The 72,089-nt window shown below is 40.9% G+C and overlaps 1 long non-coding RNA gene across 1 annotated transcript; it reads right to left on the minus strand.

The window, feature by feature from the left end:
- Positions 1 to 8,197: 8,197 nt before the first annotated feature.
- On the minus strand, positions 8,198 to 44,618 carry LOC128835142 (uncharacterized). The gene is made up of 4 exons (XR_008444579.1): positions 43,662 to 44,618; positions 39,610 to 39,698; positions 9,438 to 9,583; positions 8,198 to 8,286 (listed from the first exon to the last, which is right to left on the minus strand). It is a non-coding gene; the product is annotated as an uncharacterized LOC128835142 (long non-coding RNA).
- Positions 44,619 to 72,089: the final 27,471 nt, after the last annotated feature.

Below are 72,089 nucleotides of genomic sequence, written 5' to 3' on the forward strand. Positions count from 1 at the left end.
CATAAAAATGAATAAAAAAAGGTAACAAACCCAAATAATATTAAACAAAATCTTTCCTGGGCTCAGGATCAGCTCAGCCTCCAAAACATAGTTGGGGAGCCCAGTCTTCCCACAAGCCCTCTCCCTCTTTTGTCTCTCCAGTTCCCCTTCCTGTATCCTGCGGCAGCACGCCCAGCATCACTGCAAAAGGAGTGGAAAGGAAAGATGGAGTTCACTCCTTTTGTGCTGGAAGCCAGGTAATACCCTGTCTGTGCCCAGTCACAGTTACCATCACTCATCTTACTGATTATAATTTATTTTTATATCATGCGTCTTTAGCAGATTCCTGTTGTTGTTGTTAAATGTACTTTCAAAAGGCTTGATCATGCACCCTTTAAAATCAATGCTCAGAACAAGGTCTATGGGTGCAGGATAGAGTGCTAAATCCAGTGATGCAATAAAGCAAAATCAGCATGGCTATCAAGATAGGGAAAGCAACTGCACTAGAGTTAGGCAAATACTGCTCAGAACTATTCATGAATATTCATTCACAACTGTATATGAATTCACTTGGACTGTGACCACACCCTTTTGTGTTTCTCTGCTTTTGTGAAATTATTGGAAGGAATATTTTCTCAACTAGTAAAATAAATATTGTAGAATGATCATGGAAAGCAAATGTCCTTCTTCACCCTGGTGCACATGCACAGGGATAGCTGAAATTTAGACCAATATATTAAGAAGTAGGATGATTCTTTATGTTGTTTTATTTTAGGTTTGCAGACTAGCAAAGTGTGAGTTCCACTGGAGTATTAAGATAATTTACATCACTGATTTTGGAATCAATTAAATACTTTCCAAAATTAAAATTCTGTATTTCCTCAATTTGTAGCTAATGAATGTGGGTGAGAGGATATTCTACATGGTTCCTTTCCTATAATCATTCATGTCCAGGAGCTCTCAGAGTTTTCTGGAAAACTTGATATTAGTCCTTTTACCCTTCATTTTATTTCTTCTTCATTTTATTACTTGTTAATTCTTCTGACTCCATATTCATTTATTTATATTTGTTTCCTTAGGTTTCTAAAATATGCCCAGTTAGGTGCACCAGGCAGACAAGCACAAGGGCAAATCGCCTGCAGGAGATGTTAAACTGACTGTCACAAGGCTGCTGTGATAGTCAGCACCCGACTTACATAACCAGTCTGAACTGAAATAAGATCCAGTTTGTGAAGGGCTTTTGTGGTTGGTGTGAAAATCCCATAGATGACTTAAACTATCCATTGTCAATATGGAGTGTCCTAGGACACTGACTACCAATACCAGGCTGGACTTGATCTTATAGCACCAATTTAATTAACCCACTTAAACTCCTGGGTGAACTCTTATTTCAGTTTGAGTGGCTTATTTTGGTTTATTGAGACTCTGTTCCTACTGGACTTAAATTAAACTGGAATAAGCCTGGTTTAAGCAAAACTAAGAATGTCCGTCCACACAGCCTTTTGCATGGGTTTAAAATCACACCATTAAGTAAATTGAGGCAACTCTGAATGTAGACAAGATTGTAGGCAGCACTATTCCCATTTCAGACACACAAGTGCTAAAACTTTGGTACTGGGTTTCTTCTGCATGTTTGTTCAGACCAACCTTCCCAAACTTTTCTTACCTCATGTCTGATCAAGAATCTTCTATCTCAATAATGGCTCTGCTGCATATATGGCCAGGACTCAGTAATATAGACAAATTCAGAGGAGTCCCTAAGATTAGATTACTGTTGGTAGAGACTGAATGTGTCACTGTTCACTTGTACTGAACTGCAAGAGCAACACCAGTGAGTCAACTAGAACAGTGATAAAAAAAAATTGCACACTCTTGGCTTTCCCTCTTTCAAATGGTCAAAAAATGATTTCAATGCAAAAAATTGGACAAAACTTTCATGAACATTTTGATCTGTTTTTTTGACCAACTCTGTTTTTAAGGACCAGGCTTTCTTTAAGCTTATTGTTTTGCAAATTTTATGACTAAGTCTAAAACACTTAAGTTTTTAACAGCTAAAATTTTTCATCCTGAATAGATTTCACCTACAAATGTTACAAACAAAATTCTTCATATAAATTCTTTATTTACAAATTCTGAACATCCTGGCTGCTCACCAATCAGAAATGTTGCAATGGTTTGATAATTCCAGTGGGGTAGAGGACTGCCAGACATCTAGCAACTCTTGATCCCTGAGATATAGATAATAATTGGAGTGGAAGGCAGTGGATTTTAGAGAAAGAGAAGAGATGTTGCAAATGTCTTAAAAGCTTTAAAGGTTCTCTTGATGATAATCCAAACTTCAGATAAATCAGTCTTTTGGTTTATTTTACATCAGTATGTGCACGTTGTGTGTGGGAGAAGCAGGTCTCCATGAAGAGGAATGCACTGAGGCTGTCACATCTGTATTTTAAATTTTGCATGTCTGTGAGCAAAATCCTCCCAGTAGATCTACAGGGCGGATCTGAGATAAGTGGCTTGAATGATGACTACTTTCAACTCAATGCAGAAATACGGCTTCTTCAGATGCTTTCAGGTTTCAGATATGGATTTGCACAGTGGACATGTGCATGTTGTCCCACAATAGACTTCAAGAAGGACATGACATTTTTTGGCCCACTATATTATAAATATGACTCAGAATGTGTTGAAAAAACTATCTTCTTGAATAAAAAACGATATCTCACCCCTTAGCTGGAGTTACTCATTCACAGAAGATCCCTGTGACAAATGGATTGTCACATCAATATCAATGTAGGCATGTTAAACTAAAAGTCTCAAACCAACTGTGACTGCCAGGAACATCTTCTTTGTTGAGAACACTCTCTTCTCCTCACCAAAGTAGTCAAAATCCTATTGGTGGTTTAGGAGAGATATAACATTGTTCTTGCATCTTTCAAGCAATATGAGAGCAAACCCTGTCCTCGGGACAGAACTGAGAAATGACTATCAGCATGCAAAACCTCAAGCATATAGGGCCAGATTTACAAAGGTATTTTGGCACTTAAAGATGCAGGGAATTTCAAAATGCCTTGGTGCCTGACTCCCATTGATTTCAATGGGAGTCTGGTGCCTCTGCACCTAATGAGATTTTGAAAAGTACCTATCTGCATCTGTAAGCACCTAAGTACCTTTGAAAATCTAACCCCAAGGGCTTAAGTCACTTTTGAAACTGGGACTTTGGCTTCTAGTTCACTTGGGCAGATGAGCCCATGGAATTAGGCATCCAGGTGCTTTTCAAAATCCCACTAGGTGCCTATCTGCATCTTTAGGCACCTAAAATGCCATTAAAAATCTGGCCCATAGGCATTTTTGAAAATATTACCCCAAGTCAGGGAGTCTGGCTGGAGTATTTTAAATTAGTATTTAAAATATGAGCCATTCTCTACCTCATATTCAAGTAGAAAAGTTAAAAGAGAACAAACAAACTAAGACTTACCCTGTGTTAATACCCTCGTCTATAGAAGGTCTTATTATGTGGTCTCCTGCATGGAATTGAGTGAATGACTACCCTGACTTTCTTCTGTCATTAAAGTGCTCCTTACCCAGGAACCTATAATGACATTCCTGCAGCTAGCCAAATACATTTTATATCAACTAGCTCAGATGCTGCACTGTCATGCTGCTTATCTAAAAAAAATGGCAGTTTTCTCTTGCCCTGAACTTTGCTGCTAAATGCCATCTTCCTCCTTCAGTCACTTAAGGTAATTAGGATATTGTGGTCCCTTAGAAACAGGGCAGTGCTTGCAGAGCTTTGTGTGGGTGAAATTAATTATATCTGTTTAGTATAGCATCTAAAACAGGGCTGCTTATTTAATGCCTACACCTTTTCACTTTTATTTTGTTTTGAATGAGTCATGTTATAATTAGGGTGACCAGATGTCCCGATTTTATAGGGACAGTCCCGATTTTTGGGTCTTTTTCTTATATAGGCTCCTATTTCGCCACCCCCCGCCCCCAACTCCCGTCCCGATTTTTCACACTTACTGTCTGGTCACCTGCCAGCAGGACTAATTCAAAGATATCACACTTCTTTACAGCTCACCCATTTACAATAAATACAGTAGAATGAGAACTAGTAACAGTTCTGAAATGCACGAGAGATTTCTCAGGTTCCATTTAGAAACACTGCATTCAGTTAGTAGCCACAGTTTGTAAGCAATTTATGTAGGACCTGGTCCAGCTCCCACTGAAGTCAGTAGGAGCTGGATCTTCCCATGGATTTCAATGGGAGCTAGGTGAGACCCCCGAAAAGACATTTCAGAGGGCAGATTCCCATCAGGATATGGTGGAGGCAGAGATGTTGCATATAGACAGGTCATGAGAGAGAACTGTACATTTCCTTCATCCACTGAGGCCCTGATATTGCAAAGACATATTTGCATGCCTTACTTTACCCATGTGAGCAGTCCCAGTGACTTCAGTGGAACTATTCATGTGTAAAAGAATTAAGCACCTGAATTTTTAATTATTGATTTTGCAATTCTGCTTTTAAAAATCCAAACCTCTATCAAATAATCTGGAATGATTTTCATATTAAAGCTATATTTTAAGTATAGTTAAAATAAACATATTGCTTATGCTAGTCTTAAGGCTCAGAGATAAAAACAGTTCTCTTGCTGACTCATGCTTTTGGAGATGTATATATAAATAAAACATATGTTACATACCAAAGATCTCAAAGACCTTTGCAAAGGTAAGCAAGTATTATCCTCATTTTAGAGGTGAAGAAAGGTTTAATTGATCACCTGAGGTCACACAGCAAGTCCTTTCTGTTTGGTCCCCGAGCTTACTATCAATCGAATCTGAAACGTCAGTGTCGCAGTTAACTCAATTAGCATGTTTCGATTAATATTCAGGTCTAATCTGTAAGAGGTCAGATCTTTGTAATAGATACATTTTTAGGAAAATCTACCCTCTTTTGTTTATATCTGTCTGTTAATCAGATACAACTTATAGTTCTGCTAATTGTGGCTAATCATGCTACTACATTGCTAAGACCATTTATTTTTCTTTATAGATTTTGGATGTTCACATTTATATCTTTCCTGCAGCTAATTAACTCACCATTGAAACAAGCAAATGTTTGAGTAAAATCAAACTTCTGGTAATGGCCTAGAGTAATTCCCTCCCAACGTAACACCTGCAGAAAATTTCTTGTGAGGAGATCCCTGCAGCATTTCTCTCTGATTGCTCTGTAAGGAGTCAGGGTTTCCTCTCCACCGAACTGGCTCTGGAGCCTGTCCTCAGACCCAGGACTTTGCCTTTAAGGGTGTGTTTACACTACACTTAAAAACCTGTGGCTGGCCTGTGCCAGCTGACTCAGGCTAAGGGGCTGTTAAATTGTGGTATAGACATTCAAGCTGGAGCTACAGCCTTGAGCTCTGGAATCCTCCCATCCCTCAGGGTCCTAGAGCCCCGAGCCCCAACTGAAGCCTAAATGTCTACACTTCAATAAAACAGTCCCTTAGCCCAAGCCCCCCAAGCCCGAGTCAGCTGGCACAGGCCAGCCACACCCTAAAAAGCAAGTCCTAGCAATCCGCTGACTTGGTGTAGATACCAGCTGAGCTGACCAAGCAGAAGATTGAATGACCCTTCACCTGAGAAAAGCACCATAACTCAATAGAAGGAAGTGGACCTCCTTGAAAGTCACCCAAAGAAAGAAGGTGAGGGCAGGCTAGCTGGTCACCCCCTAGAAAATAGTGAAGCAGGGCTAAAAGTCATCAGCCCCCTCCCAGAATACTTACAAGGGCAAGCCTAGCGAGAGCTAAAGATGGAGCAGATAGAGTGCAAAGAGGGGGCAGACGAAGCTGGTGAGCTGATGTGGGGTGTGTGCCGGGGGTGGGATTCTGGAGCAATAGGAGCCAGGGTGTTAGAGAACTTTTTAAGTGTGGGTCTAGAGTTGCAGAGGATCATGGGGGCTGGAGCTGCAGAGAGCTAGGTGGGTCTAGAGCAGCTGTTCTCTGCTGGTTAGTTCCAGGAGGCAATTAGCTCCAGAAATCAGTAGATGAATAGACCTGTTCCATTTTTACAAATTTTAATTGCCAAATGGAACCAGCAGGCACAAGTTGAACATTTATAACTAGAATTTCCACCAGGGTAGTTCTTGCTGGGAAGCAGAAATGTAAATATACTCTAAGCAAGGTGAGTTATTCCTAGTCCAATTTTTCAGATTCAGGACCTTTGGAAAAGATTCAGATGAGTCTCCAAATCTGTGGGTGCTTAATTTAACCGAACCTTCTGAGGTTTGCCCAGAAGTGAGTACTGAATTGCTTTGGCTGTTCGTCCCCCCTCCTAAATTTAAGAAACAGAAAAAAACCCCCTGAAAGGAATGCTTTCTTTCATAGCTTTAAGAAAGCAATCCCATCCCAGAAATTGAAGATTAAGACTATTGAAAACTAAGAGTATGGGATTCCAGGCATCAACAGTACACCAGCTAATATGGACTGGGATTCGTGAAAGTATTTAGGTGCCTATACCCCACACTTAGGCACTTAAATCCCTGTTTCAGGCTCCTGAGTCACAGTTTTGGCTCCATTGCAATCAACAAAACTGTCAAATCCTGTAGGGACCTTACTTGGTGCCTAAGTTTTCAGGGTAAAAGTTCCGTAGGCACCCATGTTTCAGTCTCTGGGCATGTGTACTGTCATCTCCCTCTAGGCATCTGGATGCCTGGGTCTCCCACCTCCCATGTGAATGTACTAGCTACATGACTACAGCATCATTCCCATGCTCAAATGCGCATGCGCATGCACCTCCCCCCATGAGTGTTCCACTGTGACTAAATATTGAACTAACCAATGGGTCAGAGAGAGAAGGAATGACTCTGGCTAAGTTGGTCCAGCCCTCTGTAACCCTGGGTCCCATCCCTTTGTTCCTGCCACTCTTTCATTATTTATCCAGAGTGAATCACCCTCAACAGGCTAATCTGGCAGAAAGGGAGGAATTGAACGTGGGTCTCCCTATCCTAGGTGCATGCTCTAACCACTGGGCTAAAAGTTATAAGAGGGGCTGGCACCACCACCACTGACTTCTTCCAGCTGTTTTGTGTGGAGCCAAACAGGCACCTAAGTCACACCTTCAAGAAACTCTGAGATGCCTAAGCTGTCTCCAGGCAGCTGGTTCTTGTTCGTGGCTCACTAAGAACAGCTAGGCACCTCCCTGCTCAGTAGGATTGCCAACCCTCCAGGATTGTCCTGGCATCTCACAAATTAAAGATTAATTATGTCATGTTATGAAACCTCCAGGAATAAGTCCAACCAAAATTGGCAACCCTCCAAGTGCAGTCCAGATTTAGGCATCTATCTCCGCGAAAAAGTTGAGTTTGGCATACACCCCTCTCCCATTGGCTAGCTTAGGCAGCTCCCTGCCTAGTGTGCTGTCTTTTGCAGAAGACATTCTTAGGCACCTGTCTCTCCCATTCATTGTATAGGGAGCCTAAGCACCTAACTCAGGCTTTGTGGATTGCAGTGTTGTACCTGGATTTTCTAGGCACCTAAAAGTTAGGCACCATGATGCTTAGTGTTGCAACATCTATGTCTCCTTCATGGAACCCCCCATGGTTCCTAGATACTGTAACACAAAGGTTACTTTACTTTAGTGTATAGGCTTCATTCTGCAAGTCGCTCTTCAGAGAGCAGTAGTGACCACAAGATGATTGTGGGTTGGACTAGATGACCTCCTGAAGTCTCTTCTAACCCTGATATTCTATGATTCTATGATTCTGCTCCAATGTCAGTGTGGCCAAAGACACAATAATGGAGACAAATAAGGATAAGCATAAGTCATAATACTCCCTCCTGAAAAGGAGTAAGGTTCAAGCCACTAGCATGCTCAGTCGATTACTCTCAAGAGCACACATAGATAATGTCAGCAACCAGAGAGTGGTGTTTTTCTGTGTGTTCCACGCTTAGGCTCTACTCTTGGTATGCTGTAGGAGTAGCATGGTAGCTACCCAGCTGCACTCTTATCAATTCAGTATTGGGTTCCCCTGCATTTCCTGTCTTGCTGAGTGCTTTTACACATACCACTGAGCAACTGTGCTGCGGAGGATCAAGCCCTAATAGTGAACATTTACAATGAACGCAAACATAACTTGGATGCCAGACCAAACTGTGGAGCTGGAGGAAAAATAGCTTCATCTGATTACATTCATATTTATTGGAGGTAGTATGACAAACTGCAGACTGATTGCAAACAGCAGACAATCACCGACAGGACAATCCTGGCTTTCAATTGGCACTTTATCTCCTTTAAGAAGCTGTTCTGAATCTGCAGGAAAATAATTCAAACATTTTAATTTCATAATTTAAATGGTACCACTCACTTAACAAGCTATTTAGCTGATTGCAATTATGAAAACGCAAGATGTTTAGTAAGGGCTTGCAAGTCCTGTACTAGTCCATGTTATTAATAGATTTATGTTTGTTCCCTTATCATTTTCACTGCTAGTAATTTATATCAAGCCACTGAGAATATGATGGTGTTTTTCCTCAAACACAGGAAGAGTGTTAAATTATTTCTGTCAGGCTCTTTCCTCAGTACTGGGTATAGTGAAAAGATTATTCATGACTGTTACTTTATTATGCTTTCAATTGAATTTGCTAGCTTAATTAGGGCATCTTGATTTAATATATGCAAATGCATGTTGTAACAGAAACCTTAACTATATATAGAATGGCAGTCTCCTGCTGTAGTTCTTGCTTATTGAAATCCTGGCAATCTGAACCTTCCAAGCATCTATAAGCAACTACTTTCTGAGTTAGCAATGACATGATTTATGGAGGAGAGCCTACAAGTTAGGACTTTGCAAACATGCTGAATTTTTCCCCAAGAATATACTTTTTTGGCCAATTTTGTGCACCATGATTTTTTTTTTGAGTTAATTGTGAATTACACTTTGAAACTAAGATGATACAAACAAAGCATAGCTTTGAATAACTAATGGGGTTTTATGACAAGAAGTAGCATAACAGGGTCCCTAACACATCTGTCATATCAAGGGCAAGGGAACAGAGGAAACTGGCTGTGTTGCAGACCCCAGCCAGAGGGACCCTTATCCCTGAATCTGAGCCCTTACTTCACCCATGTCAGACTCCTAAGTGGTAAAACACATGAAAGAGTTAGGAAATATTAGCAGAGAGGACAAAGCTCCTATTTGGGAAAACACCTACTGCAGTCAATGGAAAGTTGCTGAGAGAAGTCTGGAGGAAGGATCTCAACATTTGTTATTTAAAGTATAGTATTCCCAACGCTAATGAACAGGAAACAATGTGGCATTGCCATGTGAGTCAATCCCACAGCATGCAGACCTATGGGGTTTGGGGGTCGCCATCATCCACCAAAAAGCGACAAAGAGTCCTGTGGCACCTTATAGACTAACAGACATATTGGATCATGAGCTTTCGTGGGTGAATACCCACTTCGTCAGATGCAACCAATCATCCACCAAGCCTCCGTCTGTCAATGTGAGAGTGGACTTGATGAGGTGCATGTGTGACATCCTCAGGCTAAACTGGAGCAAGTCTTCAATCCATGTCTTGGTCTATACCATTGTTCTGTTCTTCCTCTGTGGGTAGAAGAAAAAAATCAAGATTTTAGTGGGTGTCTGTTTGTTATGGTACTGCCTGCACAGACATTTATATCTCTAAAAAACTGTTCTTCTATTTAATGTATTAAATATCATAACCAAACACCCAACTGGCCAGTATCTCCAGAAACCAGCCAGAGCAGCTATCTGACTGTAGGCAGGCCTTGTATGTTTATGTTGATGAAGTAAACACCATTATTTGGGACCCAATTGTGCTCATTTAGTTTCTTCATATTATTTGTGTTGTGTAAAGAACAAGACACAATGGGGCCCTGACCCTGCAAAAAGATATTGTGTCAATTTCAATGGACTAAATGAGCCCAAAGAGTCAAAAGTGTTAACATGACCCTGTCATTGTCCAGTATTAAACAGAGCTAAACAAGGTTTGGGGTTTGGTATACAGAGACCTTGGCCTATTTAGTACCATGACAAACACACTGTTAAAAATCGTTTTACTATTTTTATTAGAGATACAGAAAAGAAGGAAAAACAGTTAAAACATTTGAAATGTAAAGTATTATATAAGGCTTTCATTTTAATAGCATCCCTTGTACCCATTTTCTTTAGCTGGGGAGATATTTTAGAAGGAAACACCTTTATTTGACAGTTTTTAGATGGTATTAAAGTTGGTGGCAATTGTCCTCGTGGGTAAAGGAGAGAGAAAATCAATTGAGATGAGCTGGAGCGGTTGTTGTTAAAGTTGGATCCTGTTTCCCAGAAGACAAGCCAAACACATGCAAAAGGGAAGAGAAGACAACAGCAAAGATAGAAAATGCAGCTTCTGTCTCTGGTGTTGACTTGCAACTTCACTGCTGGAGAAACACAGACATAAAACATGAGCTGATTAGCCACTTCAAGACCCGGCAACTTGTACCAGCAGTAGGCTGTTAGGACATTGCTTTTAACAGCCTCTTTCTGGTCACAGGCTTACTGCAATGTTGCAAAGTATACAGGCTTGGCAGTCTAAGCCAGACTATTATTAGACAGAAGGCAAAAGAGAGGGAGAGGAAAGAGAAGAAATAAATCAAGGAAGGAAAAGGACACACGGAGGAATGGAGGCAGGGAGTGACAACAGCTCAGATCACTGGTGGTATCTGAGATTTAGCCAGAGCTGGTGACAATGTCACTTAGCCTGGTCTGGTCAAAACATTTTTTTTGGATCAGGATGATGAAGGCCCAGTGGTGTCACAGTAGATCCTAAGGTCTCAGGCAATGGCAGGCATTGCAGCCATGATGGTGAAGTTTGCTTCTTTCCTGTTCTTATCCTGGCCATCTTTCATTTAGTGGTTGTCGGCAAACATCTGCCTCTTGAAACCCCCCCCCAATTTTTTTTCTTTTAAGGACCCATAAAAGGAAGTGATGGGCAGAATAGCGGAACCCCTTGTTATTTTATTCACCAGTTAGGACTAAGCTGCAACACACCAATTTTGGTTCATTGATTTCTGGTCCTATACTTTTCTTTTTTTCTAGGCATGATTTTAACATGGTCCTTTAATTATATCAGTAGGTCTTTTTGTTTGGATATTAGTTCAGTATTTCTGTCTCATTTTTGCACCTTTTCCTATCAACATTTATTGTTATAGATTATTGTGACATTTTATGAAATTTCATTCCGTTTCCATACCTGAGCTCACACTTAGGGTAAAGTACAAGCCCAATTATTCCAACAGACTTTGCTTCCATTGTCTTAAGTGAAGCACTCAGAACCTCACAGGAAACACTTAGAACTTCATGTACAGAGTATGTCCTTTAGTATCTTAACTGGGGTTATGCAATGATATCAATATAAGAGGTGACAAGGTGCAGCATGACATAGAGCAGTGGCTCTCAGCCTTTCCAGTCTACTGTACCCCTTTCAGGAGTCCGATTTGTCTTGTGTACCTCCAAGTTTCACCTCACTGAAAAACTACTTGCTTACAAAATCAGACATAAAAATACAAAAGTGTCAGAGCACACTATTACTGAAAAATTGCTTACTTTCTCATTTTTACCATATAATTGTAAAATAAATCAATATGAATATAAGTATTGTGCTTACATTTTAGTGTATAGTATATAGAGCAGTATAAACAAGTCATTGTGTCTATGAAATTTTAGTTTCTGTAGTGTTTTTTAATGTAGCCTGTTGTAAAACTAGGCAAATATCAAGATGAGTTGATGTACCTCCTGGAAGACCTCTGCGTCCCCCCAGGGGTATATGTACCCCTAGTTCAGAACCACTGACATAGGGTGCCAAAAGTAGCAGCAACTGAGCAATAGCAGCTAAGGAAATCACTCCATAAGTGCAGTTAGCAGAATAAATACACCCAAGCAGGGTCATTGTATGCTATTAAAGGGCAGAAGAGCAAGCTCATCACACACTGCTATACAATACATGTGATTACAAATATTTGTACTATAAAAAAGATAAAAAATCTACAAGTCGGAACATGAAGGGACATACAAACGTTATCATATCTAGCATATAAATACCTTGCAATGCCGGCTACAGCCGTGCCATGCAAACGCCTGTTCTCACTTTCAGGTGACATTATAAATAAGAAGCTGGCAGCATTATCTCTCATAAATGAAAACAAACTTGTTTGTCTTAGCAATTGGCTGAACAAGAAGTAGGACTGAGTGGACTTATAGGCTCTAAAGTTTTACACTGTTTTGTTTCTGAGTGCACTTATGTAAAAATAATTCTACATTTGCAAGCTTCACTTTCATGATAAAGAGATTGCACTACAATACGTGAATGAGGTGAACTGAAAAATACTATTTCTTTTGCTTAACTTTTTTACAGTGCAAAAATTTGTAACACAAATAATAATACAAAGTGAGTACTGTATACTTTATATTCTGTGTTGTAATTGAAATAAAAATGTTTGAAAATGTTGAAAAACATCCAAAAATATTTACAATAAATGTAAATTGGTATTCTATTATTGTTTAACAGTGCAATTAAACTGCAATTAATCACGACCATTTTTTTAAAATTTAGTTAATTTGTTTTGCGTTAATTGTTTGCATTAACTGTGATTAAATGACAGCCTGAATTATGGGTGATGCAGATAGCAGTGCCTATAGTTAATTAAGGTTACCTGATACTTTACATTATAAGACCATTTTCAGTCACTTATAACTTTGCCAGACTTTTACAGTTTGGGCAGAAATATTCCGTGCTAGTTAAAGGTGCCAGAGTCTGTGTCAGGATTAATTTTTTTTAGAAATTTTCAGCAAAAATTGTTCAGCCATTGCTCAGCCATTTTCTCTGTTATTAAGGGAAATAAGTTGTTTTACTCATGTTAAAACTCTTTCAATGGGAAGCTTTACCACCTCCATGGTTTGGAGCAGGGACTTGAAATAGCCCAGGTTTCAGGGATGTAGCCTTTGCTGTCCCCATGATAATCTGCCCAAATATGACTACGTTATAAGCTTCTGAAAACCTCAGCTACCACACACTTAGTAGAGACTTGTTAATGTTTGCCAGCTAAATTCTCCAAAGGTTGAGTCTGTGCTGAGCATGCTCCAGCCCAGAGCTTCAGGAGCTGAGCAGGACTTTCACTGCAGTACTACTGTGGCACCAGGCAGAGGAACTGTGAATAGAATATCTGTATTTCCTGTGCTCTCAATGCTCCCCTCCTACCCAAGCACTGAGGAGAAGGAGGATTCAGCCTGAATGGAATGCAAACTGGTGAGGAGCAGAGCCTGGAATGGTGGTGAGAGGAGAGTCTTGGATAAAAGGCGAGGCCAGGGTGGGGAGCCTGGGATGAAGAGTGGAGGAGAGACTTGGTTGCTGAGCTGAGGTTTGAGGACTGGAACTGGGATGAGGAAGCAATGGGGGTGGAGAGGTAGAATGGCATTGAAATGAGGAGACAAATGGGGGGCAGGGTGGAGACTGGACTGGGACAAGGACAGGATAGAGATGCTGGGGCAGAAGGAGTGTCAGTCTTGGTACAGGGGTGTCTGTACCACTAGAGCACACTCTACCTAGAAGAGAATCCAGGATTCCTGACTCTTGACATTCTTCTGCTGCCAGCAAATGTTGGTGAAACCCACTGGAAAAAAATGTGCCTCATCTCCCTCTGGTGGCTAGCCCATGTAGAGGATGTTAACCTAATGCTGCCATCAGTTATTCTGTTAGCTTATGTGGCAGAGGTTGTGCTTTAAAGGTGATGAACCTCGTGGGAGTCAATATAATTCCATGTAATTGAATATCTGTTTTAAGTTTGCTTTTTAAAAACCCTATGGAATTGCTTAAAAACAATACTATAAAAGATTGTTAAGTCTGCAAAGTCAAGAATTCAGAAGTTAGGAAATACTCAGGGATTAATCAGGGCTGTATAATGAATGAAGATGTTCCCTGTAGGATTCCTGACCAATTTCTTGCAGAAAGTGGAAAGTGTGTATTATAAGTAGGACTGGGGTTTGGCGGCTGTAGACCTGCCAAAACAAAAGGCTAAAGAGGGTAGAACCACTGAGCCCACTGAGTCACTAGCTATTTCTGGAGACAATGAAAGAGAAAACAGGATCAAGAGTGGGGTCAAAGATTACTAACAAGGGATCCAGAGGTGTACACCAAGCAGAGAACCCCAGCAGCACCCACTGCTCCTCAAAGCCATCTAGGGTGTCAGTGGACACTGCCCAGAGGAACTCCAGGCCTAGGTGTGACAGTACAAGGAAACAGAAATAAATCCCACATTTGCCAAGCACCCCACATATAGCTTCTTTCTCCTATGATGGATGGCCTTCTTGGCCAGTGCTGGTGGAAGTTGACGAGGAGGTCCTATGACTTTTTTGGGCCACAGATGGGGTGTGCCAGGATCAGGAGGTGCTTGAAGAAGTGCAGCCAGAAGAAGAAGTGCAGCAGAAGAACCTCACCAAGAGGTTCTGGAGGAGCTGGAAGAGGGGCTGCAACCTGAAGCCCCCTACATAGATGTGCACCAGGATCTCCTTCTTGCCACAAAAGGGGCAGGTTCATGCCCTGCCATGCCATGCCAGGTGCATGATCGTGCTCATGACTCCCTGAAGGAGCCACCAAGTGGAAAGTATGTAGTGAATGGGGCAGGGGATGGCAGGAAGACAAAGGAGGGTTTCATGTTTCAGGCAGTTGAATGCCACCATGAAACCTGGATTCTCGCTCTTCCTCTGCCACAGAGTTCCTTTGTGATGCTGTACAGAGGAGGGATAACTCAGTGGTTTGAGCATTGGCCTGCTAAACCTAGGGTTGTGAGCCCAATCCTTGAAGGGGCCACTTAGGGATCTGAGGTAAAATCAGTAATTGGTTCTGCTAGTGAAGGCAGGGGACTGGACTCAATGACCTTCAAGGTTCCTTCCAGTTTTAGGAGATAGGATATCTCCATTAATTTATATTTTTAATATATGCTGGTCAAATTTGTCACAGGTGGCCACTAATTTTTATATTCCTCATTTTCTGGATCTCCAATTTTGAGACACCTGAGGTCTGATGAATAGATCACAACTGCAACTGAGACCATTGGGAGTTAGGTGCTAAGCCACCTTTGAAAATCCCACTAGTACCTATCTGAATCTTTAGCCACCTAAATATCTTTAAAAATCTAGTCCTTTCTCCTTGTAACTTGTATTACACTGAGTGGAGTAATAGCTAACTACCTTTAAAATCTGATATTATAGTGAGGAGCACCATAGAAAAGCCCATGAGCAAATGAATAATTCTGTCTGCAGAGCAGGATTTGATTAGTGCCTAGGGCCACACATGCCGAAGATTGCAGATAAAACAAGCTATTGAGTAGTTGCTCAGTCAGTGAGCACCAGCAATCCTATGCACTGAATGCAGCTGGGGTCCTGTGGAAAAAAAATAGTATGTGCTCTCTATAATTAGATTGTGTCATTAGGCATATGCATAAGGGGGCTGAATTAAGGTTACCCAGATAATGTTAATTCTGTCACTTCCCAACTTTTGGTGCTTGACTTTGCAACCTTAATGTGCTGTTAAGATAAGTTTTTTGTTGACATAACCGTGTGTGAGTGTGAGTGGCAGCTGCAAATTTTGGATTCAGATGTGAACTTTCCAAATGTTTGTAAATGTTTGACATTACTGCCTAAATCTCATCTCTAATATTGAAACAGAGATTTTCTTCTTTTTTTTTAAGGATTAAAATGGCAGAACAATGTTTAAAAATCTAGATGATTGTTACCTACACTAATTTTATGGAGATGCCCTAAACACACATCTCTCCACTCAGTGAATGCCCATTACACAAGCAGATACACCCCCACATTAATATCTTAATTATAAAATAGCTCACCAATCTTGACTTCCTTAGGATCAGGTATACCAGGTGTGACACTGGTAAACTAGGTGGCAGCTATTGCCAAGTATGTAGGTATCAGCTAAGTACTGACAAATTCATAGCTGGAAACCAAGCTCACAATATGTTAATATTGTTCTAGATAGAAGTTAGACTTGTAAAGCCATGTTTAGTGTTTAGACTCTATAAAATGCTTGTAAGTTGCCGCATGCATTCATCTTACCTGTAATGTCTGTATTGCATGTCACAAGGCAAAATATGTTTGTTTTATAATTGTAAAAATGCCTGCTCTGAACTTGTGAACTCAGATGGGAAAAATTGGTGTCCTCTTCCCACCCCGCCTATCCAGGAGGACTATCAAAATTAAGTGGGCCATCACATGACAAAAGCTTTGCTGATTGCCCCATCCACCCATGGAGAAGTAGTTGCAGAAAGCCTTGTCCCATCTGTTTGAATACTGGAAAAGGGAATTAAAAATAGCCAACACAAAGATTTTTTTAATCTCTTTGTTGTTTGGACTCATAAGGGCTGGAGCTAAGAAAAAAATAGCAGAGATTCCCTAGGGTCAACCTGGGTTAACCGCTAAAAAGATATTCAATGCTAATAGATTATTACATCTCTGTCACCTTTTGAATCTCAGACTGAAACTCATTTGTGTGTATATACTTGCTTGTTTAATCTGTAAATAATTATTTTAGGAACTAGGAAAAAGAAATAAACCTTTAGTTAGTTTATTACAGGATTAGCTAAAGGCATTGTCTTTGGTGTGAGATCTAAGGTACAAATTGACCTGGGGTAAGTGACTAGTCTCTTGGATCTGGAAGCAACCTGAATATTTTGAGTTTGGGTTTTTTTGGTGTAAGGGACCATTTATCACTAATTCCAGTTCACATTTGTTACTAGATTGGTGAAATCTAATTATAGAACATACCGCCAGTTTGGAGGTGCCCATCCTGCTTTTGATAATCTGTCCTGAGGTTTCACTCTCGGTTGTGAGCCACTCTTGATAGCATGACACCAGGTATCAATTATTTAAAATGACCAGTTTCTACTCCAGTTGAACTAAATCTGAAGCCTAAAACATTTTAAATGTTTGAGCTTTCTCCCTGACAAGATCAGTGAGAGCTGCAAGTAGAGTTAAAAAAAAGAAAACAAGTCTGACAAGAGCCATCATAGGTGACATAGGATTATTTGGGGATTGGTCCTGCTTTGAGCAGGGGGTTGGACTAGATGACCTCCTGTGGTCCCGTCCAACCCTGATATTCTATGATTATATGATTCTATGAAAAGATGCAATACAAATGGTAAGAAGAAGCAGATCCAAGAGAAGGTATTAGAAGGTATTAGAGCTTGTGTGTGCGTGTGAATATGGCTTAGCATATAGTTTTTCACAACAAAACGGAATGGTGTGGCGTCAACTTGTATTCATGGAGGGATGGACGAGGACAAGCCAGACAAAGATGACAAAGGTGATATAGTTGCATGAGCAAACCGTAGAATTCAAGGTGTGAGAGGATAGAAATAACACTCAGATTTTACTACTATATTAGGAAAGCACATAGAAAATGCTAATATAAATGAAAAAGAATTCTCTAAAAAATGACAGAAGAGGCTAGTGTTTCATAAAAGAACAAGAGAATCAATATTGGATAAAGAACCATCTCAAACAGATGCTCCTATCTTGAAATAAGTCCTAATATTTTTTGTGGTTCTGGGTCAATTTGGATATGTACCATTTATGTCCATTCTTATTCTTTTTGATAGGGTTTAACAAGAATGGTTTCTTCAAAGGAAAATCATATCTAACTAATCTACTCACATTATTTCTGTGGATTAGTAAAGTAATGTATAAAGGAGAACATGTCCCTCACAAGAGGTTACCACAAAAGTACTCATGGCATGAGGGGTAAACTGTTGTCATGAACAGAAACTGACTAAGGGACAAGAAACAAAGAAGAGGGTTAATTTTCATGGCAAAAGTTTAATAGCAGAGGCCTCAAGGTCCCGTGTTCTTTAATATATTAATTAATTTATTAAACAAGGGATTAGTTATTTATATGTCTATCAAAATATCCTGAGTTGTAATAGTTAATTCTAACAAACATTTTGCAAAGAATATTAAGCCTCATGCATCAGGGCTTAAGATAATCTTTAACAAATAAACCATGATGAGACCTTCATGTCAGGTAGATTATCCCACGTCTGTCTATTGTGGGATTCTTATACCTTTCTCTGGAGCATCTGGTGCTGGCCAGTGGCAGACAGCAGTATACTGGACTAGATGGATCTTGCGTCTAATCCAATATGGCAATTCTTGTGTTCCTCTGATGAGGAACTGAGTGTTAAGACCCTTGAAAAGAGCTGCCAGTAGAAAGAACCATGCAACTTCCCCCTACTTTTGGAGATGGTGAAAGAGGTCATATGATGAAGAGTTTGCCACATAGTGAGTAACAGAGCCAGCATTAGATCATGGGAGTTCTTCAATCCCAATATCATGCACAGACTACAAGACAACACTGATCTCTATTAGCAATTCAGTAATGTTAATATGAGATAGTTAAGGGTGGTTTATGGGAGGACCAGAATCATCAACATCCTGGGAAATGCACTTCCAATGATTTGGATGTACTTTGCGTTAGCATTCAGACTTTAGTGGTTTATCTGGTCTTAACTTCTAAAGGTCTGATCCTCATCTAGTATAAAGTGGCATAGCTCCTTTGACGTCAATGGAACTATTTTCTTTTAAATCAATTGAGGTTTTGGTCTTGACTCTTCTGAGTAGGGCTTCGATTAATTGCAGTTAACTCATGCGATTAACTCCAAAAATTAATCACGATTAAAAAAATTAAATGCAATTAATTGCAGTTTTAATTGCACTGTTAAACAATAGAATCCCAATTTAAATTTATTAAATATTTTTTGGATGTTTCTCTACATTGTCAAATATATTGATGTCAATTACAACACAGAATATGAAGTGTACAGTGATCACTTTATATTATTATTTTTATTACAAGTATTTGCACTGTAAAAATGATAAACAAAAGAAATAGCGTTTTACAGTTTACCTCATACAAGTACTGTAAAGCAATCTCTTTATCGTGAAAGTGCAACTTACAAATGTAGATTTTTTTTGTTACATAACTGCACTCAAAAACAAAACAATTTAAAACTTTAGAGCCTACAAGTCCACTCAGTCTTACTTCTTGTTCAGTCAATCACTAAGACAAACAAGTTTGTTTATATTTATGAGGTATAATACTGTCTGCTTCTTGTTTACAGTGTCACCCAAAAGTGAGAACAGGCATTTTCATGGCACTGCTGTAGCGGCATTGTAAGGTATTTACCTGCCAGATATGCTAAACATTCGTATGCCCCTGCATGCTTCGGCCACCATGCCAGAGGACATGCTTCCATGCTGATGATGCTTGTTAAAAAAAATAATGCATTACTTAAATTTGTCACTGAACTCCTTGGGGGATAATTGTACACCTCCTGCTCTGTTTTATCTGCATGTTATAGCAGTCTTGACTAATGACCCAGCACATGTTGTTCATTTTAAGAACACTTTCATTGCAGATTTTACAAAATGCAAAGAAGGTACCAATGTGAGATTTCTAAGGATAGATACAGAACTCAACCTAAGGTTTAAGAATCTGAAGTGCCTTCCAAAATCTGAGAGGGATGAGGTGTGGAGCATGCTTTCAGATTTCTTAAAAGAATAACACTTTGATGAGGGAACTACAGAATCCGAACCACTAAAAAAGAAAATCAACCTTCTGCTGGTGGTATCTGACTCAGATGTTGAAAATGAACATACATTGGTCTGCACTGTTTTGAATCATTATCGAGCAGAACCTGTCATCAGCATGGACGCATGTCCTCTGGAATGGTGGTTGAAGCATGAAGGGACATATGAACCTTTAAGGCGTCTGGCACGTAAATATCTTGCAATGCTGGCTATGACAGTGTCATGCAAACACCTGTTCTCATTTTCAGGTGACATTGTAAACAAAAAGCAGGCAGCATTATCTCCTGCAAATGTAAACAAACTTGTTTGTCTGAGTGATTGGCTGAACAAGAAGTAGGACTGAGTGGACTTGTAGGCTCTAAAGTTTTATATTGTTTTATTTTTGAATGCAGGTTTTTGTACATAAGTCTACATTTGTAAGTTCAACTTTCATGATAAAGCGATTGCACTACAGAACTTGTATTAGGGGAATTGAAAAATACTATTTCTTTTGTTTATCTTTTTTACAGTGCAAATATTTGTAATAAAAATAATACAAAGTGAGCATGTACACTTTGTATTCTGTGTTGTTATTGAAATCAAAATATACAAAAATGTAGAAAACATGCAAAATATTTAAATAAATCATATTCTATTATTGTTTAACAGCATGATTAATTGTGATTTAATTTTTTAAATTTCTTGGCAGCCCTACCTCTGAGGTTTTCCAATCACTACCTTGAGCTTTACTTACAGTGAGGTGTTAAAAGATTTTCCTTAACAAAAGGGAAACCAGCATACTGTAGCATTAAACATAAATAGAACAACTAACAAACAAACTTAACTCTGGAGAATGCATCTGTGGCCAAAATACAAACAAGACTTTAAATTGTACAGGGGAAGCTCCAAAAATTTAACTAGAAAAGAGGGACATAAAGAGGAGAGAAATGTTCATTCTGCCTCATGTATACATAAGGAGACCATATTATCAAAATAAAAAACTGTGACACTTTTCTGAGGCCTGTTTTTTAAGGACAACAAAATAGTCACACAAAATACACTTAACAAGTGTTGTGGTGGTGTGTCTATTTTCAGCTTCTGTTTCAATAATGACATGGGCGTGTTTTTTGGAGTGGAAGGCTTTATTCCCTAATTCAATTTTCTGAATGAATTTATCATGAAACATTGAACAGTGTCATTAACATTCACTTGGAGCAAAAGAACACCTGTGATAATATCTTCATTCATTTGATTCTTCTCTTTACTCCAAATACTGTTAATCACTGAAGGCTTGTTCCACTGGACTGTGTGTTCTTGATAACAGTTAAATTCTACTTGTCAATGGCAACATATCTTGAACAAGCACAAGCTGAAGCACCCAAAACACTCTGATTGATTAAATGAAAAACTGGGACATTTTGAAAGAAGTTCTAGTTCAGGACATTGTATGAAAAGCTGGGGCCTACCAGTAAACCTGGGAAGTATCTTCACTTATATATAGTAATGATATTACTTTAAGAGAAAAAGCAATCAAAATTAACTAACTGGGTGTTTTTTTAAGCATGTGGATGTACATGGCTTCAGATAAAAGTAAGTTGAGATCTGAAGTGCTTGTTGAATGTAAAGGAATAAGGAGGAGTACAATAGTTTTGGAACTAATTCTGAATTTGAGTAATTCACAAGAGGATCAGAACTTTAATCAGCTATTCTATATGCACTTCACTATTGAATTACTTATATGAATATGTCTTTCATCCACATATTTGAATGTGATGCTTAATGTGGGTTTCTGAGCTTACTTAATTGAATCATTTTATTTCACAATCCCTCTAATAATAATAAATAGAAAAAGCAGAGAGTCCAGACTGCAAAAGGAACAACTACAGTAGATCACTAGATGTTCTGTAACTGTTATATATGGCAGAAGCTCCTGCAATGGAGCACAGAGTTTAGTGATATTATGCCTAGTTCTAAATATTACCCATAGGAAATCTCCAATCATCTTATTCATTTGTTTGAATTATGCAGGGGAGACTATGCTATCTGGCTAGCTCAACATAGATTATTGTTAAGGGACTAGTATAAATGTAAGGTATTATTAGGTTAGATAAATTACACCCAATGGTACAATTACATGCGTCCCAACTTACCAGACTCAATCTTATCCTTAAATGGATAGGGTCTAATGTTAAAAAGACTATGCATTGCAGTTAGAGTTATTCACTAGTTACTTGTACCCTTGAAACACATTTTACAATAAATCTGAACAATAAGTTGTCAGATCTGAAATAGAGCATGATCTTTAATTACTCTTTCTTGAACCTCCCTGGATTCTTTTTTATACTACGTACGGATCTATCTTGATACAGTGAGAGACAAATGTACCCAAAAAAGTGCACATCACTAAGCATTTCTTCCGGTCCCAAGCATTTATGTAACAAAAACTATATTGAAGGGAGGTGGCAAAGACATAACTTTATTCACAGGATGCACTCTATGTCATTTCTACCAAACTAGATTACTGTATGTCAACATGTCAACATGTACATTCTGTTTGTCCCTTCTGTCTGATTAAATGTCAGCTCTGCTGGTAAAGAAACAGAAGCACTATAAATCACATTGTGAAAAGGCAAAACAATTATTCCACATCTTGAAAGTCAGCCTCATTAGCACCTTACTACAGAAAGTGCCTAAATCCAACATTAGCACTGACAGTATGATCATAAGTTACTATTTACATTGTAGTAGCACTTTGAGGACACAGTCAAAGATCAGGGCCCCATCAGAGGCCTTATCCTGACAAATGCTTGTGCACACAAATAGTCCCATTCAATAGGTTAGGGGGACAAATGAGTAAAATGAAGTCAGTTTAGGACAGTGGTGGGCAACCTATGGCCCGTCAGGGTAATCCGGTGGTGGGCCACCAGAAAGTTTGTTTATATTTGCACCTGCAGCTCCCAACGGCCACGGTTCGCCATTCCCGGCCAATGGGAGCTGCAGGAAGCAGCAGCCAGCACATCCCTGCAGCCCGGGCCACTTCCCACAGCTCCCGTTGGCCAGGAATGGTGAACCATGGCCAATGGGAGCTGTGGGCAACCGTGCAAATATAAACCAACTGTCTGGAAGCCCGCCAGTGGATTACCCTGATAGGCCACAGGTTGCCCACCACTGGTCTAGGACTATGACAAAGTGCAAAAATCAGACAAACAGATACCAAGAGCAACAGATACTAGGGGTAGGTCAGGGTGATGTGGGGGGCGGGGGATGATGTAACCATAAAGATGGATATGTTTACATAAGCATGCAGTCATAGTAGTTAAAGAAGTCACAAGTGATTGCCAGCCTAGTCATCTCAGATGGTAGTAATTTGTAGGTATCACAGCTGAAGTAGGCTTTCACGCATTGTGTATTCAGGAATGACTACTTTCAATGCTTTTTGGACTGTATTTGACCTCTAAAGTTGCACCCTACATGATACTGCAGCCTGTGGTGGGGTGTATAAATCCCACACCAGCCAAGATCAGGTTAACTAGAGCCTAAGAGCTCTTTTAGCTCCAATTTGCTACATCTGGAGGGTGTGTATGGCTTAGGCAGGAGTTAAAAGGAAGGACTTCAGAGCAGTTGGAGGAAGGAGAGATAGGAAAGTGGTGGTCTGGAGTTCCCTGTCCGTGGGATTGGCCTGACAGGAACCATATAGAGGGAGGACTGAGGGAAAGCTACAGGAATAGAGTTAGCTTCTGTGGTGGGCCTTCAGAAAGGATTCAGACTCCGGGGAGGCAGCCCTGCTGTGCAAAAGGGTGGAGAAGAGGGAGATGCTAAAACAGGCAGAAATTGCTTAGTTTTATTTTTGTCTGGTTTGTGGGGTTTGCTGAGGGACTTGAGTGGGGAAGCCCTGGTAGCCACTGCTGTGGAAGAAGAGTAAGACCGCAGAGGAGCCCAGGAAGGGTGGAAGATACATTGATTACAATTACTTTATTGGTTATTATTTGTTTGGGACACTGGTACCTCAGAAGGATTGGAACTAACCTAGTCACCACCATACCAAACTACTGAAATCCTGAGAGAGAGAGCAAGGCAGAGTTGCTGAAATGCCAGACAGCTCTGAGATGGTAAGTCTGACACAACCTTTACACTGTTTTTAGTTTGCCTGCTTCTCTTTCATAGATCAGAATAACACATGAATATCATAATTCCATGTGGTTCCTAAATGTATGTGTGTGGGGGGGGGGGGGGGAGAGTGAGCGGAGGAAGGAAAATAAAAGCAGTAGAACAATGCACAATGTTTCCAATGAAATCCAAAGCTACACAGTACTTGATTGGTTCCAGATGTTGATGGAAACGTGAAATTCAGAAAAGTTTCTTAAGATTTCTGCAAACTGTGGCTATTCATGGTTTTGTACCGAAACAATGAGAGATTTGCAATTTATCATTTTTAAGGTGAAATTCAACAGTTCTTACTGTGTTTTGTAAACCCAAAAGGCAAATCAAGATGAGAAGCCACATAGAATAAAAGCATGGAAAATGTTTGTACAGAATCCAATAAGACATGAAACTACTGTATTAAGTATACCTATCCCTAGCCAGCAGCTCAGTAATATTGTTTTAACTGAGTAGAAGCTATTCCATATCGTAGGCCTGTCAGTTAAGTAAATCCAAGTATTATCAGGAAGCGAGAGATGCCTCAAAAGCTGTCTATCCCATCCGTGCCGTCAGTGGGAGTTTCTTGTATTCTTAAAGGGGATGCCTGTAATTCAGGGGAAGGGGAATAGTTCCAGGAGGACAATGTAGAGCTGAGAGTTCTGAGTGGCTTCTCACACAGTCTTTTCATATCCCAAGAACATCTTGGCCACTGAGTTGCAGGATTGTCTCCTGATATTTATTGCTCTGGTATTTACACTCATTTTCTGTGAAACTTTTCAGACAGATCAGTAAATGCTGGGGAAAAGTATTTGTGGACATTCACTTGGATAAATGCTCTGAACGCTCTTCAGTGCAAGCAGATGAGCAACTTGTTTGCACAAATGAAGGTTTATAAACACTCATGAAAAGATGTACTGAACTGAGTAGTCACACTGGGACCATTGTGACTATTCATGCGAATAAGTGTCTGTGTGAATGTTCTTTTTATGTGCTTCTGATTATAAAAATTTCATTCACCCACTCAAGGAGCAGCAGTCTTGCCATGTGACTTAGCTGACAAATCATACAGTGCAAACAATGAATAATGGAGCAGCAATGGCAGTAAATAACTTACAAAAGATCCCTAAGTTGAAATGCTTTTGCATGAAGCATTGGTTGAATAACTTGTAAAAAGATTAACTGAAGTTGCTTCACAAATAATCTACAAAGAGAAAAGAGCTAAATTCATCCAAAAAACTGTCCATGGCAAACAGTTTGCCTAGCTCTGGTGCCACCAGTCATTAAGAATTGTATTGTGCATTGTCAAAGCACCCTATAAAATTGTCATCTATCAAGATTTTTGTGAAATGTATAGTATTACTGCTGGATACCATTAGTCAGATCTCAAGGGAGTTGCAGGAGCATAGTAATGGGCAGAATTTGATCTATAATGTGGCCTTCTAGGTAGATACCAAGAATAATGTTGAGAAATACTGCTAAGAGAATTATACTGTATATATTTGCTTCATATAGTCTCTACCTTTCTACAGATTAAATTCAAAATTGTTAGTAGCTATTATCTTAATGCAAAATGATCACATTAATAGAGCAGTATGAGATGCTTTAACCTTATTTAAGTCACACTAAATGAGATAACTGAAAACATTTCAGTCCAGTGGAATTCTTATCATATGATCTAATGCTAGGACATTGGATGAGATCAATTTACTGCGTAAAGCATTATAAATTTAGCCTTTAGGGGTACAGTGTATCTGGTCCTGCATTAATTTTCAAGGAGCTTTCCCCCTCATTCTAGGCCACTGGAAAGGGGAAGAGCACTGGGGAGTGATCACACCAGGGAACAGCAGCATTGCTCCCAGCTAATAGAATTAAGCTCAGGAAAGAGAACAAAAAAGTGTGTGAAGTGAGGACAGGGACTAAATACACAATACATCCTGGTAATTAAGGAGGCACATGCTACAGATTCTCTATGGATGGTGGAGCTGCCTCTCCACCATTCACTGTGCTAGAGCCCCAGAAAGAATTCTGGCTGAGTCAGCTAGAATTCCTCTGGGAGGAGAGGTGTGTGGCCAGTGGCTTAAAAGCCACAATCTAACCCTTAGGATGTGAACTACGATGAGGAGTCATCTTCTTGTTGTTCATGTGAGGGAAACCAAATCCTTCATTCACTCTATATGTCATTTATTTTTTTCCACAGTGCAGCTACATTAGCCATCAATACATGTTCAGTGCGAGCTATATTCTTTTTGAATGTGGCTTAACAATGCTAACAACTGTCCCAATTATATGGTCTTTCAGAGGCTGTAAAAAGCAACAGAGGGTCCTGTGGCACCTTTAAGACTAGCAGAAGTATTGGGAGCATAAGCTTTCGTGGGTAAGAACCTCACTTCTTCAGATGCAAGACAAAGGCTGACAACTCAGTCAAAAGAAAGCTTTCACTAGAGTGCTCAAAGGCACTTCTCAGTGACAGCTATTTCCATCCTAAATTTTGTCTTCCTACCCCAAGCTCCATTTTGGTGTTAGAACTGTGTATGTGTTTTTTTTTGGGGGGGGGGGGGGCAGAGCGGTTTAAAAAACCTACTGAACTCGTATTTACATGTCTCAAAACATTCACGTTCAGGCAAAGCAGAAACCACAGTCGTGGCTTGCCCTGTAGGGTTTGTCTACACTGCAACTGGGAGCATACCTCCCAGCTTGGTAGGCAGACAGCACTAGCTCTGCTCAAGCCGGCATGCTAAAAATAGCCATGTAGCCCTGGTAGTGTGGGCAGTAACTGGGGCTAGTCTCAGCATACTTTGAGGTGGGTTTGTACTCAAGCAGTTAGCCCAAGCTACTGCCCATACTACCCCAGCTACACTGCTTTCAGCATGCTAGCTAGCGTTTGTCTGTCCATCCCATCTGGGAAGCACGCTCCCTGTTGCAGTGTAAACATACCCTTAGTAAAGTTATTGCAAACTTCGTCCCCGTGCATGAAAAGTCTCAGGCTCTCATTCCTTCTGCTCCAATGTGCTAATATTCATATGTGAACTGTTAGTCATATCTGCCAATCATACTCTTCAATTTCAAGCAGTTAATCTTTCTCTGTTAGTTAGATCCCTTGGGGCTTTGAAAAGTTGCTCCAGTGTATCAGGAGCTGGCAACCTTTAATACTTAGGTCCACCTGAAATATGCACTTAAACATTAGCTACCATTCTAATTGAGCATAAACACATTCACACTGCTAATGACCTACTGCATTAGTAGCTAAAGGAAAACTGATCATATTAATTATAATGTGAAATAATTAGAGCAACATACCTAGATTCTTGGAAAATATCACATACTTGTTGTCTGCAAGTGAAGCATTCTCAAACCTTCTAAGTACTATAGGCTGTTCTAATTCACCAGTTATTGCTGCTATTCAAGTAATATTACAAAATGGAATATTGTAATACTCTACTTACTATCAAATTCCCAATTATTTAACTGGCTGACACAAGAAAAAGTTGGGCTAGCAGAAATCCCAAGTTTTGGGGGGGCACCCTAAAAACTCCTTTAATGACTAATAAAGTACTTGAAGTTTCCTTGAGTATGCAGCATTTGCTACAGTAGTGAAATATAATGAGATATAAATGTATATATTTCTAGAGCTAAGTGTGAATTCTTATTCTAATGCTCACATACAGCAGTGAGCAATGAACTATCTCAATTAACATTTGCATTGATGATAAATGTTGATGGATAACAAACATACAATGAGTTTGTGTTTTCATTAGAGAACACACAGTAATGAGTTGGCTGAATATTTCTGATGGTGTAGATGGGTCCCATGCTATAACTGGAAAGCAGATTACATCCTGTCAAACATACCTACTGCTGGGAATAAGATGGTAGCAAGTCCTTCTGAGGCATTAGGAGCTGCAGTGACTGATTCATTTGGTATCCTAAACAATGATGAGGCAAGAGTACAGGGATTCTGAAGGCTTATGGGAAAGACATGGGAGATCTATTCAGCCAATTCTCACCCTGGAGTCTGGGCTGCAGGAAGCCATACCCACTGACTTTTTTATATCAACTGCTCAACGCCTTTTCTATTCTTGCACCCCACAGACTGAAACAGCCTTTTAAATTGCTCCCAATGAAATGCAGGCTGGGTCTCACCTCACTCATCAGCTATACACAAAAAGGTGGGACAAAGGGGACTCAGAAGGAGTGACTATTGCCCCATCCTGGAGTAATAACTTCCACCCTATTGTGTCCAAGCTCATCCACAGTGGCTCTCTTTCCATCCATTCACACACACAGCTCAGCTCTGGTATAGGGGAATAATCCTCGTGCGAGGCTGAGGAGCTGGCAAGCTGCACTGTCTCAGCACTGAGTTGTCAGGCAAGGAGAGAGGACCGGGGAGATGAGAAGCACAGTCAGCCTGGTATACAGCATCAGACACCCTGTCTCCAAGCAACCATTTCCCACCCGCAATCCAGCACAATCCCCAAGGTACTTGGGCTCAGGTACTGGCCTCTGAATATGACTGTAGTGAATTGCTGCACTGACATTTCTACGATTGTTAGTGTAACCCACTGGTGAGTGTAACCCTCTGTGCCAGTCTACGGAGGATGAATCGTTAAACCCCTCATCTTCAGAGCTTTAGGTGTGGCCGCTCATACTTTTAGCTCCAGTGGTGGCTGGTTCATTTCTTGGTGCATTGCCCATTAGGGTGGCCATAACATAAACATCATTCTTTATTAAATGTATTCAATGTAAATACATGAATAAAGGGGCCAGTCATCCCCCTCCACTGCCAAGTGGGATGAGGAGGGCCAAGCACCAGCTCAGCAGCATGCTCCCAATGCCCCCCTTGGGTCCTGCTCCAAGGCCTGGGCTAGAGGGTGGAGCCAAGGGGTTGCTGCATGCTTCACGTCTGGAGGGGGTGGATATTTGAGTGGATGTGACCATCTACGTTATTTGCATGTCACCTCCTGCCGCAGCTATTCTGCCATTGCAAATAGGGCTGCCCTGGTATCTTAGGTTGGGCCTTGTATCTCTGTGGAGATGGCTCAGTGTCAGTAGCAAAAGTCCAGCTTGGTAAAAACACTCCAAAATGAATAGCTGCTGCACAGATACTTCAATTTATTAAAATTCTAGACTGTTCCACAAAGTTTAAGCAAATTGAGTGAATTGCATGCTGCTTATTGACTGGAGATAATACCCTTTAAACATTTTATTTGTTCTTTTAATGTCTAAACCTGAGAACATGATGGTTGTAAAATGAATTATAATTATTCCTGTTTAGCACATATTCTCTGCAGTCATTTTATTAAGCATTTGGTGAATGAAATGGAGTTTGCTGCTGTAGAGGTGCTGTACTTTATGAAATGAAATATAGGTGGCTTTGACTTCTTTGAGTCCTTGCTAACTGTATGCATAACCCCTAAATAGATGAATATGCAGACAACGCAGTATGAGCCTAGGAAACTGAGACAGATTCTTAACCTCTCTGGTGGTTTAAAAGTTAGCAGCTATATCCCTCAAAGGGCTTCACAAGTCATATACCAGTCTCCACCCCTGCCCCATATAGTCTTTCTGCAGGTCTCATTAGTCCATCTAATTGATTAGATTAGACGATGACAAGCTGTCTCATTCCACCACCTTCTTTATTTCTCTCTCATGCGCTCATAAGTATATTGCCTTCAGCAGGCCTTTTTAAATGGACCAATAAAGATTCAAATAAAGGTTGAGCCTCAAAAAGGCACCCATTTGGCCTTAGCTATTTTAAATTGACAAATACTCCTATAGTATTATGTAATAATTTTAACTTAGTGATTTAAATAAGGAACTTGAATCCAATTATTTTTTTTAAATTACTGAACTATTAAGACAAAATTCCAGAGAGGGCACCTTCCCTCGTTTAGAAACCCTGCTCAGGGTCTTTCATGCTATTTTATTTTGTTTTGTTTCTTTTTCTAATAGAACTAAGCAATTACCTTTTTAAGAACACTTATCCCCATGATCCGATGGCATTTACGGATGAACTGCCCTTTATTATTATTGTACCCGTTATTTGGGCTATCTGTTCTTTGCGGCAGGAAGCATCTTTTTGTTCTGTGTTCATACAGTGCTTAGCAGAATGGGGTACTGGTCCATGACTGTAAAAAGCAACAGAGGGGCCTGTGGCACCTTTAAGACTAACAGAAGTATTGGGAGCATAAGCTTTTGTGGGTAAGAACCTCTTACCCACGAAAGCTTATGCTCCCAATACTTCTGTTAGTCTTAAAGGTGCCACAGGCCCCTCTGTTGCTTTTTACAAATTCAGACTAACACGGCTACCCCCCTGATACTTGATCCATGACTGGAGTTTGCAGCTCATACTGCAATACAAAGTCCCATAACTTAGTATTTATTATGGTCAAAATGTGCATGGAGCTATATGTCATGTTCACAGCATACGAACAGAAGTTAGACCTCCCCCCGCCAAAAAAAACCTCATAAATATTCTTGCTAGAAGGTTTATTTCTTAGAATTAAAAATGATAATGCACAAGAACCCCAAAACAGACACCAAGCAGGCTGCTCACTAAAATTGAGGCACAACTCACCCCAGCTTACTGTAGCGTGTCTTTCTGCAGACTGACTGCTGTTGGTCCTGATCACAAGCTTTCCTACAGAGCCTTCTAGCCTGCATGCAGGACCAGGAAAAGACCCTGAGATTTCAAGTGGAAGCTTACAATTTTAACATGGTTTTCAATACATCACACTGTATAGACAAAAGTAAACATTCTTACAAGAGTTCACAAATATAGGAAGGGTGGAAGACCTATTCATAACATATAGGGAAAGGGGTGACGAGAATGACTGACACACACTTGTAGTCTAGACCTCTCCCTAACTATTATTAATTGGGTAATTTCTTCTAGGAACTGCAGTGGAATTAGGTCTTTAAGAAGGATTTGAATGAGAAGAGGGTAGTGACCCTTACAGACTCTCTCAGGGAAAGAGTCTACTCATGGGGAAGTGGTGTGGAAGTGTTGAGACCATTGTAGGAGAAGAGGAGAAATGGGTCATTGTGACTGGTGTCCTTGGCATAGGGAAGGGTATAAGAATGCAAGACGTGGCTAAGTAAGGAGGAACAGAGTTGTGAAGGGCCTAAATGCAAAGACAAACTTGAAATTGATGAAATAGAGGAGGAATTACTGGAAAGATTCAAAGAGGGGTGACATGGTCAAGTCAGCCATCAAGGAAGATCATCTTTGTAGTTGCATTCTATATTGACAGGAGGACACAATGTGGAGCCAGTGTGGGAGAAAGGAAGTTCTATTAGCCCATTTTATAGACAGAACTCAAACACATTAAATTACTTGCCAGAAGTGGGAACTTAAATCAGGTTTACAGAGGTGCAGCCTGGTGCTTTAACCACAAGCCCATCCCATGACAAGATTATGTAATTTTAAAATATTACATACAATTTAATACACTATACACTTTAGGAGCCCCAAAATATGTAGAAAACAGCACTTCCAGTCCTCTGCCTCTGACAATTGCTGATCACTTGTGTGCCAGCAGTCACTCCTTCTGCCATGCAGATATGGAGCCAGGAGAGGAAGGTATTATGGGTCAAATTTTTAGGGGGAGGGATACCAGATCATGCTTGTATTTGTGGGGAACAAGCCACAGAGGTGTAAGAGTATAAGGGGAAAGGAGAAAGAAGGGATGAAAGAGATGATAGTTGGGATGGGGCTGGGTTGAGGGACCTGGTGGAGGGATTGGAGGTGGACATAAATCAAGCAATCATGATGTTGAAGAAAGAATCACTTGAGCAATTAACTTAACAGCTGGTCACTCAGTAGGCAGAACATTCACTATATAGAGTGATCAGCCAGACAACAAGATTAGTTGGTGAGTCAAATGTACTGCAAGGAATAGTGGGTGACTGGGACCTGACAAATAGTTATTTACTGGCTCTTGGGTGTTCAGCAGTGAAGGGTAGCATGACCACAGCAACAGAGCTGAGGACAGGCTGTGGAGGTTTGCTGCGCCATCAGGAGATAAAGGCAGAAAAGAATGGCAGTTCTGTGGGCTGCCTTCCTCATTTAGGACTGCCTCACAAAAGTAATATGAAAATGGTCTAGCCCAGGCACAAAGGCTATGGCTACACTAGAGAGTGTACAGCAGCACAGCTGCATTGGTGCACTGATGCAGCTGCGCTGTTGTAAGCTCTCTAATGTAGCTGCTGTAAGCTGATGGGAGAGATCTCTCCAGTTTAATTACTCCAGCCCTCATGAGCAGCGGTAGTTATGTTGGTGGGAGAGCTTCTCCCACCAACATAGCACTGTCTACACTGGTGCTTATGTCAGTGTAACTTATGTTGCTCAGGGGGGTGGTTTTTACATAAACATGAGCAACATAAATTATACTGACATAAGTGGTAGTGTAGACATAGCCAATGTTGACTTGATCATCTTTGATATGATGACAAATGTGGTTTGATCAACCACAAACAAAATTATTCATTCCTAGCAAACAGATTACTAGAATTTAGCATTCTCATATGGAACTTTCCCCATTTTGTTTCTTTATCTAGAGATATTCCTTGTACCTCCCATTTAGACATCTGAAAATTGCTTTTAGTTTCTCCTAAGTATTGAAATCTTATTGATATCCCTGGAATATACACACAACATACATTAGTCTGCTGTAATACAGGTTGACATTAAGATAATTAAGACAGCACAAGGGATAATGCCTAGGTTTCACAGTTAATTCAGAACTTGTGAGAACCTATTTTTTCTTCTGTTGCTTTTCACAGCATTGTAAATACCACTTAATCAGTTATAATAGTACACAAAATCAATTTGTTAACCACTGAATCAATAGCCTAGTAACAAAATGTACATCCAAAAAGTGACTCAACCTGGAAGATACTAAAGAGATAATAAGAACAGTTTTAGGTGTTTGAGATTATACACATTTGAGCATCATAGTGCTGAAAGGCCTAATTTAGTTCAAAATGCACATACTATAAATCTTCCCTCTTAAATCTATAAAACACATTAGTGTAATACCACTTGGGAGATCTGGATTAAATTGTTTGCACGTGTGCTGGAGAAAGATCTGACAAATCTTTGATATGAAAGGCTAGAATTTTGCCTATATGCAAAACGAGATGGGATATTGTATAACAAGCCTTTGCTACCTCCTTGTGCTCCTGCATAATCATGTTTCTTATGCTCCTGGGCCTTGATTCATACAAACCACCCTCATTCATCAAAACACTTAGGCACACACTTAGCTTAAAGCATATTCTTAGGTCCTGTAAAAGTCAAAAGTCACACAAGAACCAGGGAACTCTAACAGTGACAAATACCCAGCCTCTGGATATTTCATTGGGGCAAGGGTGAATCCATGCTTTTCCTCAGCATTGTTCCCACCCCTGTGACATGCCCATCCCATCTAGTGTATCACCCCTGCAGAGAACTGGGGAAGAACTGTGCCTCCTGAGATGCATGTATTCCTCCCCTTCAGATGGTACATCTCCATTCCACCTGCTGCTACAGGCTGTTGTTAAATGACAGTGTAGCCCTATGGAAGCAGGTTATAGCAGGTTAGGCATCTAACTAGATGGAGCAGGTTCCACCACAGTCTAGCCACATGGGTCAGGAATTGTTAGTCACTTACATTTTAAGCTGTATCAAACCATTATACCTAGATAAGTAAAATAAATTAAAGGAAAACACTTTGATTGTTAAACTTAAACTGCTATAGACTTCAGGTGCCTGTTGGCTCGTTCAGGTCTGAAGGTGAATTTGAAAAAAAAAAAAGTAATTTCTAGCAGTTTGCCTCTGAAATTTATTAGTTCTTCTGATAACGAAGCTGCTGGCTGCTGCTCCTGCTGTCATGGAAACAGACATTGCTGGAAACAGGGAAGGTTGCTTTAAACTAATCACTATTTCACAAAAAAGAAAAGAGGTTTTTGCAGAATGATTAGTTTAAAAGAACCTGTCCCTATCTTTCAGCAGTCCAAATCTTAGTCTGCATGGCAGAGGGAGTGACTGCTGGCACACAAGTGATCAGCAATTGTAGAGGCAGAGAACTGGAAGTGCTGTTTTTTCTACATATTTTGGGACTCCTAAAGTGTATAGCGTATTAAATTGTATGTAATATTTTAAAATTACATAATCTTGTCACTGATTGGGCTTGTGGTTAAAGCACCAGGCTGCACCTCTGTAAATCTGATTTAAGTTCCCACTTCTGGCAAGTAACTTAATCTGTGTTTGAGTTCTGTCTATAAAATGGGCTAATAGAACTTCCTTTCTCCCACCCTCTGTCTTATCTATTAAGGTCATAAGCTCTTTTGGCCAGGGACTATCTATTATATACATGTGTACAATGGGGCTCTAGTTGCAGTTGGTGCTGCTAGGTATTGTACAATTTTTTTATTATTATTAATCATGACATCTAGGCAGGGACAGAAGTAAGTTAAAGGACTTACCGGTACGCCGGAGTCCTGGGGAGGGGTGTGGCCTCAGCCGGAAGATTTACCTTTAAATCAAGATGATTGGTCGATATGGTTAGCTGTGTACTGGATCTTGCTGGTATGCACTACTGGCCCGGACCGGCTTACTTTCACCTCTGCTGCACACCCCCCAAGGAATTTCCCATTACGCAGTCCAGTTGCTCAGGCTATGTGCTGGAGCTGGGGTTTGGGCCTTGCTGGATACATGTACTTTGCTCTGAAATAGCCTGGATTTGATGACCTTCCAGGCATACTGCAAATGACATCTATCTGACAGGACTCTTGGGAAGGGCTGAGGGTCTGCTTCTAAGAAGGTCTGCTTCTTAGATGAAGAAAGGTTGAAAAAGCCAGGCTAGCTGAGTTGCTGCTAAACTGACCATTTTAATGCCACTGAGATTTAAATTGTATTGTTAATGTTCTAGGGTACCTAGAACCTTCTGATAGGTGGCTCTCGAGTTAATTTATTTTGATTTAAAAATAAGTGTGAAGAGAGAATGAATCTCTTTTGAATTTAAATCATTTGCAATCTTGATGTAGCTGTGTTTAATCTACAAAACTCTGATGGGTTGCACACAGAAGTCAGAATTTGGCCATATATCTTCATCAGCTTGGAAGATAGGAGCTTATCTTCTCAGCTAATGTCAAGCTTGTCAAAACTCCTGTACAGTAGCTATTCTTTTCACAAGCAGGCTGGAAAAAATATTGGCATCCTATAGAGCCCAAATGTTTGACTCTACCCTTGGATTGCCCAGTTTTCAATAGTCTTGATCCCTTTCAATGCATTTTTTCCATTAGTCAAACAGCATAATGAATGAGTCTCACTCAAAAAAAATACAAATCACTCTAATGCTTCTTTAGCTGAACCCTGGACAAATGTGTTGTAACACAACATCAAAAGTGTAGTCTCCAGCCTTGTTGTCATTGTGATTCTACTGTGGTAGCTAAAATAAATGTACAAAATCCTCAAAATGGATTGTACAAGTGGCAAGCATTATATCTTAAATATAATTGTTGGATCTCTCGATTCTTTCTCAGAAACTCAAGGAGTTGAAGAATAGAGATCCATGTAGAATTTCATATAATATCTTGTTGCACAAAAAGTCTTCAAATGTAGTGGAAGTGATAATGTCACACACTGAACTATTTCAGTGATTTTATATGTAAAGACTCTTGCTGTTGTGCTGCACAAGTATCATCTGTTATAGAGGTTATTCCGTAATGTAATTTGTTTTGCTTAAGACTATCTGATATTTTTCCATTTCCTTTACATTTGAATCACACAATGTTTCTGTGCCTACATGAAGATGAAGCTAAGAAGACAAATAGATGAGAACAACATATCCTTGCAGTCCATACTTTCTCCATTCATTTTTATTTGCTCTGATTTTCAAGGTGTATTGGGAAACTAACTTGGATAAATAGGTGCATGGAGCTCTGTTACAATCTTTTGGCAACCCTAAGTAAAATTGGCAGGTAATAGAAAAAATATTTTAAAAACTATTACATGTCTGTCAAGAAACACACTGTGGATTCTTCAGCTGATTATCAAGTTCTGGTCCAATAGGAAATTGATTGCATAGAAAAGCCTGAGAACAACGTCATTGGTGCTAATATGGAGAATTTTGGCTCCCATGAAATACAGGGGAGAGCTTTGGAAATACACAGGTACTTTTTAGGAAGCCTGGGTGCATAATTTTGTATTAATTAAGAAATCTTAACAAATCTGCTGGGCAGTACACATACAGACAATGTATTAAAATTAAGCTATTACCAAAAAAATCACACTTTTGAAAAAAGTAAGTCTCTTCCTATATTCATACAGTGGATTAGGTTGTTGTTTTTTTAAGTGTCTTCTAAATTTGCAGGACATCTTTCATTCTGTTGCATTCACTGATCAAAAGAAAAAGAAGGGAATAAGGAAAAGACAACCGAAAAAACAAAACTTCAAATTTTTCAGAAGTGTTTTGTGAAAAACTTCAGAAACAACTATTCTATTTTAGAATGATTTAACAAAGTGCAATTTTGAGGGATTTCTTTTTTCACTTAGATGTGCATATTCTACATAAACAGTTTTATATTATATCAAACTATATAGTAGAATTTGATACAAGCACCGATTTGACAATATGATACAGTTGAACAGTAGTGTAGTGTGAGGCTCATTTTGGCTTCTCTAAATTTTTCTTATCATATGTGATGCCTACCTGTTAGGGCTTGTCTGTCTGGAGAACTATTCTGGATTAGCTCCATATGTGAATGCTTCTTCTGGAATAAAAGTACCTATTCTTAATTGTTTTATTCCATTTTAGAGTAAACTAATTCAGAATAAGGCACTCCTATTCTAGAGGAAAAAAGTATCCACACATGGACTGAATCAATAATAGTTAGTCTGCTTTAAATGCCTTGCCTTATTCTGGATACATTTTCAATGCATGAGAGAAAAGATAATGTTTGTCTCCTCTGCTCAAATGTACCTAGTATCCCATAAAATGTAACAGTCAATTACTTCTAGGATGAAAGGAAAAAGCTGTGATCACTGTTCTCATTCTATGAAGGCTACAAAATTTGTGATTGAGCTGAAGTGAATAAACTACTTGCTATAATATCCTTCTGACAAGATATTTTTATCTGGGGCAGAATGTTTGAACATATAATAAATGCCTGACAGCTACTGGAATAGCCCCCAAAAAACAAACAAACAAAAAACCAGCATGAACCTATACACAAGTAAAGAATAGTGCTTTTCAAATCCCAAGTAAGGCAATATATCAGCAAACTCTTCTCTTCTGAAATCCTGTAGTTTGACAAAAGAGATTACTAGGCCAGATTCTGATGAATTATACCAGTGTAAATCTGGAGTAACTCCACTGGAGCTATATTGATGTAAATGTGATCAGATTCTGACCCACTGCAGGGCTGCCCAGGGTGTGTGTGTGTGTGTGTGTGTGTGAATTTGCCCTGGGCCCCGCAGGGGCCCCACGAGTCCTGGCCCGGCGGTGGTCCGGGTCTTTGGCAGCGGGGGGCCCTTCAATCGCTCCATGTCTTTGGCAGCACTGAAGGGCCCCCCGCCGCCAAAATCCCCCGTGAGCCCTGGCCCACCGAAATGCCGCTGAAGACCCAGATCACCGTTGGGTGAGTACAAGCGCCACAGCTCCCCCGCTTTGCCCCAGGTCCCCTGTATCCTCTGGGTGGCCCTGATCCGGAGCCTTTCACATCCCGGGAACTGAAAAAATGCAGTATCGGTCATCTGCAAAAAGCCAAACTCACCCTTTTCTACCAGAAATGGTCTACAGCAAGTTTACAGAAAACAAAAGGGTTTTTCTGGCCCTCCTATATGTTGTTTCATGAAGTGCCACCTGTAGCATTAAATGTAAACAGTATATTGCTGAATTAAGTGGGCCAAATTCTGCTCAGTAAAGTGCAAACCATTGCTTTCAGCAAAGTTGCCCAGGTGTAACTGAGAGCAGAGTTTTGGACTAGAGTGTTTCATTAATACAGTAGCATGGAAGCCCAGCTATTATGAATGGCAAAAGAGGTTAAATTTGGTTACAAAGTTCAAGGAAAGTTTATTTCTCTGTTCCCTCATTTCTTTCCATTGCCACTTTTCTCTTCATTTATGTGGCAGAGTTTACAGTAATGGAATATGGTATAGTGCTGTGTCTCCAAGCACTCTAAGGAACAGATCCTCAGCTGCTATAAATTGACATAATGTCAATGGAGCTTGACAATTTACACAGGCTGAGGGTCTTTACCTAAGTGACTTGATAAAGAAAACCGCTTTATATTCATCTTAGAAGTAAATTGAGAAGGGGAGAGTGGCAGCAACAGGGGAGGAAATGAAACAGGGCTTTGATGTAGTATATTATAATAATAGTATGTAATAGAAGCAGGCAATTTCTTAACGTTTTGGTGATAAACCATGTTCGCTCTGTTTTCAAGGCTTACAATACTGCAAGAGTGATCTGATGATATCAGGTATACATTTATATGGAATTACAGCAAAAGAACTACATTGTTCCATTGTTAATATTCCAATTATTTGCATGCATGTTTGTAAATTGTTGCACAACTGCAGGATATTAAAGCCCAAGCTAATAACAGAGATGGAAATAGAACTCAGTACATCCAGACTCTCAGCCCTAAATTTCATCCGCTAGACCAAAATTTGTGCATGTGTGGGAGAAGCATATGCCTCCTCTAATGCCTCTTTCAAAATTCACACCAGAAAATAATTGTTTTAAACTGGCTTATTGATCCGAACGTCAAAAACATTTTGACAGCTGATATTTTGGTGTTTTCACTGAATTTCAGAACTTTGTGAAATTGGAAGTCCTATGTGACTATGGAGCAAAATCTAAAACATGCATTTCAACCGAAAATCAAAGCCCCTTTCATTTTGGATATTTCACTCAGCTCAGTTCACAGCAGGCTAACAAGATAATTAAAAAGTCAAAGGTTGATATATTTTTTTTTTGTCAGTGTGTTAACATCCCCTCTGAAAGCTTTAGGTGTATCATAGATTTGGTGATACATGAACCATTTCAGCTGGAACTCCGCATTTGTAATGTATTGTGTCTGTGCTCTCAGTTACAAACTTTGGTATATAAAATAACCATTCAGATAGTGTTAGCTCTAGAAAACAAAATCACTAGCATGATTCTTTTAAAAATTGCCTTTTCATAGGTTACAGCTGCCTGGTTTATGGAACTGTGGAAACTTTTGAAAAGCCTTTATAAAGATGGACTTTAGTCAGTTATTTTATGCATAAATCAGTGTATTGTTCAGTGCAGTAGAACCCACCACTGCTATCCAAAAATTAAAGTACCTGCATATTGTTTTTACAATTACCCATACCTCTATTAAGTAGCTCCAATTAATATTCATACATTACTTTAATGCTTCTGTTTATTATTCTTTTTGTGATAAGGTACACTCAACTATTTTTTTCACCATTTGGACTAATTGTGGGCATAAAGTAACCAACATTTTGCAATAGATATTAAATTGGTTGAAACATGCCTCTGCATCAGTCCTGCTTTTGTGACTTTTAGTTGCAGATTACATTTATTGGGCCACATTTAGCTCCATTCGCATATTGACTGATCTGTTGTTGTTATTAGCAAAGTCATTATTAGCTAATGGTGGTTTTAGAATCTACGTGAAACAAGTGGTTGGTTCTGCTGTCTGAAGAGGTGTCCCAACCCCCTCCCACACTGCACACCTTACCCCAAACCATCAGAACTGATGCTAATTGACAACCTTATTGATATTCCCAATCTGGACTCGGAGGGGGAAAAATATCTTCCCTTCCCAGTCCTCATCCACAAGCCTAGCTCCACCCATTTCAGATGCCAAAATGAGACTCTGCTCACAATAGATTTTGCAGATGTTCATATATGATCCTGCTGCTCTGCTGGGCTCCACAGGATTAGTTCTCCTTCAGCTGGGTTTGGACACTTCCCTGGGCAAATATGAAAATAGGCATTGTCATATGATTTCAGCTCCAGCTTCTGGAATCATGTAGTAACTAGGTAACTAGCTTCTTGTTTCCAAAATAAATTTGAAAATTTCAACTTAGAGTGGCTGATCTAGTGATGTGTGCAGGCACATACTAGCCATATGAGAGGCAACAGCAGCCACTGGAGCAGGGAAGAAGCTTGCATTGTTACACCAGACAGAAGCTTCCTATACCAGGCCAGGCAGGTCAAGGAAGCTGCCTTTCTGCTATATCTTTCTGTGAATAGACAGCTTCAGTCGTTACTGTGGATAATCCATCAGTTGTCACAAATACTAATGTTCACTTAAAGGTTTAAAAGGGCTGGATTTCAAAGAAGAATGCTGCTAAACAAAACTTCAAAAATCCCTTTATAGGCAATATTTACATACAAAGGGGATGTCTGCTACCAAGTACATGCCTCTCAGAAACCCTAGGCAAGTACTCAGGGCTACTATCCCTCCTGCCAGTCACACTGCCATGGCTACACTCCATTTTTAGTATCCTTGCGCTAACTCTTATCAAGCTACTGCATCTCATCAAGATGGAAATTGTACCCCAGCTCCAACACATACCCTCCATCATGTGAAAAGAAAAGCCCTTTCTTTGTCACCTAAGGCATATTTATGATGCTTTTTTCAGGTCTATAGAACTTAGCAATATCTGACAGCCTCCTTTTCAAGTCAGCATGTTGACCTGTGTTCCATGCTTCAGCACTGCTGATTCAGATAGCTTGAAAGGTACTTGTCAGTAACAGAGGATTCTGATACAAAACCAGGTACAAAAGATCTCTTTGACCTCGGGTTACTAACTACTGAGCATCTGAAGAAGACATTTGAGCTATAGAGCTATTATATTACATCTTATCTCTTGGTCTGTTAAGATGTATCACATTACCCATCTAGTTCATTTTTGGAGGTCTTGTCAGACTTCTGAAATACAATAGCATAGATCTTCACAAGTGCTCACAATTTTAAACTTGTGCAAACTTCTTTCTTCTACTTTCAGGGCATCCCAAAGATAAACCTGGACAGTGAACATTCAGTCAATTATGCAGATTAAGTTCCTAAGAACATGTACCAATATGTATGTAGACCAATGTCAATTAAAAATGTCCTGAGCTGCAGGCCCTTCATTGAAAACTCCCAAATGTAAGAACTATTAGAAGAAGCACAGTGGATCTCAAATATCGCAGTAGTACAAATGGACATTTTGAGACACCTTCTATTATTAATATCAAGAAAATTCAGTAGATGAACAGATAGACATGGCAGGTGAACTACGCTACCAGTTAAATACAGTGAGGATGTTCCTAGGAATGTAACATGATTTCAACTTTTTTTCTATCAAATCTGGGAGGTCTATGATGATGGGCATGGACTCCCTTAGATTCTCAGCTACTGGAGGACGTAGCTGGATCAAGGGTAAAATAAAGTGGCCCAGAGGCTAATCTAAGTTAGGCCAAGGGCTGTTCAGCAGGAACAGAAAGGAGACTTAGAACCACCTTTCCTCGTCCACCCACCTAATTCTCAGTTGCACCAAGTATAAATTTGACATAGTTAAAAATTGAGTCCAAATTTGTGTTTTAGCTTTCTTTCTTCTCTGTGCTTTCTCTGGGTTGGAATCCAGGTCTTTCAAAATACCTAAATTTTAGCCAATGGGTTAGGAATACTAAGATATTAAATTGCTTCTACTTCACCTATCACTTTTATTCCAGCTGCTTAAGAGACTGTAGACCGGGGTTCTCAAACTGGGGGTTGAGACCCCTCAGGGGGTCGCGAGGTTATTACATGGGGGGTCATGAGCTGTCAGCCTCCCCCTATGTGAAAGGGGTCACCGCTACAAAAGTTTGAGAACCGCTGCTGAAGAGTAACTGTACAGAATAGCTCATAATAAAACACAAATCATCAACTCATTCTGTGCTGAAGTCTCTAAATATCGATTCAGAGATTTCAATGCAGAAAGAATGGATCATTTGTCTTCAGTTACCAATTGCTTGTGAAAAGTTGTTGTGTGGGGTTTGCTTTTTAAAATTAAATTACCTATTGCCTAAAATCCATCAGTGGCTAAAGATAAATAGATCCAATATATCCCATACTTGATTTGGGTTATCATTAGTGCTTACCTGAACTGAAATGTGGTTTCCAGGAAAATATTTTCTTTGGCAAATTGATGTTGGCATAATTTCTCTTCCAATGAGAAATTTCTAAATGAACTACTTGTTTCAAATCAGAATTTCTAAATGTAATTTGTTTTGCCTTGAAATTTCATTCCATTTCAGTTTTTCCATTGGAAAAAGGGGAGAAGTGGTAAAGTGTGGCAGTTAGGTTTTTTGAGTGGATGTATAGGCCAAATGATATTGTTTCATTTCCTTAAAAGACAAAAGTCTGCTCTATCTAGTTTCTTGTGTGAATACTAACTATTATGAGTTCAAAATCACTTCCCATGTATATTCTTGAATGTGTGTATCAGAATGTACTTCTACCAACACCACTGTTAGTAAATGTTTGCTACAATATTCAGAGGGAGGAAGCACTATAGGGGTGTGAGCACAGTCAAAAAATTTGTGATTATTCATGGACAACTTGAGGTGTTCACCTATCTCTACTTTCTGTTTCAAAGGATTCCTTTTGCAGGTGATTGAAAGCATTCTCACCTCCTTGGGTGCTCTTGAGTAATTTATAATGAGCTCCTTCTGACTAAAGTAAAAAAAGGGATGGTTTTCTCCATTGAAATTCTCAAACTATTTATGCATACAGATATCACCTGGGTTCACTGGTGTTTTTTTACTCGAGGGGGCTGGTACAATGGTCCCTGGAAGTTTAGTAAAACAGCATATTGTCCAAGTCATCAGGGTTAACAGCACCCCCTGCATTTATAGAGCTTAAGCAGCCAAATCATAGAAGCCTCTTGTGTGGAAGTACTAGCTGAGGGGGCTCCTTATATCATCTCCTCCCATGGTGCACTTGGACTATGACAACCATAATGTTATGCTAACAGGTACTAATGGCTGCCACCAAGGGACCCTTTGAACATAAAAAGTCACAGACTCTGCTAAAGCTAAGGGTGTGCCAAGTCCTCTTTCATGTTCAGTGGAAGCAACAATTAAGTCCCTTAATGTAGTGTAACAGTTGTAGACAATAGAAGCCTAGCCACATAGCCAGGTCAGACCAAACCTAACCCAGCTAGATTGCCAGGGGTTTTCCTGGAGTGCAAGTGCAGGTGCTAGGTCATTGGTAGCAAGCTGTGGGTGGGTTGGTATGAAAAAGCCAGGAGAAGGGGTTGAGTGTGACTCTGAAAGGAAGCAGAGAGCCAAATCTTCTTGGACACAGAGCTCAATGGAGTGACATACTTGGGGATTTCTGAGACAGGAAACTGCCTGCTGTTTGTTTCTCCTGTATTCAGGAAAATGAGACTTAGTGTAAATTTTTTAATAAACAAGATTGCACCAAGAATATACCTAACTCGTATCACTGATTTCTCATCCTCAGGAAAACCCTGCAAGGCTCCATATATTAGCTAGCTTCTTGGGCCAATGAGGCAACAATTTTGGCTAATACTCTTTTAAACTTCTCAAATTACATCATCTTGGCAACAGGATATCCGGAAACTTCATGCCAAGCCACCAATTATTGTCAAATAGAGTTTTTAAGAAATTAGAAGACTTTGACATACTGTCCTTCTCTACTACTGGGAAACAACAAAATGAAGGGAATGAGGTAACTAGACACTGTAGGGAACTGAGATAGTGTTTCAGAGTAGCAATAATTGCCATATGTTCTGGATGCATTTCCTTCCTTAGACTTGGATGCCTCTTTGATTCCTTTCAAATAATGCTCTGTTTTGGCCTGAAGCTTAAATGTTTCCGTTTGCTATTTTTACTGTTTTTTAAGTTTCGGCTACTTAAGTCCAGTCATTAATACTTCTTACCTCAATATGTCTTGTATGTGTCACAGAAGGTCATCCTTTCTCAGTTCACACTAACAGTGATGTATCATCTTTCTTTCTAAGGTGAGTGTGAAGCAGTCAGCCATACCAGTCTATCTCACCACTGTTTGTCTTACCATCTGTCTTGTTCCTGTGGGTAACGTATAATTGACAGTTAGGGTAATTAATAATGCCGTGGGGTCTTTTCTGTTACCTGTTGTTTATTTCAATCAGAATATACCAGTTCATGGAGAACTAAGGGAATAGTAGCATTTAATCATGAAGAACACAGAGAACTGGACACGGTTTTAAAATATTCATAAGGATGGAAACAAGGGGAAAAGGTGTAAGCAGCCTTTTAATGCCTGTCTTTATATAGCCTGCAAAGCAGACATTACACGACTTCTTTGCAATGCACCTCGGAGGGGAGTTGGGTGAACAATTCACAACAAACAATTTATTTAATGAATTTAGCCCTTGTTCCTGTTCACAAATTATGAGCAGACTGCAGTCTGACAGGCTTATTTGATGTATGAAATTGTTTGATAAATGTTCTGTGCAAACATATGTAGATTTATAGATTGCTGTGTAACTCTTTCCTATGGGTATTCTGTATTTGTAGCTGACACTGGAGCTCCGTAAGTGGTCATCTAAGTTACATGATATTGCTTCTGGTCCATCTTTGGATGACCATAAAACACAGGGAGAATTTCTAAGGTGATGCCCCCTCCCAACAGGGATTCCATTTGGTAATTATTTGGAACATTTGTAAAGCAAAGTTTTGATCCTGTGAATGTTCACAAAAAGCAGCATTAAAATGGTCAAATCATAACTGTAAATTCTATGTTTCAGTCACTGAAATGTTCCTGAGTCTTTCGTCGGTATTCACTAGAGTGTTCAGACTGCTCTATCTAGGAATTTGTCAAGAGTCTACACTGATTTTTGAAATAGAAAAACTTGTCCAAGGAAGCCTCTCTGGGCTCATTACTATTCAAACATGTCATTTTTATTGTTCCTGGGACTTTACAGATTGATTGCAATATTTATTGTTAACTGTATATTCCAATTAGTTGCTGAAAGCAAGTCAAGAAAAAAGAGAAACTTAAGGTAAAATTTTCAAAAGCACTTAGGGGCCTAAGACCCTTTTGCTTTCAATGGTATTCAGGTGCTTTTGAAAATTGTATTATGTAGTAATCTTGTTGGACTATCAATAAGCAGGAAAACTTAAAGAATAGGCCTAGAAAGACTTCAATACTGAAAAATAGAACCCCTTCCATTTTTTCTCTACTCAAGTGTTCATGAAAAAATAGGTTTCCCACAGTTGGGGAAGACCATTTCCTGCAAAAAAACCACCCTGAGGAATGGAGCTGGGAGTCCAGGCAAGATAAACCATGGGGCCCTTTTCACTCACACTTAGTTTGTTGATCCACAAATATTACTAGTGCATTGGAATGGTTTCTGAGAAGATGAGTGGGACTCTTCCAAGATTGGAAAAATGCAGTGGAATAATCAGAAAACAATCAGGAAGGGAAGAGAAGAAAAGAAACAGTTGCCAAGGACTTCTTAGGTTCTCTGGAAAACTGGAGAGAGACACAGTTTCTCTGGTTGTGAAGTGTGACAATTGTAGCTAGAAAGATTCAATGAGAAACTTCTGGAGTTTGTAGTTATAATGAGGAATACATGCTAGAAGGGCTCACAGAAGTTTCAACATGCTGAAAAATAGATCTAGTGGACTGCAATGAGAAAACAGAATTCTGGAAGTGGGTGGGAAAGAGGGGTCTGCTTAATAAGCAAGAGCTAATATATTTGGGTATAATCTGTGATCAGTACCTGTCCTGTCTTAATTGACAGAGAATGACAGTTGCCTTGAAACAAGTATATAAGTAGGCCATGTGGAGTAACCTATATGTGAGGGAGAAGGGGGAATGAATAAAAGGGTTTGTGGGCTGGTATTTTTGCAGAGGCTAAAGGGGGTTCTGCTTCCTTTACTCTGTGTGCATGTTTCTTCCTTGGTTTGGCCCCTTTTGATTCCCTATCACATTTCCTAAGAGTTTAAGGTTAGCCCACTATCCAAGTTATGTCTGGATATTTCCATTCTACCTAGTAATCTTCCCTGTATTTTCAATGAAGTATGCGTTCTTTGCTACTGCAGCTAAGCTGTTGTGAATTGGTACTGCCCCATTGCACCTCAGAGATGGCTGCATTTCTTCAGTGGGTGAAGTGATCACTAATTAGAATCTCTTAATTGCTTTGGGATCTCTCTGGACAATGGGCACTCTATACATGTAAATTGTTATTTACACACAGCCTACAGTCAGACATCTGAGTAGTAGTAATCTGCAGAGTTTTCAGTTGAGAAACTCCAGAATATTCAGTCATCTTCTGGCAATGGCATTAAGGTAGCGTTCAGCTAAAAATGTACTCCGATATCTCAGAACACACCTACAGAGAAGGATTTAGGATTTAGTCACAGTGGACTAGCAACTCAACATGACCTCCCAGTGCAATGCTGTGGTAAAAAGAGCTAATACAATCCTTGAATGTATTAACAGGGAGCAGTAAGTGTGTGGTGACTTTAGCTCTGTATACGGCCTTGGTGAGACCAGTGCTAGAACACTGCAGCCACTTCTGATGTTCACACTTCAAAAAGGATGTTGAAGACTTGAAGATAGTGCAGAAAAGGGCCACAAAAATGGTGTGAGGGCTGGAGGGAGTGCCGTTCAGTGAGTTAAAGCTCATTTTCTGACTATGCTGGAAGAAAAACCACATCCAGAGTTTCCAGTCTAATTAGGCTGCAACCTTATTCTTAAGTGTCTGGGAGTACCTGAAAGATAAAAGTGTACAGTGCAGGTAATTCCATAATCATTTACATATGCCTGGGGGAAGGCTGCTGCCCTCTGTTCCCGTTTGTCCTTCCTGGTCTCCAGCCAACCCACTGCTAGGAGCTTGCCCCTCTTCCCCAAAAGAGGGATGCGGGGAGTAGGTTGACTCCCTCCTGTACCAGTCATAGGAGCCCCAAACATCCCTGTTTTCTTTCTTTTAAAGAATACTTCCTTTAACAATCCATTTTCTGATCACCATATCCCTTCCACAATGGAGTTCCTGTGCTGGACATCCACCCCAAATTTACCTGATGAGTTGTGACATCATAGCCTAATCCCTGTGTGACAGAATGTACCACTGTGTTCACACCCTACATGCTATTGTAACAATCTTTGTACAAATTATGCCTTGTGAGTTATTTGAAAACTTATAATTTGCTGTCAATCACTGTTCTGATAAAATGTGTGGCAACATTGTGTATGATGTTATAAGACTCCACTGTTTGGTGTTATTAACATATGTTCCAAACTGAGGTTGGCAAACAAGCCTGTCTCAAACAAAGGGATGTGTGCTCTGCTTAATTTGCATTTAAGCGGTAAACAGAGTCATCAAGCAGGAAGGGAAATAAAGGAAGCCCAAACAGGTGAGAAAAAAGCAGCAGGGAACATCCTTCTCCATAGACTTTTTCAAGAGGGGGACCGAAACTATAAAAAGGAAGGACTAGAAGTAGAAGGAAGAACTAACACACCCAGGCACACACATTCCTCCTGCCCCCCGCCGCCCACCCATCACATTGACTGCACCTGAAACAGCAAAGAAAACCTTTGTTAGATACTGGGAGAAGGGATCCTGACCTAAGAAGTTTGGTCAGTAAGACGTCTGAAAGCATGTGGTGAGAACTTTATCTTTATTTTTTGTAACCATTTCTGACTTTTATGACTCATGACTTGTACTCACTTAAAATCTGTTTGTAGTTAAACTTATTTTTCTTGTTTAACCTTGTTCAAATTGAAGTATTTGGGGAACTCCATTTGGGTGGCAAGTTGTGTGTGTGTATGATTTCTACTAAAGATATAAAGGACTGTATTGTCCAGGAGAGGGCTGAGCAGTATAGGACATACATTTCTGGGGGAAAATCTGAGGTTGGAAATGTTCTGGGGTCACCTTGAACTATAACAGAGGTTGATGACAGCCACACTAACCCAGGTGTGGTTGGCAGGCTACAATTACACACACACACACACTCAGGATGTGGTTTGCATGCTGGACAGCTGTTTGTGAGCAGCCCAGGTGGAAACTCTTTCAGCAAGATATCCTAAGGCTCCCAAGATTGCAGGGCAAGGGTGGCACAGCTGCCATCTGTATTGAAGCCAGGAATGTCAACCCAGTTTAATTTTTTTTTTGCCCCAACTATGCCCCCACTGTGTTGTGGGCAGGTGAAGGAAAACCTACCTCTCCTTGCCCAATCTAAGGTGAGGGGAAAAAATTCATCCCTAGTCCCCTGTGAAAGGAGCGACCAGCTTAATGCCCATAGTGACTCATGAGAAACCTGATTTTTAACCACTTCCATGGGTGGGAGGGTGGGAGCTGCTCTACTTGGTCCAGGTATGAGGGCTTTTTCCTGCACTGGTGTGGACATAAATAGTTCCCCCACTCTTCTGGTCCCTTGGGGCAAAGGGTGGGAGGAGGATGAATTAGCCGCCCCAGGCTGACCTGATATGAAGCTGCCATAGCAAGTAACTCTCTGGCTTTCTAGCCTCCAAAGGAGCAACACTCCTTTTCTGACAAGCCGGACTGTGACCCCCATTGCTTAATGTGAAGTGAGGTCATTGTCCAGCTATGCCAGAAGACACTGGATATGGTTTAATTATGCCACTGCTTTATTCCTAAATGTCTGGGAATACCCAGAATACCCAGGAGTATAGGAAACAGATCTGCTGTGTTACTTTAGGAATTGACTCCTAGGATAAGGCCCTAACCCCTAGACATGTATCTGAGAGCAGCATCTGATCCTTGTTCAGCTGAACAAGATTATCATTTTGGGTGGGGGCAGCACCTTTTGCTGTTACCTCTGCATTTATCAAGTGAAATGCCGCAACTCAATATTTGGGTGACATCATTCATGTTGCCTCTGTCATGCTGTCTGGACTGGTACACAACCATGACTGCCAACTTCAAGGCCGACTGTCAAAAGCAGGGCAGACACTCTCAACTGGCTGTATGTTCTATAATTAGATTTCCAACCCAGTAACAAATGCAAACTCCTGAAGCACTATAACACTCTTACCATAGAGCCATAGACAGTCCCCATGGGCATGCTGGTCTATCTTGCTACCCAAGCAAGCCGGACTTGGTGATAATTGGTTGCCATACACCAAAGATCACACAAGATTTGGGTAGCTTTCAGTTGCAAGAGACCAGTCACTTACCCCAGGTCAATTTGTATCTCAGATCTCTCAGCAAAGATAATGCTTGTAGCCAATCCTATAGTAAACTAATTGAGGATTTATTACCTGGGGAAAAGAAATAAATTATATGCTAAAGCAGGCACACATATATACAAATGAGTTAGTCTATGGTTTTGAAAGGTCAGAGTAATCTGTCAGCAGTGAATGTCTTTTAGAGCTAAGCCAGACTGACTATGGTGATCTCTGCTTCTGTTGCATAGTTCCAGCCCTGTGAGAGTCCAAACAACAAAGAGAAAATTTTCTTGCAATCCTGTTTTATCCTCTTCTTCCAGCATTCAAGCTAATGAGATGGGCTTTCTTGCATGTAGCACCTTCATGGGTGTGAGAGGGCATAAACCCAGCCTTTGTATTGTGATGTTCCACAATGGCCCATTTAGTTTTGATCACTCTTCTTGATGGAGGGTGTACCATTAGTCCTAATTAGGTTCAGAGTAAGCATTTTTATAATTGTAAAGCAAAACTGTGTATCACCTTATAGCATTATATATATACAGATATTACAAGTGAAATTAATGCATTTGGCAGCTTCCAAGCATTCCATAGAGTCCAAACACTAAACACATTCTCATAAGTCTAAGGGCTGATCCACACAACACAGAAGGTCAACATAAGGCAATTTATGTAAACCTAATTATGTCAGTGTCTACATTACAGCCTTCCTTCCACCGTTGTAAGTGCCCTACTACACCAACATAATAACTACACCTCCACGAGAGATGTAGGGCTTATGTTGGTGTAGTTAGGATGACACATTGTCTGTGTAGACACTGTGTCCCTTACATCAGCTGTTGGCTCTCCCCTGGAGAGATGGCTGGCTGGAACCTGCTTCCATCTGGAAGCTGGGGGGAATGGACCCCATTCCCTGCTGGAAGCCATGGCAAAAAGCCCCAGAGGCTTCAAACCCCATTCCCAGCTGAGAGGCAGGGTGAGAAGCTCCAGTGGCTTGCTCCCAACCCACTCCCAGCTGGGAGCCAGGCAGCCTTGTCAATTTCACGGCTCACTGAGTAAGTCGTGAAATTTACAAGGCTGCTTGTCTCCCAGTGGGGAGCAGGGGGCGGGGAGAAGCTGGGGCAGCTGGAACCAGCTTCCCGGAGGTGGGAAGCCCTGGGTGGCTCCCTCCGGCTCCCGGCAGGGAACAGGGAGGGGAGAAGCCCTGGGTGGCTTTCCTCATTCCTGGAGGGAAAAGGGAGCAGAGGATGGGGTAGCCCACCAGAAGCCCGGGAGCTTGTAGGGAAGCCAGGCTCCCAGCAGGGAACTGCCAGCATAGCTGAGAGACCGGGCTCTCAGCTCCCCGTGCTGCCCTTCTTAGGTCAGTGGAAGTGCTCCATGGAAGTGCAAACCATGATGATGAGCACCATCCACGCAAGAAGGATAGTGTGGACCTACCTACTGTAAATAGACTTACATTTCTAGGGTAGACATATCCTAATACCTATCTTGAACAATACTAACATACACGTGAGCTGGTCTGGTTTCCAGCTATGAATTTCAGTACTGAGCTTATGCCTACAGCTGGCACCTGACACTCCAGGCAGGAAAGAGGTCACAATGAGAGAGAACTGCAAGGATCACTGATAGTGAATACCAGCTTATCACCTCCATATATAGTGCTGTCCACTAACAGAAACATGTGATTTCATTGTGTAGAGTTCCTCAGCTTTCCTTCTTAGTTGTAGGAACTAAGTGTTCTTGTGATAGGGTCCTGCACCATTCCCTATTGGCTACAATGGAAAACCATAGGATACCACACAGTGCAGAAACACAGGACCAGTGGCAATACCAAAATAATTACCTGGTGATCTGAAAAGCTGCTCTGTTTTCCTGTTAATGTAGTAATTAAAGTCAGACACAGGATCCCATGTGCTAACCACAAGACAGGGAAACTGCTCAGTGAACAGCACTGTCAATTACTTAACTTACAGTAATGAAATCCAGACTTTCAGCTCAGTGGACGATGCCTAATTGGAAGAGCTATCAAATAAAGAGAGAGAATATATTTGCATACTGAAGAATTGAATTTGTTTAATATTCTGGCACAGATGAAAATCTAAAGAGAACTGAAACAGAGTAATGCTAAAAGTAAAGATATTAACAAAGGAAGAGATTAGGGATTTTTCTATAATGACTTCTTAAAGTCTTTGGTCCTGTGGAGCTATTGTAAAGATCAGAAACAAGACAGTGAATTATATTTAATTGCTAGAAACAAATATCCTACTGCCAGTTAGTAAAAATGTCATTTGCCATCTGATAGCAGAGAGAGATGTTTCATTAAAACACAATATGAGTTTCTATCTACCTTCACATAATTTTAACTAGAGATTATCAGATTTGAATCTGAACAGTGTGATTTGAGCCAATGTCTAATTTTAACCAATCAGACAGCATTACAGGTGTATAAATTAGGTATAATGCCTGGCTGAGTTATCACTTATTTTATAAGTGCACTTGTCTAGAGGGAGAACTGTTCATAGCTGTTCTGAAATCAAACTCCATGTTGCAAAAAGAAAAGGAAAAAACCCAAATGTTTTCTGGTGTTTCTATGAATTCAGTCTTACAAAGCATAATCATGCAGAAGATCTAGTTCTCCACATGTTAGTATGGCAAGCAGTTCTGTGGTAGGGCAGAAATTCAGTCCCTTAGAATACAGATAATTCAGCTCCAGTTAGAGATAGTCTTGATAAATTGACAATGTTTGTGTATTGTGTAATGTCTATGTGGTGGGCAATGGTGCTATGGTTTCTCCTGGAGGTGTTCTGTGGGATGTAGAGTAGCTGTAGTTGGTTCCACTTTGTGTTTTTGTGTTGTATATCTGTAATCAGTTTTTTTTATAGTTGTTTTGGATTTCTTGTATGATTTCCAGGTAACTCTCCTGATTTTGTCTCTTCAGGTGTGTAGAAAAAAGTGGTGACTTCCTGTTTGAAGTGGTCCCTTCTGGAGTATATGAGGTGTAGTAAGTGGTTCCACAGTTTTTCTGAAGTTCATCCTCTGGACAGATGACTTAAACTCCCTCATAAATTTCCACCACAACTTCAACCACCACCCATCCATTAAACTCTCTGGAACACTCTACACCTGTATCCACATCCTGAACACTGTGATCAGAGGCAAAAATGGAACCCTACAGACAAATATATTCAAGAAACTCACGGATCACCACACCTACCTTCAGGGATCCAGTAACAACCCAAAACACACCAAACAATCTGTTATCTATAGCCAGGCACTCAGATACCACAGAATATGCTCTGAGGAGAAAGTCCGGGATAGATATACTTTAACATGTTCAAAACAATCTTTACCAAACAAGGACACTCCACCAGGGAAGTAGATCACATCATGGAATGGGCCACCCAAACACTCCAAGAGAACTTGCTTCAATACAGAATAAAACCCCTTCAGCCCACACACCCTAGTTGTCACCTACCACCCCACACTCTCCAAGCTCACTAAAACTCCAAGGTCATCACCAGAAGCAAGCTCCCCATAGACCAGGACACAGCAACTCAAATCAGCATCAGACCCTGCCAGAACAACAGATGAAAATCCTGCAGATATATTTCTACTGCTACAATGATCAACACTCCCCACACCTTTCAAGATCCATGGATCCTACACATGCTTATCACAACATGTGGTGCACCTCATCCAGGGCACTTAATGCCCCAATAGTAACTATGTGGGTGAAACCAGACAATCATTAAGTTCTCAAAATAACTCACACAGGAAAAATGATAAAAAACAAAAACACCATATCATGTGTGTGTGAACCCTTTACACAAAGCAATCACTCTATATCTGAACTCTCGGTCCTCATCCTCAAAGGAAACCTACACAACACCTTCAAAAGACGAGCCTGGAAGCGTATTATAACTCAGTAACAACCCGTGCCCCTTTCTTTCTCCCCTATGACTACAAGGATGTTAACAGGACACTTCACCTTGAATGGTCCCTTGAAATATGTGGTAACTACTTATGCTAAACCAGGGATCTCAAACACACAGCGGCCTGCAAAGTTATTTGCTGTGACCTGCCAAGTTCCCCATGCCCCTCCTGTCCCCCAGGAGTTATTTCCTGTGGCTGCCAAGCTCCCCTCACCCGCCAGACCCTCTTTCCCCCAGCACGCTGCGTCCCCGCTCCTCTGCTTACCTACAGGTGCTTCCCACCCCCAAACAGCTGTTTGGCGGTGCTTAGCACTTTCCAGGAGGGAGGGGGGAGGATTAGGAGCATGGAAGGGGCGGAGTTGGGGTGGGGACTTTGGGAAAGGGGTTGGAAGAGGTGGGGCAGGGGTGAGGCCTCATGGAAGGGGTGGAATGGGGGCAGGGCCGGGGGCAGCAGGGCGGGACCTTTTGTATGAAGGCCCTCAGGCCAATGTACTAGTCCTCATGTGGCCCTCATGGTGATTTGAGTTTGAGATCCCTGTGCTAAACAATCTGTTCTATCGTGTATTTAGCTGTGACATGCCAAGTTAGTTCCCCAGACCTGAAAAAGAGAAGACTGAGAGGGGACATGATAACAGTTTTCAAGTACATAAAAGGTTGTTACAAGGAGGAGGGAGAAAAATTGTTCTTCTTAACCTCTGAGGATAGGACAAGAAACAATGGGCTTAAATTGCAGCAAGGGAGGTTTAGGCTGGACATTAGGAAAAACTTCCTAACTATCAGAGTGGTTAAGCACTGGCATAAATTGCCTAGGGAGGTTGTGGAATCTCCATCATTGGGGATTTTTAAGAGTAGGTTGGACAAATACCTGTCAGGGATGGTCTAGATAATACTTAGTCCTGCCTTGAGTGCAGGGGACTGGACTAGATGATGTCTTGAGGTCCCTTCCAGTTCTATATTTCTCTGATTCTAAGAGCTCCTTGTAAGCTTGAAAGCTGGTCTCTCTCACCAACAGAAGTTGGTCCAATAAAAGATATTTCCTTACCCACCAGAAATTTTATAGTCATGTAAGAGGAGAAGTGCCTGTCTCCATAAATTTACACATATAATGACCAAATTCTGCTGTCAGTGAAAGCAGAATTAATGGATAACAGAAAGAGGGTGGAGCGGGGGATGTCATATGAGATTTATTGTAAAGCTTTCCCATTTTCCCATTAGTACTATTTCTCCACCTACTGTCTATTTGTCATTGTTATACATTTGGGGGTTTTATCCCTCGTCCTGCCGATTATTCCCTACTCCCCACCCATTCTTTAATCTATCTCCTGTTGCCTATTTTTCATTTTTTTTTACTGTTTCCTAACTCTCTTCCACTTCTTCCAGGAAACCATATTTTTACATGGATGAGTGCTTCCAACCTTTGGACCAGACTGTGAAGTCTCTTCTCAGTTTTAAGTTAGTTATGTCTCAGGCAAAAGCCCCTTGAATCACTAAAGTAAAAGGGATAAATTCAGGGAGGCGGTGCTGAAAAACAGGCAATAGGGCTGGAAGATCTATTAAGCTTTTGTGGATTTCCTTTCTCCCCTCCATGCCAGGAAACCTGGGGGCAGCCAGGGAGCTGTGGGGTCTGTCAGAGCCACACCAATGCATAAGATCCCCATGCAGATGAATATTGTTTCAAATAGATCCTAGGGGGGATTCTGCCAAGCTTGGGAGTGGACCCTGCAGGCTTACTGCTGGAAGCAAACCCCTGCTCTGATCAAATTCTGGGGTGGATTCTCTATGAGGGAATCCTTGCAGAAACTGCCCTATTAGAAGTCCCCTCCAGTAACTTTTCATAGGGGAGGAGGAGGATGAAGCCCAGGACAGGCTCACTTGGGAGTTTTGCTTCAATAAAGACTAACGATGCTGAGTAAGGACTTCAGGCTTTGTCCTCTGTGAATAGCTATCTTTTATTCTGTTTAAATTTAAGCACCCACCCACTATAAATCCTTAAAGAAAATGTTCCCGAACAAAATGATTATTTTATTGCCTACAATGTAAATACACACATTTCCCTCTTCATTCTTAATGTGCCTGGCTTGGAAAGACCCATCAGAACTGTAGTTATTGGGCTGGGAGCTATACTTTCACCTCTCTAACTGCCTCAGACAGCAACTATAGAATAAGCTGACTACATTGTATCTATGTGATCTGATTCTATAATGCAGGATACATTCAGTAAAGCCAGTTGATCTTCTATATAGAGTTTAACTTTAGATAATATCTATTGTAAAAACAAACCAACCCTTCTCACTCATTCCCATAGTTCTAGCTATTTGTACAAAACACTTTATTTTGAATTACTCAATGTCAGTATATTGTTATAAACTTAGCACAGGGGAAATCTATTGTTCAGTGCACTGGTGGGATACCTGGGCCACAAATATTTCAATAACCATAAGCAATATATCTTTAAAGAAAAATTATTTCTGTTTGTGAGGCATATTTGAAAGAAAATGGAAGGTGTCAAGGCTCCTTCCCCACTCTGAACTTTAGGGTACAGATGTGGGGGCCTGCATGAAAACTTCCAAGCTTAACTACCAGCTTAGATCTGGTCCACTGCCTTCACTCCCAATGTGCTAATTCCCTTCCCTGGGTAGCCTTGAGAGACTCTTCCCCAATTCGTGAGGCCCTGGAGGTTTTTCGCCTTGCTCCGCAGCATGGGGCAGGGATCGCTAGCAGGAGGATTCTCTGCTAATTGAAGTCTCTAAGCCACAGGATTTGGAGACTTCAACAGCAGAGTCAAGGGAAAGGGTAGGGACGGCTTTGTGGCCTGCATCATGCGGGAGGTCAGACCAGATGATCATAATGGTCCCTTCTGACCTTAAAGTCTATGAGTCTATAATTCCCTGGTGAATACATATCCAAACCCCATGGATCTTAAAACAAGGAGAAATTAACCATCCCCCCTCCTTCCTCCCACCAACTCCTGGTGGATCAAGATCCAACCCCCTTGGATCTAAAAACAAGGAAAAATCAATCAAGTTCTTAAAAAGAAGGCCTTTAATTAAAGAAAAAGGTAAAAATCATCTCTGTAAAATCAGGATGGAAAATAACTTTACAGGGTAATTAAACTTAAAGAGCCCAGAGGAACCCCCTATAACCTTAGGTTCAAAGTTACAGCAAACAGAGGTAAACACCCTAGTAAAAGGTACATTTACAAGTTGAGAAAACAAAGATAAAACTAACACGCCTTGCCTGGCTGTTTACTTACAAGTTTGAAACATGACAGACTTGTTCAGAAAGATTTGGAGAGCATGGATTGACGTCTGGTCCCTCTCAGTCCCAAGAGCAAACAACCACCAGAAACAAGGAGCACAAACAAAAACCTTCCCCACACCAAGATTTGAAAGTATCTTGTCACCTTATTGGTCGTTTGGGTCAGGTGTCAGCCAGGTTATCTGAGCTTCTTAACCCTTTACAGGGAAAAGGATTTTGGAGTCTCTGGCCAGGAGGGATTTTATAGTATTGTACACAGGAGGGCTGTTACCTTTCCCTTTATAGTTATGACACGCCCCCCAAATCACAGATAGTGTTGGACAGCCGGTTCCACACTGGCTGTGATTTCTTCCTGGAGCTCTAGGAGAAAACAGAGTTAATGAGACACATGCACCTTTAGACATACTACTGATTATATAAAAACTAACAATATGTCCCACATTCCAAGAACAATTTTAAACCAGTTGATTCTGGGAAACTTTTTGGGAGAGTGCATCAGACACTTTGTTAGAAGCTCCTGAAATGTGTTGTATTTCAAAATCAAAATCTTGGAGAGTTAAACTCCACCGAAGAAGTTTTTTGTTATTCCCCTTGGTGGTATGAAGCCACGTTAGCGCAGCATGGTCAGTTTGTAGTTGGAAATGCCGTCACCAAACGTATGGGCGTAGCTTTTCCAACGCGTACACAATGGCGTAGCATTCCTTTTCACTGATTGACCAGTGGCTTTCCCTCTCAGACAGTTTTTTCCTGAGAAACACGACAGGATGGAATTCTTGATCTGGTCCTTCCTGCATTAAAACTGCTCCCACATCCCGCTCGGACGCATCTGTGGTTACTAGGAATGGTTTGTCGAAGTCTGGGGCCCTTAGCACAGGGTCAGACATGAGTGTTGCCTTAAGCTGGTGAAAGGCCTTTTGACACTCATCAGTCCACTGAACTGCATTTGGCTGTTTCTGTCTGGTTACGTCTGTCAGTGGGGCAGCGATTTGGCTGTAGTGTGGTACAAATCACCTATAATATCCGGCCAAGCCTAAGAAGGGTTGGATCTGTTTCTTTGACTTTGGAACCGGCCACTTTTGGATAGCATCCACTTTGGCTTGTATGGGATTTATAGTTCCTTGACCCACCTGGTGTCCCAGGTAAGTCACTCTGTTTTGGCCTATTTGACACTTTTTACCCTTAACAGTTAGTCCTGCCTGCTGGATGCGCTCGAAGACTTTTTCCAGGTGCTCCAGGTGTTCTGCCCATGAATCAGAAAAAATGGCCACATCATCGAGGTAGGCAACTGCAGATACTCCCAATCCCGTTAGGAGACCATCTACAAGTCTTTGGAAGGTGGCGGGTGCATTTCGCAGTCTGAAAGGGAGCACATTAAATTCATACACCCCTGCCTGGGTGACGAAGGCTGATCTTTCCTTGGCGTGTTTATCTAATGGTACTTGCCAGTATCCCTTAGTTAAGTCTAAGGTAGAGATAAATTGGGCATGTCCCAATTTCTCCAATAGCTCATCTGTGCGTGGCATTGGATAATTGTCAGGACGAGTTACAGCATTTAGCTTATGGTAGTCCAAGCAAAAGCGTATTTCCCCATTTGGTTTGGGAACTAGAACCACTGGAGATGCCCATGCACTCTTAGAGGGGCGTATTATACCCATTTGTAGCATGTCTTGGATCTCCCTTTGTATAGCAGTTTGGGCATAAGGTGACTCCTGGTAGGGTGGGGTTCTAATTGGGTGAGCATTACCTGTGTCAATGGAGTGCTATGCCCGTTCGGTCCGTCCTGGAGTGGCTGAGAACATTGGGGCAAAGCTAGTGCACAGCTCCTTGATCTGATGTCGCTGCAGACATCCAAGGGTCGCGGAGAGGTTCACCTCTTCCACGCCACCATCACTTTTTCCTTCATAGTAGACACCTTCAGGCCACTCGGCGTCATCTGTTTTCTGGGCTGTAAACTGGAAAACCTTTAATTCTCTGGAATAAAAGGGCTTAAGAGAATTAACATGGTATACTTTAGGCTTTCTGTTGGAGGTGGGGGATGCTATGAGATAGTTAACAGCTCCTAGGTGCTCCTGGACTGTGAATGGTCCTTCCCACGACACTTCCATTTTATGGGCCTGGAGCACCTTTAAGACCATGACTTGGTCTCCTACTTTGAAGGACCGTTCTCTGGAATGTTTATCATACCAGGCCTTTTGCTCTTCCTAAGCATCCTTTAGGTTTTCTTTAGCAAGGGCTAAAGAGTGTCGAAGGGTGTTTTGTAGGTTGCTTACAAAGTCTAGAATGTTAGTTCCTGGAGAAGGTGTAAACCCCTCCCATTGCTTTTTCACCAACTGTAATGGCCCCTTAACCGCGCGGCCATACACAAGTTCAAATGGTGAAAACCCTAAACTGGGATGTGGTACAGCCCTGTAGACAAAAAGCAACTGCTGTAACACTAGGTCCCAATAGTTGGAGTGTTCATTTACGAATTTATGTATCATGGCCCCCAAAGTTCCATTAAACCTCTCCACCAGGCCATTGGTTTGATGGTGGTAAGGGGTGGCAACCAAGTGATTCACCCCCTGCGCTTCCCACAGGTTTTTCATGGTCCCTGCCAGGAAATTAGTTCCCGAATCTGTAAGGATGTTGGAGGGGCCAATCTACCCTGACAAAAATGTCTGCTAATGCCTGGCACACACTTTTAGCCCTGGTGTTGCTTAAGGGTACTGCTTTTGGCCATCGGGTAGCAAAATCCATGAAAGTCAGTATGTACTGCTTTCCGCTGAGTATCTTCTTTGGGAAAGGACCCAGAATATCTACAGCTACTCACTGAAATGGGACCTCAATTATGGATAGTGGCTGGAGGGGGGGCTTTGACCTGGTCTTGGGGCTTTCCCACTCGTTGGCACACCTCACAAGACCGGACATAATTAGTGACGTCCTTGCCCATTCCCTCCCAGTGGAAGGACTTCCCCAACCAGTCTTTGGTTCTGTTCACCCCAGAATGGCCACTGGGATGATCTTGGGCTAAGCTCAAGAGCTTTACCCGATACTTAGTGGGAACTACCAACTGGTTTTGAGGATGCCAGTCTTCCTGGTGCCCACCAGAAAGAGTCTCCTTGTATAAAAGTCCTTGTTCTACAACAAACCGGGATTGGTTAGAAGAGCTGAGAGGCGGCGGGGTGCTCCGTGCCGCCGCCCAAGCTTTCTGAAGGCTGTCATCTGCTTCCTGCTCGGCCTGGAACTGTTCTGTTGATGCTGGAGACATCAGTTCCTCCTTGGACTGTGGACTTGGGCTTGGTCCCTCTGGAAGCGATGCTGGTGCTGGGGCTGTTTCTGTTGACTGTGAACCACTGTCTGCTGGTGCACTATGTGGTATTTCAGGCTCTGGCTGAGCCTCTTGGGTAGGGTTATCTACTGTTTCTGCCAGTTCAGGCTCACTGGCGCCTTTATATGTCCCAGTTCATTACATTTAAAACATCACCCTGCTAAGGTATCACCGGGGTGATGTAGGTTGGTGGAGACTGGTGTGGTGGGGTGAGAAGGCATCTGGGGTTTCCCTTGGGATGTGGGTGGGGCCTTGGGTTGTCCCCAGTAGTAAGGTTTTGTTTCGGGTCGCCCCTTCTGATATTTGCTTCAACTGCTACTAGTTTTTTTTTTCTTTTCTGCCACCTCCACCCATTTGGCTCCAATCTCCCCCATCTCGGTTACAGTTTTGGGCTTCCCATCTAGGATGTACCTTTCTATTTACTCAGGAACACCCTCTAAAAACTGCTCCATTTGCATTAGGAAGGGCAACTCTTCTGTAGATTTAACATTTGCTCCTGATATCCAGGCATTCCAATTTTTCCCAATGTGGTAGGCATGTCGGGTAAATGACATGTCTGGTTTCCACCTTAGAGCTCTGAACCGCCGATGGACATGCTCGGGTGTTAGCCCCATTCTGATTCTGGCCTTGTTTTTAAAAAGTTCATAACTGTTCATGTGTTCCTTAGGCATTTCAGCCGCCACCTCTGCTAAGGGTCCACTGAGCTGTGGCCTCAGCTCTACCATGTACTGGTCTGTAGTGATGCTGTACCCAAGGCAGGCCCTTTCAAAATTTTCTAAGAATGCCTCAGTATCATCGCCTGCCTTGTAGGTGGGGAATTTTCTGGGATGGGAAGTGGTACCTGGAGAGGGGTTGTTAGGGTTAACTGGTATATCCTGCCTAGCCCTTATCAATTCCAGTTCATGCTGTCTCTCTTTTTCTCTCTTCTCCATAGCTCTTTTGTGGGCTTCTCCATAGCTCTTTGGCTTTCTCTTCTCTTTCAGTAGCTGCTTTCTTGAGTTCTTTTATTTCGAGCAGTCTCTTATGATTTTTTTCACTTTCTTCTGCTGCAAGTCTGGCCAGCTCTAGTTTAGTAGCGGTGTCACTGGTACTCATTTTCCTGCTTTGTTGGGCTGGGTCACACCCCCTCTGCAGTTCACTGAAACTGGGATACACTCAGCTCAGGGCTGCTTAGGTAGCACAGACTTTCTAACTAGCTATTAGAGGTAGAAAGAAAATAAAAAAAAATTCATCTTTTAAATTTCTTTTGCCAGCTATTTGCTCACTGCTTGAACCCTTCTCTTAACAAAGACCCTTGTTTAAAAAACTTAATACCTCTGCCTTCAGGCAAGGAGAGATCAGATATGCATCTACCTTCAGCTCTGCTTTCTAAGCAGCTAGAAAGGAGAAAAAAATCTTACTGGCTTTTGGTTTAAAATGATCCCACCACTCTGCTACCATGTCAAGGCTCCTTCCCCACTCTGAACTTTATGGTAAAGATGTGGGGCCCTGCATGAAAACTTCTAAGCTTAACTACCAGCTTAGACCTGGTCCGCTACCACCACTTCCAATGTGCTAATTCCCTTCCCTGAGTAGCCTTGAGAGACTCTTCACCAATTCCCTGATGAATACAGATCCAAACCCCATGGATCTTAAAACAAGGAGAAATTAACCATCCCCCCCTCCTTTTCCCACCAGCTCCTGGTGGATCAAGATCGAACCCCCTTGGATCTAAAAACAAGGAAAAATCAATCAGGTTCTTAAAAAGAAGGCTTTTAATTAAAGAAAAAGGTAAAAATCATCTCTGTAAAATCAGGATGGAAAATAACTTTACAGGGTAATTAAACTTAAAGAGCCCAGAGGAACCCCCTCTAGCCTTAGGTTCAAAGTTACAGCAAGCAGAGGTAAACACCCTAGTAAAAGGTACATTTACAAGTTGAGAAAACAAAGATAAAACTAACACGCCTTGCCTGGCTGTTTACTTACAAGTCTGAAATATGAGAGACTTGTTCAGAAAGATTTGGAGAGCATAAATTAATGTCTGGTCCCTCTCAGTCCCAAGAGCAAACAACCACTAAAAACAAAGAGCACAAACAAAAACCTTCCCCCCACCAAAAGTATCTTGTCCCCTTATTGGTCCTTTGGGTCAGGTGTCAGCCAGGTTACCTGAGCTTATTAACCCTTTACAGGTAAAAGGATTTTGGAGTCTCTGGCCAGGAGGGATTTTATAGTATTGTACACAGGAGGGCTGTTACCCTTCCCTTTATAGTTATAACAGAAGGATAAAATATAAAATAAAGTGAAAGCAACATTTCCTTCTGCTGATGATGGGCATGATAGATAATTTTGTGCATATCTGATTGAACTCACAATAATACCCATCAAATTAAGCTAAATCATTGGTGAAGTGTACATGCAGTAGGTGTCCAAAATCAATCATGTTCACATTGAAATCCATTAATCAATCTCCTCCCCTTCAGGCTACCCTCAATCTAGCTGCTTTTAATGGCTTTTTGTCATTCTGATTGCAAGTTCTCTGTTATGGAGGTACATCTCCCAGCAGTTTGACTCTAATCTCTGATCACTCCCCAAGGGAGTGGAGATCCTTTCTCTTTCCCCAAAACTCCCTTTGCACAGCTTGAAATTGTTCTTTCCAAAAGAATTTTGACTAGTCATATCCCTGCCATATGCCTCCATTTCCCTATCTATAAATTGAGGATGATTATGGTATTTACCTCATTTGGAAACCACTTGAGAGCTATGGATGAAAAGTGCTATATAAAAGCTAGACCTTTAGTAGTAGTAGTAGGAGTAAACATTACACTCTTGCTCCTACTTGGGAGATCATAGTCACATGTAAATCCCCTCTACTCACCCCCATCAGTCTATATGAAAGAGACACTCAAGAGCCAGAACTGTTCTAGTTCATCAACGCACAAGGAGAAAACTGTGCTGAGAAAATTATGTTCTGGAAACTGTCATTATTATTTATTAATATTATAGGATCTCCAAGAGGCACCAATGGAAATCAGGGCCTCACTGTGCTAGGCACTGTTTATAGTCCTACAAAAAAAACCCACCCAGTTATTGCACTGAAGTTTACAATTTAACTAGACAAGAGAGGCAGGAGTGTGAGAGAACATATTAATAGCCCCATCTTGTATAGAGGAAACTGAGGTACAGAATAAGTGAATCAATAAGGGAATCTGACAGAGCTGGGAATTAAACCCAGATCTACAGAGTCCCTGTCAGTGACTTAACCACGAGGCCTTCCTCCCTTTCTAGAAAAGGGACTCCTCCACGGAGACCAACCTATTTATCTCCTTTCATCTGCTGTCTTATAAGAGGATAAATTTCTATCATCTGCTATGGCTGTTACAGTTCTATGTGAACTGTAGGAAGGGACTCAGGAAGTCATCTAGTCCAATCCCCTGCTCAAAGCAGGACCAACACCAACTAAATCATCCCAGCTAAGGCTTTGTCAAACCAGGCCTTAAAAACCTCTAAGGAAGGAGATTCCACCACCCTCCTAGTGAAATAGTGTTTCCTAATATCCAACCTAGACCTCCCCCACTGCAACTTGAGGCCATTGCTTCTCGTTCTGTCATCTACCACCACTGAGAACAGCCCAGCTCCATCCTCTTTGGAACCCCCCTTCAGATAGTTGAAGGCTGGTATCAAATCCCCCCTCATTCTTCTCTTCTGCAGACTAAATAACCCCAGTTCCCTCAGCCTCTCCTCATAAGTCATGTGCCCCAGGCCCCTAATCATTTTTTTGCCCTCCGCTGGACTCTCTCCAATATGTCCACATCCCTTCTGTAGTGGGGGAACCAAAACTGGACACAATACTCCAGGTGTGGCCTCGCCAGTGCCGAATAGAGGGGAATAATCATTTCCCTCGATCTGATGGCAATGCTCCTACTAACACAGCCCAATATGCCATTGGCCTTCTTAGCAACAAGGGCACACAGCTGACTCATATCCAGCTTCCCGTACACTGTAATTCTCAGGTCCTTTTCTGCAGAATTGCTGCTTAGCCAGTCAGTCCCCAGCCTGTAGATTCTTCCTTCCTAAGTGCAGGACTCTGCACTTGTCCTTGTTGAACCCCATCAGATTTCTTTTGGCCCAATCCTCCAATTTCTCTAGGTCACTCTGGACCCTATCCCTACCCTCCAGCATATTTACCTCTCCTCCCAGTTTAGTGTGATCTGCGAACTTGCTGAGGGTGCAATTCATCCCATAATCCAGATAATTAATAAAGATGTTGAACAAAACCGGCTCCAGGACTGACCCCTGGGGCACTCCACTTGATACCGGCTGCCAACTAGAAATCAAGCTGTTGATCACTACCCGTTAAGCCCGACAATCTAGCCAGATTTCTATCCACATTATAGTCCATTCATTCAATCCATACTTTCTTAATTTACTGGCAAGAATTCTGTGGGATACTGTATCAAAAGCTTTGCTAAAGTCAAGATATATCATGTCCACTGCTTTTCCCATATCTACAGAGCGAGTTATCTCATCATAGAAGGCAATCAGGTTGGTCAGGCATGACTTGCCCTTGATGAATCCATGTTGACTGTTCCTGATCACCTTTCGCTCCTCCAAGTGCTTCACAATGGAATCCTTGAGGACCTGATCCATGATTTTGCCAGGGACTGAAGTGAAGCTGACCAGTCTGTAGTTCCCTGGGTTCTCTTTCTTCCCTTTTTTAAATATGGGCACTATATTTGCCTTTTTCCAATCGTCCGGGTCCTCCCCCAATCGTCACGAACTTTCAAAGATAATGGCCAATGGCTCTGCAATCACATCATCCAGCACACTTGGATTCATTAGATCTGGACCCATGGACATCCAGCTTTTCTAAATAGTCCTTAACCTGTCCTTTCACCACTGAGGGTTGCTCACCTCCTCCCCATACAGTGTTGCCCAGCGCAGCAGTCTGGGAGCTTACCTAATGTGACCTTAAGACAGAGTAAAAGGGTCTGAGCGAGGAGAGGCTTTGACTCAATGTGAAGAAATCTTTAGCATGGGCTTAACTCCCATTACTAATAGCCTAATAGTCTCCATTATTTCCAGGGCAAGAAATGCTTCTATAAAAAGCTTACCCCAAGGGAGAAATGAGCCTTTTATAGGCATTGGGAGTGGAATATAGTAAGATCCATAAACACTAAAGCAAGACCTACCCTCCTCTTTCCCAAAAGAGGCCAAGAGTTTTGGGATTTATGACTGTATATTTATTCCACCTAGGAGAGAAAGGAGAGGTAGTGATTTGTCTTCTATGTTCCAATTGTGCATGAAAGGTGCATCTTATTGCATGTTGCATTGTGGGATAAGATGGACAATTAGTGTGGAGCAAGACTTAATGTGGTGGTGTTTCCCCAAGCAAAAGCTAATACCATTTTAAAGCTGTAGATATATATGTTGAATGCTGACTACTCCTTGATGCTGAAAAGATTAAGTCTACCATAGGCACTGATAGAAGATGTAGGGTTAGATTATATATCAACAATATCCAGATTTTATTGCTAATTCTGAAGTTTTTTTTTTTTAAATGTAGCTGAATTTGTCACTGGCATATAAATAGTGTACTTTGCAGCTGCATCATCTTTTTTGAAGGTAAAGCTGTCCAGTCATAACTTGATCCAGTACAGAAGTGCTTCCTCCTTCATGTAAATTGCTTAAAGTGCAGACTTCTTAATACATGATCAGCAATATATTCTCATTTCAACATACTGGAAATTTTATATAAGGGAAAACAGCAGATTTCTTGTGTTGACTTCTTAATTGTTACCACTGTACCTGGACAGGAGGCTTAACTCATTGATTAGAAGTATCCTAAGAAAAGAAATTAACTTACCTGACACTCTAAAGTTCAATGTTGAAATCTTCCTTAAATTGCTTGATTTCCACATGATTTTCAGGAGCTGTGTCAGACTGAGTCTAACATAGTTTGGAGAATTTTTACATTCACTCATTCTGGAAACTTTTTGTCATATTTTTGCAGTAATCCAATAAGTTAAGTGATTCACGTTTTGATAGTACTTCATGTTTTGTCTTGCACTTGATGCAATCAATGCTCCATCTACAGGCAGGGCTAGTGAGTTACATCTTGTGTTGCCTCTGTTTGATCTTTTAATGTAATAATTTAAGGGTTATACTAAAAATGCATGGTGCCACTACCATGAGTTTCAGGATGTTGCTCCCATAATTGAAAGAGTTGCAGTACCACAAAGTACGTATTTTTCCAAGAGATGAAATTTCTAATAAAATGGGGAATTTTAAGGCAAGCCATCGGGAATCTAATGGGATCTCAGGCTAGCTCTCTCTTGAGAGGAACGTGATTAAAGTAAATGGGCAAAAGTCCTTTCAATGGATTTCTATAATGATGCCAGGTACCCAAATGATGTGTACATATAGTTTAGCAAGTGTCACTATGCTGCAAGGCAACGTACAATGGTCCCAGCACAGGGCAATTCCACTGTTGACAGATTAGGAGGTCATCCCTATTCTTGGGTCATTTTTGAACCTATACTCTGGATGCAAGCAGGGCCTTCAGAGCTTGTAAAGTCAAGAGATTACCAATTTCCAGATGAATCTGCTGAATTTTAGTAGAAAGCATGGCATTGTTATGCTTCTCCATATTTCCACTAAATCTCCCAGATGTTGCTTCAGGGTTGGGAAGCCATGTAGATCTGCCACACACATCTGGTAGAACAACTTTCAAGAGGTAGAGATCTTCAACTTCTAAAGGCAATGGCTATGTTAAAGAGACCAAAGGAACTGAAAGAAACCACTTTAACATTAAAAGGCAATCTTTGGCCAACTGTCTGCATAAGTTTTCTCTTGACAAGGCTCAAAGGTAGATACATTGAGACCTCCTTGATTTATTATAGTAAGTGTTTGATAAACTAATGTGTCACCCCTTTATTACTTTTACTGCTTGCTGTAAGTAGCTCAGTAGCTACAGTTTGAATATTGTCTGTTTACATTTTTCCTATTTAGTGTGTTTATAGCCAGCACTATAACACTGTAGTTCTTACTGACACCTTTTATGACATCTATTTAGGCATGTAATGTACTCCCATGTGGAAGGTGAAAGACCCTAGCTGCACCATTGATTCATTGTTAATGGTTGATGTAATTTATCTTACCTGTTGATAGATTCTTAGCAATAGCTTGAGCATTTGCACATTATTTATTCTTCTTCTGCCAATAAAGTTTGATTTATGTTAGCAACATGATGAACCTGTAAGAACAAACAGTAACATTTTAAATGCAAGTGTTTGTGGGTGAATTTCATTTACATTCTAAGCAGAATAGAATGTTTAGAAGTGATTCAAACAACCTAAGTGGCCAGAGTATGAGGTTTTAGTTGTCTAGAAGACCTGTGCACACACAATAAAACTAAATAAAATTCCATTAGTCTTTAAGTGTTTAGGGTGTGTTTTCAGCTCTCATCTACAACCTCCATGTAACTGGCTGGGATTGTAATGGCAAGAGGCACATAACTCATCCCAGTCAGTAATTTATCCTGTTCCTTTGTTATTACCTCAGAAGAATTGACTGCAACAAGTTAAAAATATCTGCTTTTTAAAACCATTTTTAGAACCAACTATAATGACGATTAGTGGAACAGACTCCACCAACCATCCCCTGAGGTCAGTGCTGACTGGGCTAAAAGTAGCCTGGCAAGGCCCCATCTACATGCCACATACCAGGAAATGGGGCACATGTCTGCAGTCCCTAAAACCGTTGTTGTGCGGGGCCATAAAATTGCAGAAGTGCCACTGACCAGTAGAGAACTGGAAATAGAGAGTTGTCTTCCTAAAGCATCATCCCCTAACTGAATGGCTAAACTCCTCACTTAGAAATATTTTGGAAAAAGAGCTACAGAAAATTCCATTCAGATTCCTTGCAGTGTTTCAGCTGAAAACAAATCCATACTCTCTTCCCTGGATAGCCATCTATAAGGAAAAACATTCAGAGCAAGATGGTAAAATTTTAGCAAGTTTTGCTAATGATGATGTGGCTACAGTCAGACTGAAGTGATGCATACACAAATAATCAAAAGAGGATGGCTCAGATCTATCCACTGCCCTAGAGCTGCTGGTAAAACCCCATTGTACCATGTTGCTGTTTGATGTTTTCCATTTCCCAATGGTGTGCTCAAACACAGCATGGTCTTTCAGTTGTTGATGAAAATGTTTAACAGACCTTAATCTTAATAGGGATTATTCACATGTATGGAGGAGAGAATACCCCCCACCTTCGTGATTCTGGGGAGCACTGACTTCACCTTATCTTCATGACTTTTCCATAAAATATTTTATTGCTCAGATCTTCCAGTCTGTGAGCACTCATAGAAGGAATGTCTTTTAAAAATTCTGCCACTGGGAATTGTTGATTGTAGACAAACCCAATTAGAGAGATCAAACAGAATGGAAACTGCCCACAGGTCTGTAATATGACTTGCTATACCATCCCTCCAATTAGACTCTGCATTTGGCATGACCCTGAGCATTACAACTGGAATAAAGAAGCGGTGAAAACTGGCTTGGAGATAGTAAATGATTCAACCCTTTGTGCTTCCCTCAGAGTGAACCTTCATCTTTCTTAGAGGCAAAGAAATCTAGTAACTTCCCTTTTTTAAAAGAAGTGATAACTGGCTTTGGAAGGATTAGGAAGTAGGGAAAACAGCAAGAAAGGCTATTATCATGGAATTTCTTACCAGGTCAATACTAGCAGGAAGTGAAGGGACTTGTTCTTGTGAATTTCCATCTTGAGCGCTCAGTTTGCAGATAGCATTGATATCATTCAGCCACACATCCCAGAACTGGAGCTACTCCGTGGAATGTCTTCAAAGAAGTAGTGGACTTTTGAACTGAAATGAAGTTTCATTAAGTCAAAGCAAGTGAGGCTCAATCCACAGATGTGTATGCAGTAGTGGTGAAGTTGAGACAGTGATATACACAAGCAGAATGAGTTCCTGTAATATACATATGTCTCAAACTAAGCTAATTGCAACTCTATTTTTTTCAACTGCAGAAACCATAAAAATCAACAGACTTTTTTTGTCTGTCAGCTGTCTACAGTAAAGTATGAGCAATCATTATTAATGCATGAAGAGAGTCTTATGCTATGAATTCACAGCAATCAGAGGTATGACTGCAGAACATGTAGCTTTGATCTAGGTAGCTTGAATAACAATAGCATTGAAATCACGGCAGCACAGGTGGTACCTTGGGCTAGCTGAATGAGTAGATTGTGACAGTCTGTACCCTCATGTTTACCACTTTTTTTTACAAGACTATGATAAATTTTGTACAAAGTGTGCCTTGTGAAAACTCATTGGAAAACTCATAATTAACTAATCATTATTGTCCTGGTAAAATATGTCTGACAGCATTATATGTAAAGTTAAGATTCTACTCTATGATGTTACTAAGCCATATTCCAAATCAGTTCCTCAGAGACAAAAGGCAAACTGATGCCTCAGGCAAGTGTCAACAAAATCAAATGGACTATCACCTGATTAAGCGGTTGTTCTTTGGCACAAAGAAGGGGTGTGAGTGGAAATTTACATCTTGGCAAACAGACTTGCTGCCACCTGAACCCAGCTGGAGGTGATTCTCAAAGAAGAGAAATGTTATAAGAAGGGAGAACAGAGGACACAAATCACCTCCCTTGCCTCATCTCTACTCATGACATCAACAATGTTTGAAAGACAAAGAAAGCATAATTGGTTTGGGGGAGGGGTCCTGGTTGGGGGAGGATATGTTGAGAGAAACTTTTTCTTTAAGTTTACTTAGTTAAGTTAGATATTAGTTTGCATTTTACCTTTTATTTCTTTGTAACCAATTCTGACTTTTATTCCTCGTTCCTTATAATCACTTAAAATTTCTCTTTCTGTAGTTATTAAACTTGTTTTATTGTTTTACCTACGCCAGTGTGTTTGGACTGAAGTGTTTGGAACCTCCATTTAGGGTAGCAGGGTTTGTATATATCATTTTCTATTAATGAAATGATGGACTTTCTATGAGTTTGTATTGTCCAGGAGGGTTCTGGGCAGTTCAAGATGCACATGTCCGGGCTAAGAATTTTCAGGTATCACTCTGCAATATAATTCAGGACGGACTGGCTAGAGTGCTCATATCATTCAGCTTCAAGTAATTTTTGCATGCTGGGGTGGGGGGGGAGGCAATATGAACAGGCCAGGAGTGTGAAAGGCACCTCAGGTTTGAGGGTTGAGAGGACACAGCTGTTCAGCCATCCAGATTGTACCCTGGGGAATGTCACATACATACCCAGGATCTTGGATGGGCTTCTACAACACATGCTATTCGGGCTTCACTGCTGTTGTTTCAGCTAGCTCGATCAAAGCTATACATGCTGCAGTCATATCTCTGATTGCACATTAGACATACCCTAAGAGACAAATTAACCACTTTAGGCCCTTTCATGTTTATAAGATGCCATGTGTTGCCATATCAGTGCAAAATAATGATGATACTGTCCTATGTTTTAGTGGCTCCTGGTAATGGCCAACTTTTCTCTGGTGTTTAGGGGTCAGGTGATTCACAAAAGTTTTGCTTCAGTTATATTATGACTATATTATGACCATGGTTGGATGAGCAGGATTATTTATGGTCAGGCACTAGATAAAGAAATAGAATTCATAAGTCTTTCCTGGGGGAAAAAGGAGCAGAGGGTCAGAGTATGTAGGTCTATTTAGTCCAGTTTTAGGAAGGGATGCCTTCACCCTTCCAGATTTATCTCTTCTCTCCATTCCCTTCCCCAAAGTCAGAGTCTGTATCACTGGACAGACTAAGGGTGAAATTCTGGCTCCTCTTAAGTACACCACTACAAATACGAACAAACCTAATTGATTTCAATGGAGTAACTGCAGCTTTACATTGATGCAAAAGAGGAGAATTTGGCTGTAAATGTTTTTTTTTAAGTTTCTGATACAGGAAGCTGCAGTTGTATGCATAATATTAATGTGAATTACTATTACTCATTCAAATTACTGTAAAGTGATCCTTCAGGGCCTAATGGCTGAGATTAAGAATTATCTGTTTTCAAATAGCACAGTTCTAATGTAGAAAATTCTAATATTATATCCAGTTTTAACCAGTTTGTTAAAACCTTATTTATCAGTTGATATAAAATAGCTGATGGGTTAAAAGCCCAAGAAAACAAAGCTAATAAACAAAATATTACAGAATTGCTACTTTAACAGCAGAAATGAAATTTTTGCTTTTAAAGCCTGTTACAATTTTGACCAACACTATAACAATAAGCTTTCTCCTACATAGTCCATGCTTTCTTAGACTGATTAAATCTAATTTAAAAAAATCATCCTGCTTCCCTTATGAAAAGGTCATTGTTTCAGATTACTTGAAGTATTGTGCTAAAATTAATACATCTTTCTTTTGCAGAATGTTTTTTTTTCTTGTTCCCATCATCTTAAACAACTAGATGCAGTTCTGGGCTATAGTTTTTACTCTTTATCAAGAAGAAAAGATCTAATTCTGCTCTTTGTTTGCCTTTCATTGTATCTCACACTTCACTCCTGGGGTAATTCTGCACCACTACGCATGTGCAGAATTTATGTCTGTCATAACTATCAAGGGAAGGGTAACAGCTGTCCTGTGTACAGTACTATAAAATCCCTCCTGGCCAGAGACTCCAAAATCCTTTTCCCTGTAAAGAGTTAAGAAGCTCAGGTAACCTGGCTGACACCTGACCCAAAGGACCAATAAGGGGACAAGATACTTTTAAATTTTGGGTGGGGGGAAGGCTTTTGTTTGTGCTCTTTGTTTGGGAAGTTGTTCGCTCTTGGGACTGAGAGGGACCAGACATCAATCCAGGTTCTCCAAATCTTTCTGAACAAGTCTTTCATATTTCAAACGTGTAAGTAAACAGCCAGGCAAGGCGTGTTAGTTTATCTTTGTTTTCTCAACTTGTAAATGTACCTTTTACTAGAGTGTTTATCTCTGTTTGCTGTACTTTGAACCTAAGGCTAGAGGGGGGTCCTCTGAGCTATTTAAGTTTGATTACCCTGTAAAGTTATTTTCCATCCTGATTTTACAGAGATGATTTTTACCTTTTTCTTTAATTAAAAGCCTTCTTTTTAAGAACCTGATTGATTTTTCCTTGTTTTTAGATCCAAGGAGGTTGGATCTTGATCCACCAGGAGTTGGTGGGAGGAAAGAGGGGGGATGGTTAATTTCTCCTTGTTTTAAGATCCAAGGGGTTTGGATCTGTATTCACCAGGGAATTGGTGAAGAGTTTCTCAAGGCTTCCCAGGGAAGGGAATAAGCTGTGGGAATGGTGGCAGCGGACCAGATCTAAGCCAGTAGTTAAGCTTAGAAGTTTTCATGCAGGCCCCCACATTTGTACCCTAAAGTTCAGAGTGGGGAAGCAGCCTTGACAATGTCCCCTGCAGATTTCTTTGCTTCCCTGCAGAAAAATGATTTTCTGACAGGGAAGCAAAGGGAAGCCACAAGAGCAGTCATGCGACCCTCCCCAGCAGTATATTTTGGGTGACCACAGTAGCTGGCAGAGAGGTAAATCACTGTAGGGCAGGAGGCAGGACTAGGGAAGACCTGTCTGGTGGCTCCTACCCTGTGCCGGGCTCAGATGCTAGTCCTGGCTGGCCTGGGGAGGATGGGACTTCCTCTTCCCCTACATCCAGGGCTGGGTCAGA

The sequence above is a fragment of the Malaclemys terrapin genome, chromosome 3 (assembly GCF_027887155.1).
Source record: "Malaclemys terrapin pileata isolate rMalTer1 chromosome 3, rMalTer1.hap1, whole genome shotgun sequence".
NCBI lineage: Eukaryota > Metazoa > Chordata > Testudines > Emydidae > Malaclemys > Malaclemys terrapin.